General features: G+C 40.3%; 4 protein-coding genes across 9 annotated transcripts in view; all 4 read left to right on the top strand.

Annotated features, from left to right (window-relative positions):
* Positions 1-2732: 2732 nt before the first annotated feature.
* On the top strand, positions 2733-14679 carry usp15 (ubiquitin specific peptidase 15). The gene is made up of 16 exons (XM_020601525.1): positions 2733-2905; positions 3247-3394; positions 3808-3981; positions 4558-4716; positions 4808-5032; positions 5112-5195; positions 5523-5617; positions 6038-6226; positions 6396-6508; positions 6669-6950; positions 8916-8986; positions 10948-11063; positions 11161-11310; positions 11904-12007; positions 12667-12755; positions 14593-14679. Exons 1-16 carry the CDS (start codon positions 2733-2735, stop codon positions 14677-14679), a joined length of 2259 nt encoding a protein of 752 aa, XP_020457181.1.
* A 7149-nt stretch (positions 14680-21828) lies between these two features.
* trim24 (tripartite motif containing 24) lies at positions 21829-34860 on the top strand. 5 transcript variants are annotated; one of them, XM_020601409.1, is made up of 21 exons: positions 21829-21887; positions 22241-22592; positions 23034-23152; positions 23253-23400; positions 23507-23639; positions 23928-24044; positions 24270-24384; positions 24493-24639; positions 24766-24880; positions 27282-27418; positions 27664-27909; positions 28147-28161; positions 28377-28499; positions 29059-29206; positions 29319-29376; positions 30135-30261; positions 30465-30772; positions 32024-32135; positions 32374-32448; positions 33011-33172; positions 33275-34860. In XM_020601409.1, exons 2-21 carry the CDS (start codon positions 22322-22324, stop codon positions 33845-33847), a joined length of 3249 nt encoding a protein of 1082 aa, XP_020457065.1. In that variant the 5' UTR covers positions 21829-21887; positions 22241-22321; the 3' UTR covers positions 33848-34860. The 5 variants fall into 5 exon arrangements, with proteins under 5 accessions (XP_020457065.1, XP_020457064.1, XP_020457069.1 ...); XM_020601410.1 differs by lacking the exon at positions 21829-21887 and adding an exon at positions 21917-21942; XM_020601408.1 differs by lacking the exon at positions 21829-21887 and having other exon boundaries at positions 21894-22592.
* Positions 34861-35377: 517 nt separating this feature from the next.
* LOC109960850 (fibulin-1-like) lies at positions 35378-50013 on the top strand. The gene is made up of 17 exons (XM_020601245.1): positions 35378-35656; positions 35880-35994; positions 36699-36834; positions 36987-37128; positions 39750-39836; positions 39985-40074; positions 40625-40762; positions 40982-41119; positions 41200-41343; positions 41490-41612; positions 41851-41976; positions 43448-43567; positions 44066-44197; positions 44385-44508; positions 47500-47642; positions 48832-48972; positions 49107-50013. Exons 1-17 carry the CDS (start codon positions 35602-35604, stop codon positions 49244-49246), a joined length of 2094 nt encoding a protein of 697 aa, XP_020456901.1. The 5' UTR covers positions 35378-35601; the 3' UTR covers positions 49247-50013.
* Positions 50014-53403: 3390 nt separating this feature from the next.
* atxn10 (ataxin 10) overlaps positions 53404-63768 on the top strand; it is an 18026-nt gene continuing 7661 nt past the window's right edge. The window contains exons 1-9 of one of the 2 annotated variants that reach the window (XM_020601323.1): positions 53404-53568; positions 56780-56971; positions 57405-57490; positions 57586-57682; positions 57984-58148; positions 58307-58387; positions 58731-58887; positions 59060-59210; positions 59588-59772. In XM_020601323.1, the coding sequence (XP_020456979.1) occupies positions 53438-53568; positions 56780-56971; positions 57405-57490; positions 57586-57682; positions 57984-58148; positions 58307-58387; positions 58731-58887; positions 59060-59210; positions 59588-59772 (1245 nt within the window). In that variant the 5' untranslated portion in view covers positions 53404-53437. The remainder of the gene's footprint in view (positions 53569-56779; positions 56972-57404; positions 57491-57585; positions 57683-57983; positions 58149-58306; positions 58388-58730; positions 58888-59059; positions 59211-59587; positions 59773-63768) is intronic. The other variant, XM_020601325.1, reaches the window with a different exon arrangement.

The following is a 63768-nucleotide window of genomic DNA, read 5'->3' on the forward strand; positions in this document are numbered from 1 at the left end:
AGTTTAGCTCAATGAGACCTTCATGCTAAATAGGCTAGAATTTTTAACTGTCTTATAAAGGGGTAGTGGGTTAAACAAAATCTGCAGAAATTATTGCTTAAGTTAAGTGACTGCAGTTCGATCTGTGTGGACTTTATCTCAGCTCTGTTCCACTCAGTTTAGACATTCCCCAATTCAGTTCTGTTTACATTATCCCAGTATGAAATTTGTCAATCTGTATTTTGTACAGGCCTTTCTCTGGCTGTGGTTTGGGGCTTCAAGCTATCTCCTGATGATGCACTTTCAGCTATAAGAGCTGATAGCAAGGAGGGGGAAGTGGCTTACAAAGAATTGATCTTTTTGAAATTTGCTTTAGCGACAGCAGTGCTCTCTATAAATGGTGCTTCTGGGTGCCCTAGTGGCATTTAATTATGTTAGTTACATCTGGTTTTTTATGTGAATGATTAATAACTCTGTCTAGGGAATGGCTGCTGCTGACAAACTGATGTTATAGGTTTTGAAACTGTAACCATCTTATTTTATTACAGGAGAATAGTCAGCATAATTATGGTGGTTGTGATAATTATTTTACCCATTGCCTCCCACAAGGTCTTAATTTTGCCCTTGCTGTCTTAATGTTATACAGCAAACAGAACATTCAAATATTAATATATCAGCGATGTATTTGTGGTGCAACGACAAGCGTGAGACAGACTTGGCACATAATCTCTGTGTCTATTTGTTATCTTTAAACCAGCAGTCCTGCAAATAAAAGAAAAATTATCTGTGTTGATTAATTATAATGTTTTTATGGTCAAACTCAGGGATTTTCCTCTGGCTAGATCATTTTGTTTCTACTTTGCTCATTTCCAAAGATGGCCTCTGCAAGATTTGACTGCCCAGATCTCCATCTTTACTCAGGTTGTTAAAGGTAGTTTTTCATTTGTGGGCCAGTGAAAATGTTACTGTAACCTGATTAAGGTTTTCCTCTAAAGCACTGGAACCCAGAGGCATCGTCAGCCCTCTTCTAGAGAGCACTGCTTGACTATGGGTAGAGCTTTCTTTCTCTACTGTCCCATAGACTTTACTGTCCCCTCCTTCCACCTAATGTGTGTGATTTACTGCATGCTGGAGTGAGGCTGTGTGTGCGTGTTACATGTAGACACTGCATCGCATTCCTTAATTAATACTGTTGGAGAGGATAGCCACGAGGTCAGCCACCCAAAAAATCAATATTGATTAAGAAAGGTGTTGAAATGAGCTGAGTCAGGCCTTTCTACAATTAACCAGTTGTACAGTAAAAGGCAGTTTTACCATTTATATTTCACATTGTCATTTCCCTGCAATATATCATTCGATAGCAGTGGCATTTTTTTCTGTACAGTGCTAGTGGATTGTGGAATGCACAGACTGGATGACTTGGGGATATTGGATCTTCACTCCCAGCAACTCTTGTGTCCCTGATTCACTGTAGTGCCAGTGTTGTCGTTGCCACTGAATTATGCATGAGGCCTTTTTCCCCCCCATGAAGTGTTCCCGCATTACATAACACTTGTCTTCTTTATTTTGCGGTTTTGGTCTGGTTGTTTAGACTCACTGGCGATGCTCTGTAACAGCAGTAAGTGTCACTGTGTTCTGAGGCAGCGTCCCCTCATTTTGGCAGGCAGCCTCTCTCTCTCACTGTCTCTTTACCTCTCCTCTCTCCTGAGCTCATTGCAATGCCCGTGTTCTGCAGTCTAAGTGACCTTCAGAATACATTTCCTCTGCTCCTGCTCCCCTCATTGTCTGTCCCACACTCTGTGATGAAACCACCCTTTCTCTGGGTTTTATTTTAGCTGTTTAGATCCTCCCCTTTAAAAGCTCTCATGCAGACAGCCATAACATATTAAAGAGCGAGTGTCAAAGTGTGTGTTTCACTCAGGAGGGATGCTAACTTTGTCACAGCAAAAGAGGGGAAAATGAGAGCAAGTATTTGTGTGTTAGTGTGTCAAGATGTTGGAGAACACAGTTTAAGAAAGGAGGTTAAATGGTGTGTTGGCATGAATGAACGTGATAATGTGTGCGTATATTAGAGAGTGAAGCATATTAGAGAGAGTCAGACCAGTGAATACTGCAGCCTCAGCTGGATGCAGTGGATCAGCTGCTCCCTCCATTCCTACCTCATTTCTCTTCTGTCAGCCCCCCCTCCTCCCCATTCTCTCTGCCTCTATTCCCTCCCTCCCGCTGTCTGTGCACCTCTAGCTTTGGTAGCAGTAGTCTTGAGCATCCTTGCTGCTGCTGATGCTGCTATAAATATCTGCTGGTAGCTATAGAGCGGCAGAGAGCAGCAGGCAGGCCAGAGGGAGGAGCAGGGGACGGGACAGGACATCTGAGGAAGAGGTATTGAAGATGACAGGCTGTCGAGGCCGAAAAAGAAGAAGGGGGAGAAGAGGGAAGCTGCTTAGTTAGCTTTAATAAAGAGGAAGAGTGTGTGTTTTTGTTTGTTCTCTGTGGTTTGGTTATTAGCTTATGCTGCACTTGGAAGTCAAATGTAGGTCTAAACTTGATCGGGACTATAACTGCTGGCGGCACTGCACTGGGTTAAGCTGAGTGAATGTTGGGCCTCAGCAATGGAAGAGTGGAGTTTCCTTCTCAGCCTCTGAAACCGAAGATTTGCATGCACCGCTCCTGAACTGAAGCCCATCCACGTTGCTGGCACTTTAGTTTCATGCGGACATGTGGGCCGGCATGGGCCGGGGTGGGGCTGAGATGTCATGCTCCTGTGTTGCTGGTGGTGCCTGAGGCCTGAGACAGTGGAGCTGGACAGCAGGAGAGTGGACCACCATGTGTTGAACTGCGAGGCCGCTGCTTCCACCACCATAACAGCTGGTTCCCTTGACCAGTGGGAGCCAGAAACAACTAACAGTGGCTTGCAGCCCTCTCAAAGGTCTGCTTAATGCTGCAGTTGGGAATGCCTAGCTTTAAGCTCTCTTGGCTTATCTGAGAAGCCTGAGAGAGTTATTTTGGGGGGCTTCATAGGTTTGGATTATAGTCTGGTCTGCGAAAAGGAAATAATGGAAACTGAAGCTGTATGTTTGCCTTATGGTCATTTTAGTGTTTAGTTTGTTGTATTAACAGTTTTAAATTGACAATATACTGTTACATAGTAGCAATAATACATTTATATCCACAGTAGGATGTTTGTGATGATTTCTTTTCTTGAAGCAGTTTGAACAACATTTACCCATCTAACCTGCCTGTTTGTACATTTGTATGTTTATTGCACAGTGTGAAGAATTCGAGCTATAGTTTGTCATCCTACCACCCATACAGCAACAGTTATGACTATTCAGACCAGACCAGGCAGAGTGAGCGCTCGGGCCTCTGTGGGCTCTCCAACCTGGGCAACACATGCTTCATGAGCTCTGCTGTACAGGTAACAAGCACACACTTAGGAAGCCCTGCTGTTCTTGGAAATTATGAAAAGTTATTTTAATTCTCTGCCAGTCATCAAAGGTTTGTTCATAGTGTTGCAGAAATATTTGACTGTATTTTGTACTCATAGACCTGAATTATGATGTGTTTGTGCTTGGAGAGACGATATTTCCCAGGATTATGGGGTTGTACAAGGAAAAAAATTATTGCCTAGGAGGATTGAAGCTGTTCTGAAGGCTGGTGGTGGTACAGCACCATACTACGTTTTTTTGGTCACCAATCAATATAACTACATATTATGATATGCATTTAAAATAACAGCGATTGCATGAAAATTTGAAATGCAGACATTATGATGAGTGTAAACCCATCTTCTGCTGATAATTATCCTCTCCTTCTTTTGCACCCCATCAGTGTTTAAGCAATATCCCTCCACTGACGGAGTACTTCCTCAAAGACAAGTATACAGACGAACTGAATGAGGACAACCCGCTGGGCATGAAGGGGGAGATTGCCAGAGCTTACGCCGAACTTATCAAGCAGCTGTGGTTGGGCAAATACAGCTATGTCACCCCAAGGCCTTTCAAGGTGACCATCTGAATAAAACGTGTAGAAGGAAAAACACTAAATTCTCTAAGCATAGCAAAGCTCTAGACATAACAAAAGTATGTGTTTGAATTGTAAAGCATACTTTTATTCCTACTCTGAAAGATGCAAATGCACAAACAGGAAAGAGCAGACCAATTATGGCCTGACAAGTGTGTAAGCCTAAGGATTGCCAGAATGGACTAATCTTTGTGATTGTATAGGCTGGTGAAAAGTTATTGAGCAAAAAAAAAAAATCACAGTTTTTAATCATCAAATTTTGAAAGACTGCAAGGGCTAAATGTCTGGTGATCTACAGGTTTGCAGGAGGTTGTGAGTAACATGGTGCACGAGTACATGAAACACTGTATTTGCATGTTGGAAAGAACTTTTCAATCTCAGAAGACAAACTGCTGAATGACTACTGAAAGCACCTTAGTATGTCATTGTGAGAATATGTAGACTCATTTTATGGATTTCTAACGTTGAGCAAAAAGTATCCTAGATTTTCTTTTTTATGTGTTTTTGTGTCTCTACCTGTCATTTTTCCCCCCTCTGTGTGTGTTTTGCATCCTCCAGACCCAGGTGGGCCGCTTTGCACCCCAGTTCTCGGGCTACCAGCAGCAGGACTCCCATGAGCTGCTGGCCTTCCTCCTGGATGGACTTCATGAGGACTTGAACCGCATCAGGAAGAAACCCTACATCCAGCTGAAGGATGCTAATGGAAGGCCTGATAAGGTGAGACCAGCAGTGTATTTATTTTGGTTTTCCACCTTTTCTGTTTATCACAGTCTGTAAAAGCTGGTTTGTGTTTTGCTGTTCATCACAGGTGGTAGCAGAGGAGGCATGGGAGAACCACATCAAGAGAAATGACTCCATCATTGTGGACATCTTCCACGGCCTTTTCAAGTCTACCCTGGTGTGTCCTGTGTGCGCCAAGATTTCTGTGACTTTCGATCCTTTTTGCTACTTGACCCTACCACTTCCCATGAAGAAGGAGCGGACACTGGAGGTCTATTTGGTCAGACTGGACCCTCTGGTCAAACCCACACAGGTAACATTCAACCTCACTAGGTGTAGCATTATGATTTTATGTGAAAACAGTAGGTAATGGCCATGTGTTTCTGTTTCAGTACAAGCTAACAGTTCCGAAGGTGGGCTACATCTCGGACCTGTGTACCTCCCTTTCCATCCTTTCTGGGGTTCCTACTGAGAAGGTATACACATCACAGTCGGCTCTGCTCTGGGCAGCTAATGCTGCTCTCTTATTAATTATCACATTATAATGCTGACTAATCTTAGAAAGTACAGACCAAAATAAGCTGTTCCTGTCCACCCAGCTAGTGGGGAAAATGTTGTCCTTTTCCTTTAGATCAAGGGAAATGTAAGGAGCTGAATCTTAACCGTCTCAAGTCTGACATAAAAGTATACTAAATAGCTGTAGGAATAGTTTCACATATCAGTTTAATCATCCACATTTTTCAAGAGATTTCTGCCTTTTTTCTTTCTTGACTGACTGTTTTTGTCTATCTCTTATCTTCCAGATGATTGTAACCGATATCTACAACCATCGTTTCCACAGGATCTTCGCCGTCAACGAGAACCTGAGCAGCATCATGGAGAGAGATGATATCTATGTGTGAGTGTCAGGCTTGGCTGGCAAGCGTATATTATTTAAATTATCTAGAGTTTGATTATAACATCAGCCTTATCTAAATTGTGATTACAACCAGATTCCAGTCATGTCACATTTTTGGCTTTTGTTTATCATATAAAAAAACTGTTTTAAAATTCTAATTCATGTTTTGCAGCATTAAGCTTTCAGAAAGCTTTATTTATAACTGACTCCAAGGTTTCTCTTGTAAACCTATGTGGTTTCACTCTATTGCTGGCTGAATTTGTGACTTCAGAGTTTTAAAGCAGAGTACTTGGCTGTTCACCAATTTAAATCCCTTTATTTGCCAAGGATATAAATATGCAGTAATGAGGCTGGCACTTTTGACTCCTGTTGCTGTAGCTTATCCAGTGTAACTTCAGAACTGACCACACTTCTCTGCAGATTTGAGCTGGCTGTGAATAGGGTGGAGGATACTGACCATGTAGTGATCCCAGTACACCTGAGGGAGAAGTACAAACAGTCAGGCTACAACCATACCAGCACACCACTGTTTGGACAGCCCTTCCTCATTGCTGTCCCCAGAACCCTAAGTGAAGACAAACTCTACAACATGCTGCTCCTCCGACTCTGGTAGAGCCACACTTTCCAGTGTATAAATGTTACTATTACTGTGGGGAAACTGGCTCAAGTAACCCAAGAAGCATTCAGCATTTATATAGAAAGACAACATTTAACTTATTTGAGAAAATAAAACCAGACCAATGTTCAAAAGTTGTTAAAAAGTTTTTGTGTTTTGTAGCCGGTTTGTGCAATCTTCAATAGATGAGGAGGACTGTGAAGAGACGCAGCTATCCAAACAACGCACCATCAATGGTAATGCCACTAATGGACTTTTGGAGGAGGGGTCACCGAGTGAGTCACTAACACCCTCATACACAAACACATTAAAAGCAAGTTCTTTTCCTGTAAAGTTTTGACCTTTTGCAATGTCTTTTTTAATTTATGCCACATGTTTAAAGTCTTTTTTTTCTGTAGAAGCAGCAGAAGTGTCTTAAAATCTCTCATTGTTTAGGTGAGATGGAGACCGATGAGCAGGATGACGAGTCCAGTCAGGATCAGGAGCTGCCCTCTGAGAACGACAACAGCCAATCAGAGGACTCAGTGGGCGGGGACAATGAACTGGAGAACGGTGTTGTCAGTCCCCAGAACTCCATCAAAGGCCAGCAGTTGGCTGGGCACAACAGAAAGAGACTTTTTACATTCCAGTTCAGTAACATGGGCAAAAAGGATTTCTTGCTCATCAAGGAGGACACCAAGCAAATTCGCTTTGATGAGGGACACCTTCGACTCAGCGGTAGGAAATGGTTAAGATGCGAGTAAATGAAGAATCTGCTGTAGGAGGAAAGGAAATATTCCCCGAAGAAAAGTATTGTCAGACTCAGAATTTGGTACCCAAGAACTGGAGATTATTGCACAAAACCAAGACGAGGGATTAAGCTGGGATTTTCCAGATATCCCAGATGAATTTAGCCCTGGCTCAGCTGCATGAAAGCAGGTTAAATTAAGTTACTCTGGAGATGCATTCTTTGCAGCTAGCCTGCTTCAGACCAGGCTGACTGCAAAGGCTTTATTAATCCTGGTGCCTCTGGTCAGAAACAATGCATTTTTTACAGTTAAACTGTAAAATGTCATTGTTATTGATTGCGTTTATGATTGTCAGAGGTTTGATTAATTTAATCAAAATCAGCTTTATTGGCCAGGTGTGTCGGACACAAGAGGAATTTGACTTTGGTACATTGGCTCTCAATGTGCATGTACATATATCCCCATGCAAGGGGCAAGTAAAGAGCAAGTAGGCAAGTAAACGGTAATAAACCAATAGTAAACCAATTTATTGCAACTGCTGATTAGAGACAGGATATCTTCTAAGGTATCTTCAGTGAAGTCAGTATATACTTCTATATATGTTTTTCTTCCTTTACAGTGGCCTGCCATTTTTATAAAATGAAGTCATAGCTATATACATCTATACACACACTCACACACGTATCTCTTTCCACAACACTGTGGAAGTGCTGTCACTTAGGTTATTTTTGCAGACACTAAAATCCTTAAAGTTGACATGAGAGTAACATTATTTATACTGGCTATGTTGAATACATAAAGACTGTGCTTGCAATAATAAAACTAAGTTTAATCATCTAATGTTCAAATTTTATTTTTAGCAAAAATATTATAGTGGCCATTTAATGTTTAATCTTGGGTACCTCTACATTAGTTTGGCACCCATCATAACTCCAAATAGTCTGTAATTATTTCAGAATGATAAAACCAGAGAGCATCTTCCTAAAAATGGGAGGATAGGTTGTGAACCTGTACACCTCATGCTGCCAGTGTTGTGTCACAAGTGGACAGCACACAACCACATACAGTCCCAAAGTAGTGAAGTTATTTCCAAAAAGTAGCGTAGCACCAACAATAAAATCATGGATCGTTAACCTGCATCACATCACATGCGACAGACACACTGGCTTCAAGCAGTCAAAACAAACGGGTACTCTGCTGTGGAGGAATCTAGCGTTGATAAGCTGATCATTCACCGTCCCAAGGCGCTTCACTGGTCAGCTGCTTGTAGGTTAGACCCAGTCAGGTAAAACAGTGGCCCTGTATTTTTCTCCACATCTTCTGGTCACATTGTTCATCTTTCTGGAATAATTACAGACTATTTGGAGTTGTGATGGGTACAAAGCTAATCTAGAGGTACCTAAGATTAAACATTAAATGGCTGGAAATGAGCAGCCATGGGCTCTTTAATGACACAACTTAACATGCTGTATGCTGGCATGGCCAAATGAGCACAAATTCTATATCAGCATCAGTGAATTTGTGATCAGCCTCGTGGCCTGTTGAAGAAAGCCTTGAACAGACATTCATCCGAATTACTTTGACATGGCTTCACCTAGCTGTACCCCCTCAGCCTAGCTTTGCCTTTGTGAAATGCATTAAGCCAGGATGCGCTTAGTAGACTAGGTTAAGCCTCGCTTTGTAATGTTATGTTGGATCTCTTAATTCTACTTTTGTGCAGTGCAATCCAGATCATGTATTTCACATGGTGGACATATTGTTTTTGCATGGATAATGAACACTTTTATAATTTAATCACTGCATAAAAGGCTACATGAATATTTGTGTAACCCACAGAGTAAATGATCCTGTAGATACATGCATGAAATAAGAGCCAAAACTATGATGAGTGCAGAGTAAAATGAAAGATGACTCATTTAATTAGTGTATCTACATTTTGTCCACCTCTTCACAGACCGCTCTTATCTCTCCTTGGACTGGGAACCAGAGATCAAGAAGAAGTATTTTGACGAGACTGTTGTTGAGGTAGGATGCAGTGATAAAGCACATTGGACAGCTGAAATGAAAATGCTGCAGTTGTGTTCTGCTACACTGATTTGAATAAAATCAAATTTAAAAATAGTTATAAATAATCAGTGTGTATGTATACAGTCACCACTTTATTAGGTACACCTGTACAATTGTGTAGCAGTGAATTCGCTGTTACACTTCCACCTTAACATTTGTGTGTATGAAGCTCAAAATATTTATCATAAATGTATAAATTCAATTATTTGTTATTGAGGTCTTAGTTAAAGGTGGTGTTGTACTGGACTACATTACATTTAGAGATGGGTTTGTATTTTTGTCCTACTCAGCTACATACATGAGAGGGTTAGTGTGTATGCATACGCACACACACTAGGGTTGTCCCAAAATGGCAGTTTTTGGGCTCCAGATATTCGGTGGTAATAATCTGCCATGTGGTATTGATGGTTGGTGGTGCTGCAGCTTAAAGTACCTCTTTACCCAACTGGCAGCACTTTGGGTTAAAAAGCAAAACAAAAGGCTAATGAAAATTATTAATTTTTAATGTAACAGATGACAGATCCTCATAACTATTTGTGTGTACGCGCAATATGCTACATTTCCATCAGTGTTGTGAGATCGACTGATAGTTTTAGCTGTGAGGACTTCTCTCTCTGTTGGAGTTGTTGGAACTACAGAGAACCACTCACTTCACTCTAATTAATCAGTGGTGTTACAGAGTGATGCCTCTTTACCTCATAAATAGTCTTTGGCTGACAGCTGACAGCATGTTGTCTGTTTGTCCACCGGCTGCAGAGGTCACAAACCTGACAACAGCTACTTTCATTTTGTCGTGTCATCAATTTGGTTTAGTTCGCAACTGGTATGATCCTGCTGGTTGTCATTTTAACCAGAAACGGCAACAACCAGTAGAAGCTGCTACTGGAATGATTTGGAGCTATCAACAAATAAAATTGTAGGTGTCACTGGCACTGCTGTGCAACGGGGAGTATTCAGCTACTTTTAAAAAGTGCAGTCAATTTGCAATTAATCACAAGTAATCGCTAATTAATCACATTTTTTAAATCTGTTCTAAACTGTGGCAAAAGGTAATTGTGTGTTACTTAAATACTGTACTTAGATACAATTTGAACTTGAGTATTTTCATTTGTGTTAATACTTTGACTTCACTGCATTTTAGAGGTAAATATTGTACTTTTTTTTAATAACTTTAGTTACAGTGGTGGCTCTTGGAGGCAGTTCATACAATACGTGCAGTCTTTGGATGCAATGAGAATTTCAAGCAGACCCTCGTTCTCTACAATGTTAATCAGCCTGCAAGCTGTAGCCGCCCATTTAGCTATCGCTGTTGAAAGTTTTTTGCTTATAGAGTTGTCCAGGTGTCTCTGTTACCAACTAACCAGCATAGTCTGCCTTTGGTGAGGGAGAGGAGGGCTCTGCATCAGTTGTGTGCTTGGTTAGTAAGTGGTATTTGAGACTCAACGTACTCCAGTGGTAACTCAGTTCACATCAACAGCAAATGCACATAACTTGGGTCTTGTCAAGAGAACCCTCTGGCAGGGCTTTAAAGCCGAACTTGCAATTCAAAAGACCCTTTATCTGTTTCTGCTCAAGGAGGTTTGTTTCTGCTCGCCATCCACAATGTTACTGCTGCATCGCTTCCTGATTTCCCAAGCCACTGGGTGGACAGAGAGTCATAAACAGAATGTGCATGTGTTATCGCAAGTCAAAAAAAAATTGTGGCGTTAAAAGGAATTTGCATTAACTTGTTATCGTGTCAACTTTGACAGTTGAACTTAAGGAAATGCATCTTAATGACTCTTAAAATAAGGTGTTTTCTGTTTATGTTTTTAGCTTTGGACAGGGACATGCATTAAACTGTGTCCAGTGAGACACAGTAGTGATGTGAAAAGTGTTTTCTAACAGCTCTGTGTGCTTGTGTCTGTGACTGAGAGCAGGATTTTGACAAGCACGAGAGTATGGACTACAAGCCTCAGAAGAAGGCCTTCTTCAAGCTGAGGGACTGCATCGAGCTGTTTACCACAAAGGAAAAACTAGGTGCAGAGGACCCGTGGTGAGAAATACTCGCTGCATAGATGAAACAAATGGCAAGTAGTGCTACTACATGCATGGCTACTTGCTAACAGGAACTCGGGTGTCCGATCTCACAGGTACTGTCCAAACTGTAAGCAGCATCAACAGGCCACTAAGAAGCTAGACTTGTGGTCTCTGCCGCCGGTACTGGTGGTCCACCTTAAACGCTTCTCTTACAGCCGCTACATGAGAGATAAACTGGACTCCCTTGTTGATTTCCCACTGAGGTATGCTCACACACTTTGAGGAAAAAGCAATTTATCACTGAAGCATAACACACTACATTTTCAGCAGTGTCTGTTTCTGTTTTCCTATACAGGCCGTACATCTGCAAACAGCACAGTATATTTAAAGTACATGCATATACACACATATTCTTGTGCACCTAAGCATTTGATTATTAACACGTAAAGATACTTATTTCAGTGAAATAAGCTTGAGTTTACAGTTGCACAGTATCTACATTGTTCAGTAATGTGACAAGAGCTGGGTATAGCTGGGCATTCCTATAATTAAGTGCCATGTTTTGTACTTGATGCAAAGTATTTTAAATGTGTGAATTGTGATGCAGGTAACCGTGACTGGATACCATTGGCAGTTATTGTCCTATTTACAAAAATGACTTTTGTTATTGCCAAAATTACATGAGTAATTAAACATTAGCATTTGCATAATGAATTCTCTACAGTGCTGTATGAAAGCAGCACATTTCATTTTATGTTCCTTTGGATGCCAAAAAACGCTTTCAATTGCAGTCTATACTAAAAAAAATGCACGTCATGCACCCATGGCACATGACAGATTGTTTTTTTTCCTTTAGAGATCTGGACATGTCTGAATTTCTGATCAACCCCAACGCTGGACCCTGTCGCTATGACCTCATTGCTGTGTCTAACCACTATGGCGGGATGGGTGGAGGCCACTGTAAGACCCACACACATATCGCAGAACCATTTCTTCCACAGTTGATAACTGGTTTCTTGTTCACATTTTAACAGATGAATTACTTTTGTTTTTATCGTTTGTCAGTAGTCTTGTATAAGTTTGGCAACTAAAGAGCAGCAAGTGTTAATATCATGGTCACCTTCCCTCTTTTTATAGCTGTGTCTCTGCATTATCAGTATACATGCCGCTCAGATACCTTATCTAGCACATGTCTGGAAAGTAGCAATGGCTACAGGCTAACGAGCTTGATGTTTGCTGTGTGTAGTTGACTCGGTTTGTGTTGAGTTTACATTGCCATCCTGTTAAAAATATAGCCACCCTTGTGGTTATGTTACTGGACAGTGTTTTGAATATGCTTTTCATTTGTGTGTGATGTGTAGACCTACCCCTGAGTCTCCATACACAGCTTTAATCTAGTTGGGTTTCTATGGTCGGATTTAAAAGCTTTTAAAACATGTCCCTGAATGGAGTTTTAAAATTTAAATTGTGGATGTTATGAGTATGTGAAATGACTTTATAACACAACAAGAAGTACATTAAGGATAGAAAAGTTCACCTATAAAGAGGAACACCTGTATAATATTACAGTGATGTATTTAATTTTGTACAATGTTGTGTTTTAATCCCCTCCCACTTAGATACAGCTTATGCTAAGAACAAAGATGATGGAAAGTGGTACAACTTTGATGACAGCAGCGTGTCTCCTGCCAGTGAAGATCAAATAGTGGTGAGTGTCATCATTTGCAAAAGCCAGTCAACAGTCCTATTGTACATTTATCGCAGGCAGATGTGTTGGACAAATTCATCAAAGTAATGCACTTCTAACCTTGTGACTAACTGAGATTAATGATGACATTGCCAAACAATGTGATTTCTTTAACTGTGCTGTTAATCCCAAAAAGCACCAATGAGGTACTGAGCGCTGGGTTTCCTGAAGTTGTGGGTATTCGAGTTGTTTTTGGCGGCCTGTTTTAATTTTAGTTTTAGTCTAGTCTTTGTGTGAAGCTGTCATTTTAGTTTTTATTAGTTTTAGTCAATTCATACTCTTTTTAGTCTAGTCTAGGTTTAGTTGATGAAATCTGATGACATTTAGTCTAGTTTTAGTCAATGAAAATTGTATTTTAGTCTCTCGTTAGTAATGCAGTTCTATTTATCCTAGTCAATATAGTATAATGTAATTAAAGTTTTTCCAAATGTCGTTTCTTCTTTTTCTCCCAATGACGAACCCCGGCTGGCCGCCCATCGGTCCCTTTCTCTGTGTCAGACTTAACTTTGTTTGTTGTCGTCTTCTAAATAATGCCGCGAGTGGGGCTTAAGGAAGTGACGTCACCTGCGTCTGCGCAGTGCGGCTTGATGCAGCCCCTGAAGTGAGACACAGGAAACAGATACTGCAAAATATTAATAATAATAATAATAACGCGACTAAACGAGACGAAATAACATTTCATTTCGTTTTGGTCAACGAAAATGAAGAGACATTTTGGCATAGTTTTTATTTTGTGAACCACATTTAGTCTCGTTTTTTTCGTCAACAATATTGCATTACACATTTAGTTATAGTCGTCGTCACACGACCAGTATTTTCGTTGTCTCTCCTCGTTTTTGTCACGCAATAAAGGTTCGTTGACGATGATATTTAGTCATAATTTTCATTGATGAAAGCAACTATAGTGGGTATTTCATTGCTGCTGCTGGTCTTGGACAGTTCTTGATCTACCGTAATTGGCACATACTGTATAAACAACTCAGTGGCTCAGACAAGGTCAGTGATTGAAGGCACAGATCCCACTCAAAGAATGCGATGGCACATTAAGATGAGCAGAGCCCACAGAACCCCTCAGACATTACAGTGGTTTAGAAGTTTGTTTGCTGTGCAACTATAAAGAACTGACTGTCTTTCCCACAGGCTACTAATGTCTCTCCACTGCTGTGCCCACACATATTAATATTTCAAAATGTAAGCTTTTGGGGGAAAAGTATTCATAGTACGTGCTTCACAGGTAACCTGCAACCATTTCTTACTTCCATTAATGAACTAATTGGAAGAATATTTCAGTATTTTATTCCTGTTGGACAAATATTACTTTTAATCTAGGGGGTATTGCTAAAGATTCCACTAGTGATACAACTCATTAGTAATCTTGTCTGGTTCAGTATCGGCCTCATATTTTTGGTACTTGGACTGTTTGTCAGCATAATTCCTGCTTGGCACTAGCTTTGACTCAAAAAGTTAGATGGTTCTACTAATGTTTCTTCTCACTGAGCATGTAATCGCAGAGGAATAAGATTTGCTAGGCTATGGATACAATGAAAAAATATAGATTATCACCAGACTTTTTCTGGATCGATAGATTATTTGTCTAACCAGTTAGAATCTAGGAGGCGTTTCTGGGTTTGTCTGAGAGAAAAATGTCTACAGAGTCCTCGGGACAGGCTATAATTAATGCACTATGCAGCATCCTGTTCTTGTAAGACTCGTTTTTCAAAAGGTTACAAAACGGCATGCTCATGTTATTAAAAGTTGGCAAGTTAAAACTCTGAGTAATTGTATTTGTGTCTTTCAGTCTAAAGCCGGCTACGTGCTGTTCTACCAGCGCCAGGACACAACAAAAGGCACTGGCTATTTTGCGAGGAGGCAAATTGTGCTGTAACCACAACAACAAAACACTGATCAACAACTTTACAGGTTTTCCACAGGAAATCTGTCAGTGAATAAGTGAAATGAGGCCATGGAAAAACACATGGAAATTTAAAATGTTTTGAAGGTTTTAAGACTCAGCATCAGCGTGTGAAGACTAGAGACTGTTAATGGAGGAGGAGGAAGAAGAAGAAGAAGAAGAGGAGGAGGATGAGGAGGAGGAGGAGGATGGAGAAGAGGAGAAGAACAATGGCGATGAGAGACAGGAGAGAAGGAGCACCTCCTCCACTCAGGCTGCCTTGTCAGCTGCCAGCGCAGCCACTCAGAGCGATGAGGAGGACCTGAATGAGAACTGGCGCAGGAAGAATGATAACGAGCAGGAAGTCGAAGAGGAGGAAGAACTGGCACCCAATCAAGACGTCACCATGAAAACCAACTGAGCCAAATGATGACACAGATAATTGGAGAGAGAGACTGGGATCTTTCCATCCAAAGCCATATGGACACACAGCATGTCAACGGGCGCCACCAGGCCCACCCAGTGACTGGAACTCGGCTGTCCAGAGGCGGCGCCACTGAGGGGATGACAGCTATTAGGCCAGGGAGCTGCCACAGTACGCAACTTGAAAAAAATCAGGGCCCTCCTCTGTGGTTGGATCACTGTGTGTGTGTGCATGTGGGTCTCTGTGAGAGTATGTCGCCTCATCCTCTTGTTTAGGATCTGCTCACTGAGTTTGAGGTTCACATTACATCAGTGTAGCTTTCCGAATCTCCCTTGGCCTTTTGTGTTTTTGTTTTTTGTTTTTTTATATATGTATTTTTTTGAGAGCAATGCATTGTTGGCATATAATTTTAGTATTATGTAGATTTTTATAAATATTTAAAACACTGAATTATATTTGGTTTTCATGATGCGCTGACACATTTTGAACTTGCACAATCATCAACCATCCACCCTTTTTTTCCATATTTTTGCCAGACGTACAGCAATTGTTAAACAATGATCTCTCAGAGGATTTTCTCACTTAAAAAAGCTTAAGAAGCTGCCATTCATTAAATAATTAGTCAGTGGTGGGACACATCTACCATCTGGAGCGATCAGACAGCCAAGCCACCCTAGCTCTGTGCTGCTGCTGTGATCTAACATTTTAGACAGATTATTAGTGTACTGCATTGGCCTTTTAAGGTCCTGCTTTTGCCGTCTCTTTCTGGTGTCCTCTGTTGATAAGTTATATTTGTTAAAACCTAAAATAAAGCAGGATAGAGATGTTATCCAGCTTACTGAAGAATAACCAAATGTATTCTATTTGTGCATATTTTAGCACCAAAAATCAATCAGGAGAAGCTGATTCAGAAATTCCTAGTGTTAAAAACCAGAAGCACTCTGTCTTAATGAGCTCAAAATAGTGTGCGGGGATTCCAAGTTAGTTGGCAGACACGATTCTCTTCAGCCGTCCCGCTTCAGTTCTGCTGTGTAAGTGGTGTTTTAAGCTTTACCATGGTTCCGCACTGTCTTCGTCATTTTGGAGGTGCTGTGAGATTAGGACTGTCAGTGATTTCACTGACATCAGATGCATCGTCTTGTGTTTGGATGTTTGGATCACCTTTGCCTTAACCTTTTAATCTCTGACCAGTCACCTTTTTTTTCTTTGCACATCCCTATGATATTGTCTTTCTTGCATGGCCCCTTCCATATATACCATCACACTAGTGCAAATGTCCATGTGATTAGTTTCTTATCTCACAGCCATATCATTTCATTACTGTTTATTTGTTTTTACCCACACGAGGGCCAGAATGTATGCTGAATGGAATGAACGCTGACCAGATGTATGTGGTTAATATGTTTAGATTTTTTTTTTTTTAGGGCCAGAGTTGTTTTTATCATGTTTGTTTTTTTTTTTAATGGCTCCCTTTCTGGATTTGGTTTACGCTGATAGTAATGAGTTCTTCGCTTCATTGATATTAGCTATGTGAATTCATGAGTACTGCTGAATACATCCCTTTCTGTGGGGGGGTGGGGGGTGGGGGTAGAAAGGTGGTTAGTTGGGAGGGAAGCAAACTGTGGGGTGAGGCTGCCTAAAAGGCCTTTCAGCTTTTGGGATCATGATACAAAATATTTTGTTGCAGGAGATTCCTCTGTCGACGTAATTCACAGTAAAACTGTTCTCCATGGTGGAGTGTTAAGTTTTCTTTTTCTACCTGTTATTTCCAGTGTAAACGGCATTAGCATACCTGTTGTTGCCTCAGAATATTAGACGTGTACCATGCCTTTATGAGCATCTCTATGCTTTGACTTCAGTGGACTTCATCACCTCAGCAGCGCCTTGCTTTTTGGGCGACTCATCCCATTTTGACTAAGTGAGATGTGATTGCCACTATAGGCTTATACAGTACTGTACATAAGAGTTCACTCTGTGAGTGCACATTTGATAAAGTTTATTTATTTATATGTAAGCATTTAATAAACAGACTATATTTAAAACCTTGGCAAGACCTCAGATGTCGGGGGAAACGTGGCTCGAGTCCACACATACACACTAGTTTGCAAAGTCTTGCCTGTGCTCTTGTCAGGGAGGGAATATTTTTAAGAAAGGATGGTTCTGCTGTTTTGGGGCTGTTTTTTGTAAAAAAGAATCCAGACATCCTTGCATGATGACATAAGGGTTTCCAGGTTTGACTGCACTTGAGTTCACTTGGGTTTACATTTGAAATGTGCATGTGTATTTATACACAGTCTTCAATAAAGTTGTGTAAAGCGTCCTGTGTGTGCTGCCCTGGTTTTCCCACTCTTTCAGCTGTGTGGTGTGTGTGTGTGTGTGTGTGTTTCATTTTCTCTCTAGTCATTGCTACGTACCTTCCATAAATAACCAGAAGTACACTTGTTAGTGCTTTCTTTAATTACAGATAGAAATAAAGCCGCTTCCAGTGGTAGAAAGTAATTGCGTATTTACTCAAGTACTGTACTTAAGTACAATTTTGAGGTTTATGTATTTGAGTATTTTCATTGTGTGCTACTTCATACTTTGACTTCACTATCTTTTAGAGGCAAATATTGTACTTTTTACTCCACTACATTTATTTTATAAACTTTAATTACTACTTACTTTTTCCACACCTACATGACATGAGGCATTTACGAGGAGAACGGGGCAAAGAAAATCGCCTTTCACTCCGGTGTGGCTTTGTACACGTTAAACTTGAGCAGATGATTTGCTAGATTCTCCTGACGCAGAGAGAGAAACGGACAGTAAATGATAAAACAGACTTGAAAGGTGACAAAATCTCGATAATATGGAATTAAATGTTACTGTGACTTTAATCTCCCATTGTTCCAAATGCAAAAATGCTTCAATAAAATGTTTTAATATACATTTTTATATGTAGATTTAATTATGTATTAGAACAAGGTAATGTACATCATGTGGTGTTTTTGAGGTGAAATTGTACATGCGTAATTGAATGTTTTGAAATGTGAAAATTTTTGTGTACCTACAAATAAGAAATTGTTCTCTCATTATTATTCATATTATGCAGACAAAATTTTAGGATTTTATCAAGGAACTACACCAATCAGCCACAACATTATGACCACTGGCAGGTGAAGTGAATAACACAGACTGTCTGTTACAGTGGTACCTGTCAGTGTGTGGGGTATATTAGGCAGCAAGTGAACGCTCAGTCCTCAAAGTTGATGTGATGGAAGCAGGAAAATGGACAAATGTAAGGATCTGAGTGACTTTGACAAGGTTCAACCTGTGATGGTGAGATGACTGAGTCAGAGCATCCCCCACACTGCAGGTCTTGGTGGGTGTTCTTGGTCTGTAGTGGTCAGTACCTACCAACAGTGTCTAAGGAAGGACAAATGGTGAACTGGAGACAGGGTCATGGATGTCCATGGCTCACTGATGATGAGGTTGCCCTACTGTAGATTAAACCTTTAACAAGGGAGTGCGCACAAGGGATTTGTCACAGGGTATAATTATTCCTGCTTCTTTAAGAGATTCAAACACTGGAGTGATGCCATCAATAGCTTCTTTTTTCAGAAAATATAACTGTTTACATGGCCTGTAATCAGATTTGGGAGTAACTACAACCAGTTCACAATCTTTGGTGAGGCCAATATCATCAATGTGTGTAGCCCACAGTGTCTTGGGGACTTCCTGCAAGACTAGGATGGCTGCAGCCTGTGAGTCAGATAAAAAGTGCTGAGCTCGCATTGTATTTTCAGCCAACTGAACGGATCTTATGGAATGCATGACTAAAGAGAAGCTTATTTTAAAACACTGCAGTGTAAAAGAAAACAAAACCGATATATCTTGAGTTATCTGCCAATCATTTTTGTGCATGCATCTTTTCACAAAGGGGCCCATATCTTTCCATTCATCATTATTACCCTCGGCCAAAGAAATGTGTGGTACGGCCCTGTCAATGTCATACAGCTCTAACTGTGAAGCTGTGAGACTGCCAGTGAGAAAGTAGAGGTAATCACTCCAGTACATAGCAGATGTGCACAGTTTTTAATTTTGAACTCTAAGCCATGTCTGTTCATAGTGCTTGTCATGATGAATGTGAGAAGTGCAATGCAAATCTCCAGGTTGCATAAAATCAGTGTGTTCATCCACAACCAGTTGTTTATCCTCAGCAACAAGTGAGGAAGTCAGTGGACCATTTAGCAATTTCCACTCATAAGCATACAGTAACTCACAAGGGCTATTTAGCACAAATGAGTGTGTGTATGAGTCACTGTCTTGGTGGACAGTAATACCATCAGAGGTTGAACAAAGTGAGATTCCAAGTTTACACATAAGATCTCTGCCTAAGAGACTGACAGGACAATATGAAGAGAACAGAAAACAATGTTTGAATGACCTTCCCTCAGGGAGGGGGCACGAGAGAGGAGCTGTTGTATGTTCTTTGATAGTTTTCCCTGAAGCTCCCACAGAGTACACAAAATTACCAGATATTTCTGGAGAGCATGTAAACTGAGAGGTTTTAATAAGGGAGGGAGTAGCTCCTGAATCAACAAGGAATGTAACTGGCTGTCCCTGAATAAGGAGTGTGAACTGAGGAAATTGTTTATATGCTTCAGATTCATATTTGACATATGTACCCTGAGGCTCAAATTTGCTCTCTAATACCTTAATGTTGTGTTGTATAAGCAAGTGCAGGTTAGTATCAGCAAGCTGGTCTTCATTGTGGTGTGCAGTGTGTGTGTTTTCACTCATCTGTAGCTGCTGTGTCTCATCTGTAGGTGCAGTGGCGGTCTCATCCGCTGTCCCTCCTCCCCCTTCGCCGCCACCAACCTAGCTTCAGTCAGATGTTGTTGGGCACTGGTGACCATTCTCCAAACCACGTCCCCTTCTCTGGAAGTCTCTCGTGTTGTTCCTGGACGGCTTGGTACATGGTCATGGCTGTGAAGTGTAGCTCCTTTTTGGCCTTATCTTCTTAGGCCCGTTTCTTCTGCTGCAGCTGATCTTGGGCATGACTGGCATGACGTCGTAGTTCACTCAGACGAGCATCTGTGTAGCCGACACAGGATGTCTTAGCTGCTGCTGCAATGTCAGGTCTCCGTCCCTTCAGGAAGCAGTATGTGTTTCCCACACACCAGGAGCATTGCCCAAATCAGCTGGTTGTTCCAGGCCACTATGAATGTTAAACAGCTCTGTAAGGCAGTGTAAATACTCCTCTGTCGATTCTCCCTCCTGTTGTCTGCAAGATGTGATTTTACTCATGTCCACTTTAGTGGGAAACCGGTCACAAAACACAACTCCCAAGGCTGTAATTGCATCTCTGTATGGGGCATTATCAACGTGATTCCATTCAGTGTTGCAGACATGCAGGTAATTTGATGGAAAACGACGAGTCACCTGCTGGAGATAGACAGGTTTCATTTTTGTTGCAAAGAGGCATTTCAGTTCTGTCAAATATGCCACCTTAGTGCGAGAGGTTAAGCTTTATTCCTATGTCCAGGGGTTACCATATCGTGGCCTTCATAGACCACCTAGAGTCTTGACATTTCAAATTCAATTTCAGCTCATGGCTATGTGTTGTAGAAATTCTTCTCTCATGTTTGAAAATTGCTAAGTCTCAGAAGAACTTTTAAAAAAGAAACACATTGTGATGAACCATCCCTATTTAATTACATGCCAACATGAAGAAGACAGTGTTTGTCCATGTGTTCTGACCAGTTTCTCTCAAAATCCTTGCTTTTATACGGAAATAGAACAAAGAATCCAAACTCAGAAAGACATGAAAGAGAAGACACATACATAGATGTCATTCAATTATGCATACATGTGACAGTTACAGCTCTTTGTCAGCAATAAAATTCAGGATTGGCAACCCCTAGCCATAAAGACCAGACCCTCAAAGCAAAGCAGACCTTTCATGTGAGTATCAGATACATTAAGTCTTACTTATTTGAATACAGTAATCTTGAAACAAGCATTGATTCAGTGATATCTAACCCAATATGCTTCAATTCTCCCATTTAAAAAATTGAAGATAATTGCAAATAATATGAAATATGTTGTTCTGGACATAAATTTTGATTTGATTTGATTTGATTTGATTTATTCTTTCAAGCATGTAAAGACAGTTGATATGTCAACACACATAATTTTACACATATCCAACAAATGCTAATCCAATATCAATGTGCTTATACCTAGTACATGCTTGAATGGAGTAGGAAGAAGTCAGACTTATCCAGTCCTACCCCATGACATCATCTTACATCATTGGTTTGCAAGCAGTATCTCTACATAGATACATAAGTTAAACCTTTATTACCTGCTAGTAATTCATATTCCTATTTAAGTAACTCGCACACTTGATTTTCTTGTTTTTGATTGATGATGCATTCAAATTGGAATCGATAATTTACGATTACTTTGCTCATGAATGTGATAATGTTCACAAGAGATCAGCCAAGGAATGAAATAGTACGTAATAAATGTTTACAGTATAATGTAGTCTTCTACCTTTCTATTAACTTGCATAGTCTCAGAATCCTCTGAGCTCTAGTCTTTTTAGTGTGACACCACAAGATGTTCACTGCATAACATAACATTTTAATGGGCGGATAAGTTAAACACAGGCTACAAAAGAGAGCTATACGATTTTTAGTCGCAATTTGTAATAAGTAGTTTGTCCTTAACTTGTCGCTGTAGCTTTAAAATCCCGCACTGCCGTCTGGGTAATATTTATGTGTTTTGGGTAAGGAATACACTAATGGTCGCGTTTCCTGTGGACCTCTAAGCTTCAAAATACTGTGATTGTAGCATAGTTTTCATTAATGCGTGACTGTGCGGTGTTATGTTTTGCATGTTTTAATGAGAAGCCCCACGAACTGGGGAATTTATTATTTATTGTCTTTAGCATGTGTGCAATTAAAATCGGCTACGTTGCTAATTTAGCTTCCAAAACGGAATAATGAGCTAATGTTACTCTTCTAATACAGCTGTTATCGTGCAGTGCAATAAGCTCTCTCGTTGGATGACACTGCAATTTCTTTAATGTTGTAATGCATGTTATTAGTATTTATATTCATTATCTGGCTTGTACGTCAGGAAATGTTTAGGTTGTCCTTTGTTTCCAATCGCAACGCTATATTGATCGGTTGGCTGTAAAAAGAAGGGGAATCGGGAAAAATGGATGAAAATGCCGAAAATGTGGAAAACGACGACATTGTCATTATTGTGGAGAACGAGGCGGAAAGTTTGCCAGCAGAGGAGGAGCGGCTGAAACAAGGCACTTTCGGGCTCATGGACACATGTCCCATCTGCAAGTTGAGTTTCCACAACAGAGAGCCCAAACTCTTGCCTTGTCTCCACTCTCTCTGCAAGAGGTGTCTGCCTGCCCCGTACAGGAGTGCCGAGCCCAGGGGTGACCCGCAAAGTCGGGTGGACAACAGTAAACCATGTGAGAACACTGATTTCATGTATGATGTGACTGACACACAGTGTGATAACAGAGTACGTTATACCATCTGCTAGAACTGAAGTGGCTTTTATCTGTCTTGTTGGACCCCTGAGTGATGTGGACAACATAAAATAGACTTCTTCATAAAATATGTTTATATTGACATAATGTAAGAATAGCTTGGTGATGCCTTTTGTTTCTGTCAGACTATATTCACACAAGAAAATATTGTAATGTTAATGAAATATCCAGATAGGAAACCAGACTTTCACAAAACAATATTGAACTGTAATGCAACCTTTAACATCAGCTAAAAAAGAAATGAAAAGCTAATGTGAACATTTTAGTGGCACCACTAAGTCAGTACTAAAGCTGCATATTGTCAATCTCTGTGTATTTATTAGTTGACTCTTAAGTAGTGGATGTGGTCTTTTGCCCCAGTGGGTGCAATTCGATGTCCAGTATGCAGACAGGAATGCTGGGAGCTGGATGTACTGGATAACTTCTTTGTCAAGGAGTCTGCTGAGGTGCCAAGCAGCACTGTGGAAAAAACCAGCCAGGTTGGTCATCACTTGCATCACCGTTTTCCCAAGACTACAGTGATGATTTTTCTTTTACTCAGTCTTCTTTAATTTAGTTCTTTATGCTCCTCTTTAATAGGTGTGCATGAGCTGTGATGACAACACAGAAGCAACAGGTTACTGCGTAGAGTGTGTGGAGTTTCTGTGTGTGACGTGTATTGAAGCGCACCAAAGGGTCAAGTTCACCAGGGATCACACCATACGCCAGAAGGAGGAGATGTCTCCAGGTAGTTCAAAGACTGCAGAAATATTTATTTCAATATTTAACAAACAGTCCTAAGGAGACATATGCTGACTTTGCATTTCTCTCTCTGCTCCTTGTCTGTATCTCAGAAGCAGTAGTTATTTCCACCCAGAGGCCTGTGTTTTGTAACATCCATAAACAGGAGCCACTGAAGCTGTTTTGTGAGACGTGTGATCGACTCACCTGTCGAGACTGTCAGCTGCTTAAACACAAGGATCACAAGTATGCAGGATTACCAGTCCTTTACAACTGGCAATTGTGATGCAGCTTGTTACTGATTTGAGGCAAATTATTTTTGTGATGTTTGATGAGAAGAGCTGTAATGTTTTATGAGTTCTTGTGTATTAACATCAGTTTTATTCTAGTACCAGAAATGCATAAAAGTATTTGTCATTTTTTAAAAGCACCATTTACAAAGAGTAGCCAATAATTAATTCAGATAGTCGACTAAAGTGACGTGACAGAACATATCCATTTGTTGTGATAAGCTTTTGGATGTTTTCTGTGTAGCTACCAATTTTTGGAGGATGCGTACAGGAACCATAGGCAGTATCTGGAGAACATGACGCAGCAGTTGCAAGAGAAAAGAAAGGCCATCGAGGAGGTATCCAGCTGTATCAACACTGGGTAAAGTCATCCTCCACTGCTGGAAGCTGATCAGAGTTTCTCTGTTATTTGCATTTCAGATATAATTGTATCTGTTTGCAATGTAATATGGACAGTTACTGTACAGATTTTCTGGACTTTGTTTACCAACGTATTGTTAAATTCAGAATCATCTGCATATTGAAAGTGATTAATGAGAGTCATCATGTAAAATTCATTTTAGTTTTTTGACATTGATTCTCACAGACTCCAGCAAGTTGAAGAGAACAGGAAGGCTGTAACTAATGAAATAAAGAAGTCCATCTGTAACTTGATTATGGAGATCAACAGGAAAGGAAAGATTCTGGTTAACCATCTTGAGGTACAATATGTTAAATTTGCTGCACACAGATTTGAATGGCATTTCCAAAGCAGTAAGTGACATTTAGAAATTTGCTTTCTGACATTTCATTAACATATTTACTTTCAGGCTCTGACTAAGGACCATGAATTGAATTTGAAAAAGCAGCAGGAGGACATCAGCTCTCTGAGCAGGCACCTAGACCATGTTATCAGCTTTACCAAATGGGCCACAGCCAGCCATAGTGGAACAGCTCTCCTATACTGCAAGAGACTGGTGAGTGACGAGCAATTGTTTGTTGCTATAGGAAACTCTTTTCTATAATACATATTTGAAAGAATTCTATAATACCTTTATAACTTCAGTGATATTCTGTACTTTCTCTGTCTTGTTGTCTGTCAGATCCTTTTTCAGATCCATTACCTGATGAGAGCAAACTGTAATCCTTCCATTGTCCCTCAGAGTTCTGTTCGCTTCCAGAGTCGCTCTGGATTCTGGGCAACAAATGTAGAACTTGGTAAGTTTGGCATCACCTAAAACATAGACTGCGAGTCCAGCAGCAATAAATAACAAATGTTCCCTTCTCTAGGAGCTTAGTGTGTCCACATCACCTACAGGAATAACTGCAAACCAAATGTGTCATTCATTATATTTTGTGGGTTGTGAATGTATCATTGCGAGTGATGTTCACTGTGAATAGAACTTAGATGCAATGTCCGTTATGCTCTTCAGTGATAAAACAGCTACATCAGCAGCTGAAGTTCAAGAGAAGGGAACAATGAAATCCACATAGTTGTGTTGGCTAGCACTGGAATGTTTGGTGACATCATCCTATGACACTTTTCTTTATCTTTGTCAGTGCAACAGTCAGTTTTTGCATGTCTGTCGTCCAGTGTATTAATCTAATCTGTCCTAAACACTAACAGTTTGTCTTAATATTATGTTATCACCTAACATAGTCTTCTCCCCATTATCTTCTTTTACAGCATGTTTGTACTTTTTTCTTTGGTGGAGAATTTTTGTGGTGCTGTAGGAATTTTATAAGGGGCTGAAAACACCTCTGCATCCTTCCTGCCTCTGCTTTTTAAAGCATAATATCACTGAGGTTTTAAGTTGTGCTTGGCTTGCAAATCATTTCATTTAGCTTAGTTTCTCTCAAACTAATATGTAAAGCCTTTGAAACCATGGACAACAACACTTGTCTGTACATATACTTACTTTACCTGCTGTTGTTGGAGATGTTGCACACCCAAATCTCAGACAAAGCTGTCACCAGTTGAGTTGCACTGCGGTTAATGTCCTGTTTCTGCTGCATTGACTTTGATCCAGTTTTTAACTGCCCATCGTGACTCTGATGGTAATGCAGTGCTAAGTCAGAGGAGTACTCCTTTAAGCTGAGCTGGTGTGACGGCGGAAATCGGTAGTGACCCAAGTCCTCATTTATCAAACTGTGTATAGGATTCATACTAAAAGTTTACATATACACAAATCACAAGAATGGTGTACACAAAAAAGTAAAAAAACAAGTATAACACTGCACATGCACGTCCTACACTTTTTTTCCTTTATAAATCACAATCATCTTGAGAATGTGTACAGTTTGGTCAGCTACATATTCCGCCCAGAATACTCCCCCAGTTAACCATAATACAAAACATTCATGACTATTGAAGTACACAGCATTCCTTTGGAGACCAGAGGCAGCACTACAGACAAAACCGTTTGAGTGACTGTCACTGCAGAAGCTGTTAATACAACAAACAAGAAAATTCCTAAATTAAGCAAAGTGCTCAGACATGCAGGTGAATGTCTTAAACACTTTGCTGCAGAACAGAATATGGAGAGACAGGGACATGGAAGCTCTCCGCTTGGTATTTGTTAAGCGTGTATGACTATAGACAAGTACATAGTTATCACACTGTCAAGTTAAACCCAGCATTTAACTTAAAAAATTATACATTATTCTTATCTTCACAGCCGATGACGAGTGCATATAGGCTAGAGGTGTATGTGAGATGACCGCAAAAGAAAGAGTGCGTGCACCCCTGCAGTTTTCCTAGTGCGCTGTGGGTGGCTGACGGCACATGCATGTCTTCAATGAAGATATTTATACAAATCAAAAATATTTAAAAAATGAATTAAAATTGTATTTAGCAACAAATTCACAATAATCAAAGACCTTGTTATAAAACTGCCAGTGCTTTTCTTTTCTCCAGTTCTATAAAGAAATGTGAAGCAGTGTGATGATTATTTCATGGTTGAACCAATTGTGGCTGAGATGAAGAGAAATCAGGATATTCTGAGTTATTATCAGGGAAAGGTGAGCCAGACTTTCCCGAACCCACTACCTGACACATCTTGGCATTATCCTTGGCAAAGCTGTGCTGTGACATGCTCCAGCTCAAAATCGACCGGTAGCTTGAGTATGAGTGTCACATGGCCCAACCCTCTCTTGAGATTTTGATGGTTTAGAAAAGTTGTCAGTGCCACTTGATTAATTAATGATAGCTTAATAATGAATCACAGATGTAAATGGTTGAGATTTGGATCAGCCTATATCTTTTAAAACAGAGCTGCTTATAGAATAATTAGTCCTACAAACACAATATAACGCAGCTGCGTGGTTTATCACATTGATCACATTGTGTACATGTGATTATTGATTTAATATGAAGAGAAATGAAACCCTAAAAGGATCAGTATAAAATCTGGCTTCAGTTCACTGCATCACCATCTGTGTTGCCAATTTTCCTCACTTCCAAAATGGACATGCACATGGGTCAGAGTTTCAGTGGAGGACCACACATTTTCCTGTCAAGTTTGCTTGTATTGGGGTGTACGCCTTCTTTTGTGCATATGCAGCCTTTATAAATATGGCCCCTGGGTGAGCCACCGTCGTGTTTGCTTCTTTTGTCCAGGTTCTTTGGTAGTAGAAAGAGGCCCCTCACGGCCACCCATCCCCAACCCCAACCCCAATCCCAATGCAGCTTCCACTGGAGGTCTGCCAGTGTCAGCCCAGCAGGGACAGAGCACACTGGCTCAGCTGCAGATGCAGGTGGGATTTTCAACACAGTCGATAGTTTTGATACTCGACAAGTTCATTTATTTTGCATTAAAATTAGAAGTTGTTTTGGTTCGGTGTGTTCATGTGCCTTTTGCTTACTGCTCTAATACTATTAAACATTCTCAGTGCTGTATGTTGATCTTTATATTAATCGATAGATTTTACAATATGAAAATATCAACAAAGTAAGCCTCTTCTAGCACTGATTAAACTGTCCAACTACCCTCCTGTCCAAGGTTGACAAGCTTTTCCAACAGCCCCACAGACAGGCCCCTCCCTACCACTGTTCCTGGTACCAAAATGTTAAGCTCCCAGGACCCCCTGGCCCTCCACCTCCAACCAGGCCCATCCATGGAGGTTCCTCCCCTTCCCAGGGTCCCCCCAGTTTGTCACAGCCAGGCCGTAGGTATGGGAGCTCCCATCCAAACCCCAGAAGCCCCACATCATCCATGCTTCACAGCACAGGATTCCCAGCTACTCAGGTAAGTGATTACAGGGCGAGAGGTTAGACTGTGTGTGTGTGTGTGTGTGTGTGTGTGTGGACTGTATTGTATGTTTTGTATGCAGAACACAAGATGCTGGCCACATGGGACATTTTTGCAGGTGATGGTTGCACTAGTATTTTCAGCCTGCCTCATTTTTAATCACAAACTCACATTGACATTTAGTTTGAACAATTTTGATATACCTTTTTCTTTTCCTTATCTTTTGCCTCAAAGAGTGGGCTGAATCAGGTTGGTTTATTTGCTAGATTATACTATATCCTTTCAGCTTTTTGATAAAACTCTTGTACAAGTGCTTTCATCAAAAAAATGGTTAAATGCAGATGCATCATTGTTCCTGCTGCTTTTTCACTTTTTTAATAAACAGAACAATGGGAGAAATGTACTTGAAGTTGCTGCCTAACTTCCTTTTTTCAAACTTAAACTCTTCTTGCAACTTTTTCTAGTCCCTGAGAGATCTGATCCAAAGCTCCAGCTTCGTTCCTAAACCCATGGATGTGTTGCAGGGTACTTCCCGCTTCCCACAACCTCTGTCTGCTGGAGCAGCTGCACAGACATCACTACACCAGGTTGGTATGAGAGGAGAATTTAAGGAGCCAGTTCAGATTTTAATTTTTTTTTGCTGTCAGATCTGATCTGGCTAAAGATCTTTTCAGTTTGATATGACCAGAAGCTTCTTCATAAATGCCCAGTAAATTTGATACTTTCTTGTTTTTCCACTAACCCCATCACTGTTGTTGCTCTCCTCCATGCTTGCTTTTACTTGTCTGTGAGGGGCTGACACCGAATGATAACAGCTGATGTGTGCAGAAGTGTGAGACTTAAAACCAAATGAATTCCAATCTGAACCTTCCCTATGGTGGTCACGTAGTCAGAGATCGGAATCAGTTCTATTATCAGATATACAGGTGGTCCAGACCTGATTTGAAAACATTGATGTAAAGATCAGATCTGGGTTACTTGGAGGGGAAAACTGATTTGTGCTTCTTCAGAAGCTAATGTAAACCTAGCCTGAGAAACTTTGAACTGTCATAAGTGTGACTGCAGAGAGATAAAGTGCTATTTAGGCTTGTTTTGTGTGACTGTGATAATGTATTTATCGCAACCCATTTTGTTTTTGCTCTGCAGCGGGGTTTACAAGAGTCGTCCTTCTTGAAGAGGAGTGAAGCCTCTGGATCGGTCCCCGCTATTACCATCTCTGTCCCCAAACCCAGCTACCCTCCAGGTCTAGCCTCTGCAGCTGCAGACAAAACAAGCAGCCTCAGTCACCAAACAGGTCAGTATCCACACTCTGATTGAGCTGCATCCCTGAAGATCTGTGCTGAATATTGAAAATAAATCTTGAATTGAGCTTTCATCATGATTCTTCCTCGTTCTCTTTTCCCAAGTTCAAGGAAGGCGGAATTCTCCGATGACCAAACCATCTTCTTCAGACAGAAGCACAGGGTAAGAAAAGATCAATTCTTTCCTCTTTACAGTTTCCCCCCCCATGTTTATTTTAGATTTATTTATTTATTTTCGTTTTCGCCTTGTGTTCCCAGTAGCTGCCTGTTTCACTGCTCAGATCAAATTACAGATTGTTAGGAGTCGGTGTAATCTGAGACCAGATTTATAAACTGGGCTGTCAAAAGTTAAACTGCTGTGAAAATGTTACCTTATGTATAAATCTTTACAAGCTTACATTTTTTATTGTGATTTTTTTTTTCTCATTATGAAACAATTTTTCCAACTTGTGAAACCATTAACGGTTTTTAGGTAGAATTTTATTTTGTCGCCCTGTTGCCAGGGCTGATATTGCTTTGAGTCTGTTCTTGTTGATTAGATGGACTCAAGGAAAATGCTACTTGCTGATTCATACTTCTGGTTCACAATATTGAAATTGCTCTAAATCATGTCATGTTCTGGCAGCAGTTGTCTTCATCAGGCTATGTAGACTGACAGTGTAGCAATAAAACTGTTTGGAATCAGTTTTCGCTCTTGCATTCACTTGTGCTAGTTTACAATGCCATTGGTTGTAGTTAATAATCTAACAGACTATGACCTTGTGACACTTATTTCCTTGTTTCTACTAAGACGAGTTTTTCCTCACAAGTGACATTTAAGTGATCCAGCACACAAACACTCTTTGATCTTCAAAACCTTAAGTCAAACCAGTGAGTCTAGTCTTCCCTTCTCCTCTCTCTCTGGCAATGTGTACGTTGAAGGACAACTTCCTGGAAGCAGAGTTCTCAGCCGCCAGCTGCCTCCTCAGCCAAACGACGAAGAAGGTCCTCCCCAGGGCCCATTATCATCATCAAGGATGAACCAGAGGATGAGGATGATGTTCATTTTGTAAGAGAATTACTTGGGTTCCATAAATCCAGAATGTTGAAATGTATCTATGGCACAGTTATAGTTAGTAGTTACTAAATTATGTGACTGTTCTGTCTCCTGAATCACCAGTCATGTGTTTAGTGCCACTGTTCCATTGCTTGGGTTTTGCATTTGAGTCATTTTATCTGCCTGCGTATATCCTGCATTTTTTTTGCCAACAGGTGCAGTCAAGTGTCGGATCCAGCCTGCCAGACAGTAGCACTGGGACTCAGGCCAAGCCCCGACAGCAGCAGAAGGTGTCTGTCACAGTCACAGTCCCAGTCCCTGCATCAGAGTCCAAAGCTGGGAAAGAGCAGCGTCCTCAGCCTGCAGCACAACCGGAGTGTGAAACGAGGGCGGAGCCGGAGGAAGATCCTAATGAGGACTGGTGCGCGGTCTGTCAGAATGGAGGAGAGCTGCTCTGTTGCGACAAATGTCCCAAAGTTTTTCATCTGTCCTGCCACATCCCTACACTCAACGAGTCCCCTGGGTGAGAGACAGACAGTCTCTTAGTGACACAGGGGATCTGCAGTGTTTACAGCAATGCCTGTACAGTTGTGCGATTACAAAATTATGTTGGTACCACCCATGAATAAATGGGAAGAAATGAATAAATAACTGCTCCCAAAGGAGGGTGTGTCAGTCCTAAGTGCAGCATGTCTGACTTATAGTCATGTTTGCTGCACATTTTATATTTGTATAAAATCTTAAACTGTATTGTCATAATTATCACGATTTTTACCATATTAACAGACTTTATATTTTCTGTAATGTGGAGACTAAATCATATCAAATGTTTTTGTATTGTTAATAATTGTAGAGGTTATTGTGGTTCTAGCAAGTTGACAACACACTTTTAAATGTGCCATCGAATGGGAGAGCATTCATATGGAAGCTCAATCGATGTACAAGTTAAATGATGCTTAACCATTATTTGGCCCCAAAGAGGTTGCCAGGCTTCGTAGCCTACATCCCTGAATCCTATCCTCACCTAAGCACAGAGCAGATATGTGGCGTGAAACAGTATCTGCATAGTAATTGATCAGGTGGAACAGTGGCTGGCCCAACTGGCTTGGTAGGCAGTCCCACCTGAGAGCCAGGCCTGCTCAGCTGTCCACCACTGATGCAGTTCTACCAAGAATATCAATCAGAAATAAAATACACCACTAACAGCCCCACTGAGTCAATAACTGTATTATCAGCAACACCAATACAAAGTCTGTGTGTGTAAGAACTTCCACACACACAATTCCTCCTGAACTTTTTTAATAAACCTCGCAGAAGTATTGGTATTCATTTCTTTACAAAAAATACTTTACATGCACTAGTTGTAACAATTTGTTATGTTTCGTTATTTTGACTGCAAGAACATCAGGAATGCATGGTACGAAAAATAAGGAACATATTTAACCAAAACATACATATTTTGTATTTGTTGCATTTATTTGTATTCAAACTTAAATATTACTCCATTAGATTATGCAATATGTCAGACATGTTGGACATTGTACAGTAGTTTTTGTTTTTCTCTCATTCATAGTTTAGTATAGTTTTTTCTGCTTCTTATTGCACTTAAGCAGAAGAGGATCATGTATACGTTTATACCAGTGATGAGACTGCTGATAAGCTGCCCTCAAGGTTAAGACCAAGCGTGGCTGTGAGTAGGGACAAACAGTACAGTTGTGATCTTGTTCTGCGTGTTCAACAGTTTTTTTGTGTCCTTATTACTCTCCCTCCTCAGTGGCGAGTGGTTTTGTTCATTCTGCCGAGACCCTGTCTCTCCTGAGATGGAGTACGATTGTGACAGCAAGAATGACCCTGTCTCCGAAAAGTTCCCACCTGCAGATAGAAGGGTATGCCCGCTCATCTATTAACAGTTTTTATGTGTCCCTGTCTGATATTCTTCACTTACCAAGTCTAGTCAGTCTTTTTATAAGTATAATTCTTTTGTTCAAGACAAAAACATTTTTGTTTGATTCCCACAACCATCCCCCATCAAACAAATCCCATGTCATTGAGAAAAACTTTACGACAGGCATTTTCTATACATAATATGATCAATAAAAAATGTTTTTCCTCATGTATTTACAGAGGTGTGAGAGGCTGCTACTGCGACTATTCTGTAATGACTTCAGTACCGACTTTCAACAGACTGCTTCTCCATCAGTAAGATACAGTATTTTGTCAGTAGCGTTTTATCTTAATAAAATAATGTAAGAAAATGATTAAAGAAATATAACCTAACAAATTGAAACACTGGAGCCTATAGTGTTAAAATCTCCTGTAGATGTATTATTTTGCTGACATTTGTACTTGATCTATTGTACTTGTTTTTGATAAAGTGGAACGTTTTTGCAACTCATTTTTATGGCGGTGAAGACATTTCAGATTATATTGTTTACAGTAGAGGTGACAAAGAATTGCTGACTGTTGATTGGAAGTCAGCTGCTTCACTTCACTTCTCACTGAAGGATCTAGGGTGAAAGCATCCAATAAGAAAAAACAGCTACATTCAAAAGAAAAGTGAGAAAAATAAACATGAACAGTTTAAAAAATATATTGTCTCAAATATTTCACCCACTTTGGAAAAATACACTACAGTTATTTTATATAACATCATACTGTGGTGTAGCCATGCTTTTATTACAAAATTATGTGTTTGAAAGTGGGTATTAATTTTTAAGAGCTGCTGCTGTACTGCTGAACGTGCACTGTTTTTCTAATATAGGAGACAAAAAGGTACAAAGAACTGATCAAGACTCCAATGGATCTATCAATAGTGAAGAAGAAACTGGAGTCCAGGTCAAAGGATGGAGAAGGTTATGTTAGTCCTGAGGGGTTCGTCTCAGATGTCAGGCTCATATTTTTCAACTGTGCGAAGTACTACAAGGTAGACATCCAATGTTTATATGTTACCACTTCTGCAAAAATGTATTGCACGTTTTTCTGCTTGTCAGCAAATATGACTAACTGCAATGTTTGATTTTACCAGGCAACCTCAGAGATTGGGAGTTCAGGCTTGTACCTGGAGGACTACTTTGAGGAACAACTGAAGCTGGTCTTCCCAGATAGGGTCTTCCCCGGAGGGAGAGAAGAACAGATGATCCCTCCCCTAGAGGACGAGATAGATGAAGAAGAGGACGAGATGATGGAGGAAGGTATGGCTCCCACTGAGGACAAACAACCACTAAGTCCTGCAGGAAAAGCAAACCCCCCTGTAGAGGAGGATTTGGCTCCTCTGGAAGAAGCAACAGCCCCAACGGAGGAAGAAAATTCAGAAAAAGAGGAGAGGGGGATTGATATGAGCAAAAGGGAGATGGACCAAGTCATAGCAGCCGGAGAGGTAGACAAACTTCCTACCGAAGAGGTAAAGCAAAGTGAGAAAGCTCCTGTGAATGGGATGAAAAGCTCCCCTGCTGCTGACAGTGAAACAAAAGACAGAGTAGCACCCATCTCCCAAAGAGAGGAGAACCCTCAACTTCCTACAGACAAGACTGCAAATCCAGCTGAAGCCCAGGGGGAGGGGTTGGCGCCTGCAGACACAGCCAGACAGGAAGAGGGATAGGTGGATCGCAACAGAGAGAAACTGTAGAAAAAATGGATGATGTTAGTCTTCCACAGAATTGGCCTCGCTGGGGGGACCTACATTTGCTGCAGTCTGACAGTTTGGTACTGTTATATTTACAATAGGAAAAATGGAACTGCTATAATAGACTTATTGAATTGGGGTTTTGATGTTGATGCACATAGAAGGGAGCAGAAGGGAGTTTTTGTGTGTTTTTGCTACACAGAGATTATAGTATTACTGTAACATAAAAGGTCCTGTTCGGCGATGAGAAGCACACAAAATATGTTCTTTGTTCATGTGCAAGTTATCAGCTACCTTGCATATCACATGTACATAGCTATGTCATGAAGGCTGCAGTCAAAAGGACAAAAGGAATTTGGATTAGTAATGCATGCAAGATGTCATAATATAAATAATAATGCCTCCAGTTCTCTGTTGATAGACAGCTCGCTTGTGTTTGACGCAAACTGTTTTACTGCAGTTTTATGTTATAGGAATGGTAGTTTAATGCCATGTAGCTATTGGATATGTACACTAAGTACTGTAGTTTCTGTACAGAGGACAGCGTCACATTCATCAGTGCTACAGTGTCTCCCTTGAAAAACCTGGCATTTTGAAAACGGAACTGTTTTGTTGAGAACAAAAATGACTCACCATTGTGGACTAATTTTCTGTGTTGCTGGTTTGAGGCGTCTTTGCCTCCATATGCCAGCAGTCTCTTATCATACAGAAGCCTAGTTGTTTTTAAAGAAGAGAACATTTCTTCCTGTATTGTGTTCATAGCAATGTTATCAGAGATAATTCATTGACATGATTATTACTTTAGCACCATCAGCCTCTGGCAAAAGTATATTTTCCAAATTGTCCTGGCTCTTCTGTCAAAAACGGACAAACACTAATATTCCACACTGATTTTTATTTTCCCCCATTAGTCACTTTATTACTAAATGGGGGATAAACAGGACCTGTGAATGAAGTCTGCAACCCATGTATTTGGAATAAACGGCTACTTGTGCTACGTTTTTGTTTACTTTTGTTTTGTTAATATCAGTATTGTTGCTATATATCATTATTTCTGAATCGTCACACTGATGATTCGCACGTTGACATTTGGCACGTGTTTTAAAATGTTTAAAGCAAAGCAGGAAATAACATCTGACAAAAACTTAGAAAAATCAACTGGACTTTTCTAAGTTTTTTCATCTTACTACGACCTGGATGACAGAATCTGCACGAACATTATTTGATAGTTATGTAGCTTTTCCGTCTGAAATCGCCAAATAACTTTACACCTATAAAGATGTTCTGAAAAATATTGCTATTTTTTACCCAAAAACATTTTTAGGGGTTGCTGGAAAAAAATAAAGACCAAAAGAAGTATATTGTTTTTGACTGTATGGAAGATTTTCAGACTGGTTAAGCATTTTTAAACCCTACGTAGACAGCACCTAGGATACTTTAGTGTTGGCGCATCGGTGCAGTAAATAAATCCTATTATCTGTCGTCCTTTCATCACCCAATGGCCTGATGAACGACAGCTCCCTCCACCCCGCCCCCAAACCGCAAACCTCATATGCAAAGAGATATGTGTCGCCTGTTGCGATGCTTTGGCTGTGAAGTTCTTCCTGACGGAGAAAGTTTCATAGCAGACACGCTCCCTTCGCCCCCACAGTTCAGCCTCTCTTAATGGTAATCTCAATAAATTACCCAATAGTAAAGTTTGGACCATTTAACTGGGCACACCGAGTCCGATGGCGCAGTGGACAATACTGTTATTTTCTCTATACGGAGTTCTGAAAGGACAAGGTAAGAATTTGAGCTCATTTAAAAAGTGTTAGTGGTTTAAATTGCCAATGATTTATTTTTGATGCTATAATATATCAAAGTGCTGTTAAAGTTAAACTGTAGCCCATTTAATTTAAACTTTATAACCGACAGCGTGAGGTAATAATTGTGTCAGTCACTGGTACTAAAAGCCAGACTTACTGTTTCTGCTTCTCCTGTGTATATCTAACCCCCAATGATCCAGACACTGCAGAGATTCATCCTATTGAACAGTGGTGTTGTCAGGACGGCAGGAATCGAGCCCTAAAAGGACAAGACTGTACAATCCTCCCCCCTATCTCCGACTCCCTCACGTGCAGGTAAGCAACACCTGGTTTCTTGCACTTGAGGGGCTTAACATGGGGCCCAGAGATTAAAGGATGGTCAGTACAAGGGGTCCAGGTAAGAGTAAGGATTATTGTAAAGTGGTATGAAGTAGTTTTGTAACTTGTATCTAACAAAGTCATTACTGAAAATGCCAAGTATATCCCACTGGATGCAGAAAAGTCATTGAATTTTGCAATGATATGCATATATCCTGTAGGTTTTAATGGCATATTTAAAAGCTGGAAATACCCTCAGGGCTGCTAGCCCCCATATCATCTCCACGGTCACTAAACCATCCATCTTGCTACAGGGGAGAGTTACCACATAACTACATAGTAAGTACAGGCATTAAGTGGTGCCCTGGAGCATTTTCAACCCTTAAAGGGTCCTGTTTGACTGGAAGAACATCGAGGTGGTGATTGATGAAACAGAGGAACATCTGGTCAACACATGGATGTCAGAGAAGGGGACATTAACTAAGGAAAAACAGCTAAATGAAGTATTTTAACATAAAAGGTAATAGAAGGGACAGCTGAAAATAGAAAACAGTTTTCATGCTGTCTTTTCTTGATGTCACAATAAGCTGACCAACTGCATTTAATGTCATTTTCTTTTCCAATTCTTATCATAGAATTTGAAGTGTCATTTCTGGTCTGAATGAAGTTTTTTTTGCTACAACTTTGGCATTTATTTTCAGGATTGCACAGGAGCAGTGTTGTACAGCAGTAATAGAAAACAACCTTTGTCTCAACGGTATCAAAATGGCCCTGGGGCAAGGGGCCTGTGAGAAGCCCTTCTTCCCTGGAAATCCCTGGGAAACCCAAATCTCAAAGGTGATCAAAGTCCTCAGCCTTTACACACCTCCTCACTGTTCTACACGCAGGCAGCTCACTTAGCTCTTTATAAATCATCACAACACAAAGACTTCTGAGATACAGTACTACTTCTTTTCACTTTTTTCTTTTCTTACCATCTTCTTGTTTAGATGTGTTGTGACTGCTGTGAACTCGGCCGGACTGCAGCAAACTGGGACTGGAACTGCAAGCTTCAGGGTCTGTTGCTGGGGAGACAGTGCACATACACAGCTAAAATCTGCTGTGGAAAAAACACAGTAGAGGAAGTTGAAGGTAAAAGATCCAAAATAATTGGTTTAGTCTTTTGTATGTTGATTAGCTCCAGTCTGCTTTATCATGTTTGTGACACACAAGTCAATGGGGGCGTTTGTAAAACAATCAATATACTAGGCCATTTGCACACATTAGGTGCCAAATGACTTTTAGCACAATATGATTTTATTAGCCCTTGGAGCAAAACCTTGACACCCACGCAGATTTCATGTGTCTCATAAGAGTTTAGGCTAAAAGGGCTAAAGAAATAAGTGAATCACATCAAAATAGGCAGAATCTTTGGGAATAGAGAGCATAAAGGGTTGGTTAAAGGGCCTTGGCTTGGAAGCTGTGGAACACATTGCTGCCAGACAGACAAAAAAACAGATAGACAGGCTAGATCCCAGAAGTATTTCAAGGATTTTATTGTCAATTCACCATATGTGCAGGACATATAGAAAGTCGAAATACCGTTTCTCTCTCACCTAGTATTGGGTGCCATAACATTTAGGGACTAAAATAGAGTAAAGTAGAATAAAAAAATAGAATAGAATAAGAACTGGATTAGCGTAATTAGGAGAAATCTAAACGGTACAGCCAATAAGCCGTGACTCAAAACCATGTACAGTCAGTGACAGTAGTGCAAAACAAATAATAGGAGATTGTCAGATGGTTCAGCATCACCAGGCGTTGGTGATGAGATGCAAATAGCATATGAGGTATACATGGATGGTACTGCAAATGACCAACAGCAGCAGATATCCCGGCAAAAAAAAACATTCAGCAGCAGATTTACATATAATATAACAGAAGGTAAAACAGCAGAGGTAGTTTTTTTATGTTTCCACAACAATCAGCAGCAGATTTACCTGTTATATAACAAATTGGGGGGAATGTATTGCATTTGTGCAAACAGCAGGGGTAGTGTTTCTATGTCTTTTTATGTTCTGTGGTGGGTTATGGTCCAGGGGCAGAGGGGGGAGGTAATGAACAGTGTTCAGCATCCTCACAGCCTGGTGAATGAAGCTGTTTGTAAGTCTGGTGGAGTGGGCCTGAAGACTTCGATACCTTCTCCCTGAAGGCAGGAGTCTGAAGTGGGAGTGTGCGGGGTGGGAGGTGTCATCAGCAATGCTGATGGCTCTGCGGGTGAGGAGGGTGTTGAAGATCTTTGTAAGGGAAGGCAGAGGTTCACCAATGATCTTGCTGGCTGTTTTCACTATGCATTGCTAAAAGGCTAAGCTGTGAACAACTTGCCAGATGGTGACAGAGGGCCAACTGGCAGCACGATGTGGCTTGTAGCTTTTGTCACCTAGTTGGCTTCAGGTGAAAACAAAACTTGTGAGGAGCACATAGCTGCAAACCACCTCATTTGAGTTATGTGGGGAAAAAAAGCAAATCAGGGTCTTGATATTGCAGAGCAAAGTCTAGAGTGATAAGAGCATACCAAAGAAAAGGCCACAGAAATTTGTGAAATCACAGTGTGTGACAAGGTGAACCCTATTGTTGTTAGTTATTTTGGTGCTGATCTGCATCTGAATTTGGATACAGGAATTAAAAAAAAAATCTTCATCATTGTGAGTGCTGGAAAGGCTGTTGACTGTACATGAGCCATCTTGTGGTCAAAGTGCATGACTGTTCTGCTCAGCACTTTGAGCACATATGGAGACAAATCCATGGGTTAGTGTGAAATGCCTATTCATTGTCAATGGAAAACAAGTGCTGTCACATAGTACACCCTGCTGTGCGACACAGGGACTGAAGGAGAACATTGAGGTGACAGCCTGGAGCTGGGGAAAGCGCCACTCTATGCAGTGACAGCCGGGTGAGAGCAAGTCAGGAATAACTTGATCACAGATGGTGATGGAAGAGATTTTGAGCCAGGCTCAAAGCTGTTATCATTTTCATCTATAGGACTGGTAATTTGCCACTTTATTAAGTTTTGACATTTTTCAGGAGACAAATGAATAAGTTAAATTGAGAATATACGTACTGTATATTGTCAGACTCTTTGAGTAATTCCGATTTAGCTGTGTTTGCAGTGTTGGAACCTAGCAAGCGGTACTCAACCGTGCTTCCCTTAATCGTCACCCGGCATAACCTCATGGTTGATGGGGACCATCCTACTTTGGTTTTCCACTGTATTTTTTCCTGTGTTGGTTTCTGTTTAGAGGGGGGAGGGGCTGCGCTCCTCTCACACACTCACAGCTGAGCAGAGAGAGATAGTACATGAAAGATCACTCCATAGGGCAACAATCAGCCGTAACAGAGATAGTTTATCAAACAGCTGTTAAACAAGCAAAATACAAACTTGCAGAAATGTGATGTGTTCGTTTTGCCCGCGGTCCATTTACTGAATCCACATTTTACCCCTAAACCAATGAGTGAATATCTGTCATGTCTATTGTTTTTACTGAATAACTTTCAACTAATAATGATATTAGCATCATTCCAAATGCCAGCAGCAGTTTTTCATAGGTGAGCAGTCATATTATGAGGGTCAATCTGTCATGGGAATATTGCTTTTAGGTGTAATAGCGTTATGGGGAAACTGATATTACCCTTTGGCAGAGGTTTGCACTTGCTGAGCGCTGTCTAGTTTTTCTGCATTGTTAAAAATAATAATATTTTTTGGTTATATCAAGACTTTTACATCACCACATCACCAGTGACAAAAATACCTCCAGCCAGTGTGACAACCCAGCCTCCAGAGGAACTGGGTGCCTGCAGAGGTATGGCACCTTCATCTCTAAATGTGATATTCTTTGTTATAGTAAGAGCTGTAAGAGGCTTAACAGCCTCTTGGTGGCTGCCTTCCTGACCATGGACACACACTATAAGATGTGATGTCTTCTTCATTTGTCTCTCTGTTGTTTTCAGGCTCCAATTGCTCCCAGCTGTGTGTAGGTAATGGCACATGTTCCTGCCATGACGGTTATCAGCTGCAAAAAGATGGGGTGACTTGTGAGGGTAAGTCATCACAGCCACAATTATTAACTGTAGTGAACTACTTCTTAGATAAGTGATTTTTAGCCATACCAGGGACATGCTTGTAGGGATGGTAATGCCAGTGTGATGGCTGAAATTTAGGACTGATGAAATTTGGTAGACATCCACCATGCTCATAAAAAAAAAACCTAGAGTTACTTAAACATCCACTGAGATTGTAAAGTTCAAACTAATACATTAAACTAACAGAAATTCCATATTGCCATCATATTTTCTACTTTTTTAAAAATCCTTTGAGGTTTGACTGACACTTTCTTAATTACATCATCTTGGTGCACATTCTTCTTCTGCGATCTCTGTTTATCTAACCAACTCCTGCTATTTCCATGGTGATAGTGGGTGGAAATGAGCATTAATTTGCATTTTCTGTGAGCATCTCAACATGCTGACTGCTATACCTGCTGTCTTGTTCATTTACCATAAAAACAAAATGTGACTGCGCATTCTACTGAAAAACACTTTAATAGATAGACTGGTTTTCTTATTTTTGACTGGATGTCTTTCTCCTCAGATGTTAATGAGTGTCTGACTGGCAGTCACAGCTGCATCTTGGGCCAAATGTGCATTAACACAGAGGGCTCATTTCGCTGTCAGAGGGAAATCAGCTGTGGCACCGGGTATGAACTCAGAGAGGACAACAGTTGCCAAGGTAACAAAGTAGGAGAATGTAGAAATTACATAAAAATATCCACATCACGATGTAAGTGTAGAGTCCCATGAGAGTGCCAAAAAAATCCATTCTAGTCCTGCTATTTTAGTTCTTGGATACCAAGTAGTAAAAATCTTCAAGGCAGCTCCTATAGTTAAATTATGTAAATTTATACATAGTGTCTTTATGCTTTGATTATGTTTTCACTTCCTGTTCCAGACATTGATGAGTGCGCTTTGGAGATCCATAATTGTGGACCAGACTTTTCGTGCACGAACACAGCAGGCTCGTTCCGCTGCCACCCGAAGGAGAAGTGCCCACATGGCTTCATTCAGGATGCTTTCGGCAGCTGTATTGGTGAGTTCAGTGTCACACACAAATAAAAACACTCCACAGGCCAAAGGTAACTTGGCTTACTTGATGTTTTTTCACATTAGACATCAATGAGTGTCTGGCCCACATGAGTCCTTGCCCACCTGGCCAGATATGTATGAACACAGAGGGCTCCTATACCTGTCGCAAGGTCACAGTCACCTGCGGACGAGGCTATCACCTTAGTGAAGATGGCACTCGTTGCGAAGGTAGATATGGTCACAAGTATTTTGTGTTTGTAAAGTCTTCGGAATTGTGTTGTTTTCACCTTATTTCATACTGATTTCCTTGAGAGGTGTGATTCCTCTTCATCTATGTCTCTTCCACTTTTTTGTTTACCTCTGTCTTTTTAAAGATGTTGATGAGTGTCATACAGGCAACGTGTGCGGTGAGCATGGCTGTGTGAACCTGGTGGGCTCACACCGCTGTGACTGCAAACGTGGCTTTGCCTTCAACAGCATCACCAAACTGTGTGAAGGTACAGTATTCATCACTATTTTTATTTCACTTATAAGAGTGAGTCATATATATCAGACATGAAAAAATATTTTGAACTGAGTTGGTTAGACTGAGTAGAGGAGAAAGAACAAAACAAGTGAACTATAGAATTTTATACTGTCATGATTGTCTCATTTATAATCTGAACTCTACTGTTGATTTTTAGATCAACAGTATTGTAAATCTCAAATTCATAATCTGTCCCTTGCATTCTTTAGATATCAATGAGTGCAGGTATTATCCCGGACGACTCTGTGCCCACAAGTGTGAGAACACAGAGGGGTCTTACCAGTGCAGCTGCACCACAGGTTTCAAACTGTCCCCTGATGGCAGAAACTGCGAAGGTCAACTCACATTTTATTTATTTTACTGAAGCACTGATTTCATCCACTTTGGGCATTTTCCTAAGAATGTTATTCCAATGTGTATGATATGCACCAATGAAATAATGCAGTTTTCACCCTTTTAAACATAACATGAAAAATAACATTAAAGAGCCCATTGCATGCTTTTCCTTGTTTTCTGACTCATCTACAATGTTACAACGGTGAATTATCATCTTAGACATGACCTAAAGCTAAAAAAAATCAGGTGTATGTATGTTCGAGTACCTCTATGCAGAAGCAGTTTGGTTTCTACAAGTCTTGCACACAAAATAAAGTATTACGTGATAGTTTAAGGAAATAGTTGAATGGTCATAATCTCCAGGCAGTTGCGTGTTCATGTGGAGTTACCTGACATTCACTGGTGTCATTTTAAAAGCAGAATTTTTTTGACTGCACATGGTTTTGTAAATATATTTTCCCTCCTGCTGGCTGCATTGTTACCAGAGGATGTGGAGAAAACTACAGGGCTTGAGGTTACTGAATGTCTGGGAATGTTCCTGAACAGGGACTCCTTGTTTTACCTGACTGGGTCTAACCTACAAGCAGCCGGCCAGTGAAGCACCCTGGGGTGGTGAATGATCAGCTCGACAAAGTTAGATTCACTCGGAGCACAGTAGCTGTTTATTTTGACTGCTTGAGGCCAGTGTGTCTGCTGCATGTGATGTGATGCAGGTTAACAAGAGGATTCTAATGATCCATGATGTTATTGTCGGTGATACGCTACCTGTTGGAATTAATTTCACTACCTTGGGACTGTATGTGGTCATGTGGGGGAAGACGCAGTGACCACCGGTTGGATTTACCAACCTTGGAGCTACTTTAAAGGGGGTGATGTTTCAACTACTCAGTGGGACTTAATGGTAAGTTTAAAAAAAAAAGGCATTGCATGTCTGTGTTTCTGTAATGTTGGAGAGAATTGTTTTAAGGCTGGAGAAGTTGCTGTATCTGCATTATGCCAGTCAAAATATGGGGTTTCTCAGTTACCTGTTTTGTTTAGGGTGTTACCTATCAATGAAGGAGAAATTAAAATTAATTAATGGTGTTGCCATTTGTGTGCTGTCCACTTTAGACACAACACCTGCTGCAGGAGGTGTGTGCGTTCATGAACTATCCTCCCATTTTCAGGAGGAGGCTCTCTGGTTTTTCTGGTTTAATCATTCTGAAATAAATACAGACTATTTGGAGTTATGATGGGTACAAAGATAATCTAGAGGTACTCAAGGTTAAACATTAAATGGCTGGAAATGAGCATACCATGGGCTCTTTAATTGAAATGGCTACAGGCTTCACAGATCTTTGTTACTTACTAAGGAAAGTTGGGCAAAGACTTGTTTTCTTGCAGTGAAAAGAAAACCTTTTCAGACACAAAAATTCTTAAGCACGCCAACGTTGTAATGAAGTTATTTTACCTTTGTCTCTATGCTGACAGATGTGAATGAATGTGAGGCCAACCCTTGTAACCAGGAGTGTGCCAATGTCTATGGCTCCTACCGGTGCTACTGTCGGCGTGGTTACCAGCTGAGTGACATTGATGGGATAACGTGTGAAGGTATATACTGTTGGCCTTTGTGGTGCTTAATGGTGGAATCGTGGGCGGAGCCAGAGGGCCCCTGGTGCCACCCCAGTCAGTATTAATGAATGAAAAATAAAAAAACAATATCAAATTGTTGCCTTAAATACAACTCACATTTTTCTGGTCCTATGGCGGGGTGGCGGGGCGGGGCGGGGGGCACTATGTAGCAGCGATGTCTCTTGCTGAGAGTTAATAAAAAACACAACAAACATTAGCTAAAGGAAGCACCATTTTTACACCAGATAAACAATTTGATTTGTAATAATGTATGGTTTATTATTTCATAGAACTAGGGGTTTCATTTACTTTTTACATGTGCAGTATTTCAAAGGTGCCACCTTTCTCTGAGTCTGTCTCCCAGCCTAAAATTTTATTTAAATTTTTATTTAATCTTCAATTTAAAAAAAAGATGCAGCAGATAGTTAGTCACAGTATATTTCTGATTCTCAAGTCTTTCTCTTCTGCTCCTCTCAGATATTGATGAGTGTGCTCTGCCCACTGGAGGTCATGTGTGCTCCTACCGCTGCTACAATTCTCCAGGAAGTTTCTACTGTGCCTGCCCACCCACTGGCTACACAGTTGCCCCCAATGGACACACATGTCAAGGTTACAAGTCAAACCTCATACTCCATGGATTTCATACATTGTCAGTGTTCAGAATTGGATGATTTTAATAATAATAATAATCATAACAATTATTTATGATTATTATTATTATGCTTGTTCAGTGCAAGCTAAATTGTAAGTATTATTTTTATTAAATGTCTAACTTTTGTTTTCTGTGTGTCTTCAGACATTGATGAATGTGCATCAGGAAGCCATACCTGTTCTGCCTCTAAAACCTGCTTCAATGTCCAGGGAGGATTTCGCTGTCTGTCTGTTGAATGTCCTCCAAACTTCCAGCAAGCAGCACATGGGTGAGAGCTGATGTCTGCTTAGTTATGAGAAACTGTTGAAAAAGAAGGGTTGATTGTCCCCAGATGAGCATGAGGCATCTAAATCATCTTAATTATGTAGTTGCATGATTTAGTTAAATCTTAAGACAGTCTTGTCATCTTATGCTGTTCTTCTTATTTGACTTATATTAGCCGTCCCTGGTAGGTTCGTGGTTAAGGCGCAGCGCTCTCACCGCTGCGGTCAGTGTTACGTCAGGAAGGGCATCCAGCGTAGAACACGTGCCAAACAAATGTCAACATGTGAGTCGTCAGTGTGACGATTCACTGTGGTGACCCCTAAAAAGAAAAGCAGGAAAAGCTGAAAGTGACTTTCTCTTATTTGCCGTGATGGTGATTTGACTGGTTTTGGTCTGCTTGACATTTATCTGCAGCTTTCAGTCTCTCGCTCTCCAGCTTTCATCTGTCCATTCCTTATTTTAGCACCTCTTTCTGTCCTACTCTCTGTGTGTGCAGCCTTTGTAGCCTTCCATCCAATGAGCCCTTCCTTTGATTTTTAACTTTCAGCCGTTGCGAGCTCGTAACTTGCGAGTTCACTCAGAATCCTGTATCATGTTTCTCACTTCCGCTGAGAATCACCTTCTACAGCATCAGCTTCCCCACCAACGCTCCTGTCCCCACTGATGTTTTCTGGATGGGACCCTCCAATTTTGTGCCAGGAGATGAACTGCTGCTCAACATAGTGTCCGGAGAGGAGGAAGGATACTTCACTGTGCAGCAGCAGGCTCACAGGAGAGTAATCTCCCTGTGGTGTGCCTTGTCTGAGGCCCAGGACTTCTTTCTGTACAAGGCCAAGATTGCTGTTTGTCATGCACAAGCAGCCCATCCATCCCTGAAAAGCATTTCCATAGCAGAATTATGTACATTTTAAAGGAATGGTTCAGTGTTTGAAGTACTATATCCCTATTTTCTACTCACGATTCGTTTATTATAAAGGTAGTTTTCATTTTCATCCACTCTTTTCTTCATACTGGTGTCACAGCTGCAGCTTTCCACCTACCCTTTAATGCTGTTAATATAGAGTGAATCTATAAAGCTTTTTTTAGTGCAAGAAAACACTCACATTCATTTAAGGCTAAAATAATATGCTACATCAGTCTATTATAGTGAAAATGATTATTTTAAAAAACTGTTTATTTGTATAACTAAATGAATAGCCATCTCTTCTTCTCTTCATCCACCTGCTACATTTTGGCAAAGGAATGGTCTGGTGCATAACACCCTTTAAAATTAACACTTGTATTTTTATATTTCAGTTTTTGTATGAATTAAACAAACAAGCTATACCATACTAGTTAGTGAGCTTCTAGTAGATTTAGTCATCTTTGATGAGGCCAGGCTAGCTGTTTCCCCTTTCCAGTTAAGCTAAGTTAAGCTAACTGGCTAGTGGCTGTATCAGTCTTCTCATCTAAAGCTTGACAAGAAAGTCAAGAAAGTTTAATTCTTGCAATGCCAGACTACTCTTTCTGGTATAAGAAGATTAACTTTAGTGTCAAAAAAGGCAAAAGGTCAGTATTACTGCATGGAGGATGCATTTCCACTAAAATGAGAAAATAATACACACATTTTATTTTAATTAAACAGTTTCAAATACTCTCTGTGACTTTTTAAGTACTTTAGGATATGATGTAGCAGTAAACAGGCATATTAGGATATGTCATCTGCCACTAGATGGTGCTCAGTAGCAGCACTACAACACTGTCAGTATTAGTATTGTTCATATGCAAGTATTGATGACAGCTCACTCTTCCTCTTCACTTTATGTATACTTTCTATGTGTTTGGAATTTAAAAATGACAGATAAAATGATTTTTCACTCTCTGATAACTAAACACACACACACACACACTAGTGTGGTTTCTACCACTACTCCGTTTCCTCCACTGTGGTCAGTTTTAATGTTGAAACCAATTTTTCCTACATCGTTTTCCAAGCAGGCTCACCATAGGATCAAACAGGCCTCGCCTTGGTGGACAATAAGAAAAATAAGCATGACACTTATTTATGGACACTTGGGGCCCAGCCAGCATCGTGGCTGAATTAATGGTGCACTGGCATTACAGCTCATATGATGGATGGCGCTTTTAGTGTTGGTATTGGGTGGTTATCAGTTAAGTTGGTGTAAAAAATACCTAAAGGCCAGTAGCTGTGTTGGTCATCTGGATAAATGCAGTGAGACAAATTTTCTACTGTTCCATTTTCTTGGTGGCTTTTTGGGATTTGGTGCATATGGAGATGATAAAAATACAAAGATATGAAATACATGTGAGTCCTAGATCTTTGGATTTTATGACTACCTAGTTTCCACAATGCTAAGTTAATTATTTTTATACTTGTTGAAGACTATTGAGTAGTTCAGAAATTCATTTATAATTCTGTCTTCTATCATGTGAATATGACACTGAATCACATCAAATCACATTAATTGGGACTTCTGGTTTTGTACGTTTTGTACCAGCCTGTTTTTCCTTGGTGGCATTTCGCCAGTGTGGAATACCACACAATCATCTCTGTGGCTTTGACCTCCAGCTTTTAGTGAACAACTTGGACTCACCTGCTTTCTGCTAATTGCATGGCTCTGCTCTTTCTGCAGTTTTTGAGGTTATGTTTGAAAGCACTACTTTCTTCATACCGGGGAACCCTCACAAACATGGTTTTAAGGTTTGGATTCAGGGTTTGGACTCTTTTTAAGGCACCCACTTGGTTAACCATAGAGGTCTATAGGGTTATTCAGGTGTTGCCAGGTTCTTCTTGCTGAACTCAACTGTGGAACTTTGGACAAAACTTTTTCTAATGAATAGTGTTGTGTACTGCATAGGCTGAAAGTGTGAGAAAGTCACACTTTTCATTTGGACTGTGTGTATCTGTTTGCCTGTATTCCTCTTCCCTTGGCACATTGTAAATCTGCCTTTTTCTCCTCATTTCTTTCCATCGTTCCTCTTTTGCATCTCTCAGATCCAGAAGAGATACTTCATTCAGTGTGCGCTGTATTAAGGCCTGCCAAGCTAACGACATTGGCTGTGCTCTCAACCCTGTCCACCTCATCACCCACAGTTTCCTCTCTCTGCCAGCCTTCAGAGACTTCAGTGGACCAGAAGGTAAGACAGAGAATGAAAGGACAGCCCTAAGTTCTGAGAAGGAGATTTTAGATGTGTTTGTGTGGGCGCAGCCTTAACGGCCTTGTTTTCAAGTTACATTGTAAAATTGCATATGATAGTGTGCAAGCGTGTCTATGATGTGGGTATGAATATGCCGTAGTAGTCTGTACTATATGATTAAGTCCTGTCAGTGGAAAGCAAGCATGTACACATCAAAGTTTGACTGTTTCCCATCATCCTTATTGAGGGAGGAGGCTGAAGGCTTAATGACATTACTTAGTTTGAATAAAACTCAGCTAAAGGTCATTTTGAACAAAGGTTTGTTGTAATACTTTTTCAAATTTCACCAGTTTTTTTTTTTTAGATTCTACTGGTTGGACAGATTATGGTTCTTTAATGACCTGTCATTAACACCCTCAGAATTCTATTACAAATCCACATATATAGTATGTAAAATCCATCATAAATTTTGAACACAATTGTCTACATAACAATGACTGCATTTTCAAATAGTCCAGGTTTTATTGAAAGAGAAACTAGATAATGTATCCCTAAACTAATTAGAGAGTCTGAGAGATTCAGTTGGCCTGGGATTGAAAGGGTTAACTCAGCAGCTTATATCCATCCATTATTTATATCACTTATCCTGAAGAGGGTCAGTGGGGGGGGGATGGAGCTTTTCCCAGCTGTCATTGGGTGAGAGGCGAGGTACACCCTGGACAGTTCGCTAGACTATCACAGGGCTGACACTTAGAGAGAGACAACCACACACACCCCTACGGGCGATTTAGAGTTGCCCATCAAACTAAGGTGCATGTCCTGGGAATGTGGGACAAAGCCAGAATAACCGGCGAGAACACACACAGGAGAACATGCTAACTCTGTACAGAAAGGCATCAGATTGGCTGGGGCTTAAACCCAGAACCTTCTTGCTGTGATGGAATAGCTCTAACCACTGTGTCACCATGCCGCCCTAACTCAGCAGCTTGTAACATCAAATTCTAGACCCAGTTGTAGCCTCACTGTAATCAAACCTTTCACCCACTAACCTGCCACAATGCAGAAGTTTCAATTACATATTTACATCCACAGAACAATTGTTTAATCATTACATACCGTAAATATCTAGAAGAATTTGTGTTTTGTTTCTGTCAAACCAATAAGAACTTTGAACCATTTCTTCCAACAGAAATAGTTTTCCTGCGGACAATTACAGCAGCAAACCATGCTCATCTCCCTGGTGCTACTGATATTTCATTTGAAATGCTGGCTGCAGATGACCAGGCCTCTTTTGATGTGGTGAAGCGTTCCCATCAGGGCACGATTATGGGTGAGAGGAAGGTGTCACACTTGGAACCAAGGAGTCAATCCTTTATCATATCACTTATTACATAGCATATACTCTCATATACATTTACATATATTTCTCCCAAAACTAATCCCTGTATTGATGTCCTCCCACAGGTGTAGTCCGGCAGGTAAAACCTGTCACTGGCCCCAGGGATCTTGTGCTGAAGGTGGCTCTGAACTATATCAGGTCAGGGGTCATTTCCTATCGCAATTTTGTCATCATCCATGTCTTCATCTCTGAGTACTGGCTCTGAGCTGACCTAAGAAGTGAATATGCATAGTCCATTAGCAATACAACACATGACTTGGCAATTCTGAATATCTGGAGATGCCACATTTATTGTGTGAATGTTACTTGCAAGATTTCAAGTTTTTTTTTTGCAAGTGTTTCTGATACACTCAATTTAGTTGCTGTAGCAACCAACCAGCCAAGGTTTACAACGGGTCGCTGTCTTTTCAACACAATAAACACTGTTAAACAAGATAACATTATCAAGAAACTGGACCAAGAGGCTATAGCCATGATAGCAGCAATGTGATGCTGTTCTTGGACACAGCAGTATATTAGTTAAATGCTAATGACAATGTTAACATGCTAATGCTTTTTATTTACCACATTCACTGTCTTAGTTTTGTGTGTTCGGATGCTACTATTCACTAATTAGCACAGAATTACAGCTGGGGCATGTGGTAATGTTATTAATATACAGCCATAAACCAAAGTACTTAACAAATTTAAAATGTGATCTGATGGTGTCACTAGATGAAAAGACCATTAATATCATCAGTATTCATCCTATGGACAACATGCATGTACAGTATGTATGCTTTTTCAATGAAATCCATCTATTAGTTGTCATTACTTCAAATGTCAGTCACTAATAAACAAAAATGTCAAAATGCTGGGGGTGCTAAAGGAAAAGTCTAGAGATCACCAGAGTTAGTAATGTTGATCCTCTGGGGAACATGCAATACATCTAATAGCTGTTGAGATATTTCAGTCTGGACCAGAGCAATGGACTAACCATGTTGAGATATTTCAGTCTGGACCAAAGCAATGGACTAACCGGCCAACACTGCCACCCATAGAGCCACACCTCTAGCATGACTAAAAGCTATTTTTCTTATTTGTTACCTTTAACCCTGATGTGTTCAATGATACATAAGCTACCTTTTACATGAATCAGTGTCATCTCCTTAACCACTGCCTTCTTTGTGTTAGTTGAATCAGATCTCGTTGTGTTGAGTGCTGCTATGAGAGAGTGCAGATTTGTTTGGTGTTTGCTCTATTTAATCTGTTTTGACATACCAGCTGTAACATGTTTCTTTTGGGGGGAAAAGCTTCATTTGTGTACTTTCTCCATTGATAATGTGTAAGACTTTACAACCATGTAAATAATAAAGGCTTGGTGAGTTAATTGTGTGTGTTTATTACTGAAGGTAGTTAGGTTGTATACCACAGCAAACTAAACCAACTGTTTTCTAGTTAGCATAACTGAGGTTTTCAGAGTAACTACAGTTTGGTAGGATTTCCTGTTTTTCCTGTAACTCAACCCTTTGGATTCCACATCATACCACTTCCAGTTTGTGTGGATATTTCCAGTTATTCTGTTAAAAAATTAAAAATAGGAATTCTATACTGGGAATGTTTGGTTCCTCAAATACCTCATCTCAAAGCTGACAAATTGCTTGAGGTATCTCTTACCATCCATAATCAGCTCTCTTCCACATCGATCTGCCTTTCACCACTGCTGTGCTGTGCCTGGCCAGTGAAAACACAGGGACTACCATAGGGAGGAAAATCCTTTAATCTAAAACTTGCCACTCTACATGGAAACCCCAAAGGCTTGTCATGTGGCTGTGTTGTTGCAGCTGCAACAATTGTCCCACTGTTTGTCTGGGCTGAATGAACTGATCTTCATAGTTTTTAAACATGGTTTTAGGTGAATGGATTTCAGATGTGTGTGCAGCTGCAGTTTACAGTTTGTACAGAATTTCTGTTTTGGCTGTAATATTGTGGGCTATGTTTTAAATATTGGTACATATATTTGAACACAGACCTAATTTAATAAAATGTGATGGAAGATGCCCACTTACCCCATAACACTCTCAAACACCTCATTATATAGTAGATCCATATCTGCTAGAGCATAAAGTGAATGTTTACACTACACACTTTGTTTCAGAAGTGTTTCAGAAGACTATCAATATCAGGCCAAGACCACTTTTACTGTACAACAGAGAAAACTGCATACAAGTTCCTTATAACATCAAACCATTAGATTAATCATGATCATTCAGCTAATGAGCAGTCATGATAATGTTTAAACCAGTCATGACTGAGTTGGATAACGGTGTCTGGACATATACCAGGCTGTTCATCAATCCACACGCTTTTGATTGCTAAACATTTTATTTTATTGTGGCCTGTGTGAGACATCTAGATTAAATGTTTAATATGTTATGTTTAATGCATCTTATTTTCAATTATGTGCATTTCATGTGCCTAGCAGCAGCAAGGTTCCGGGTTCGAGCCCCAGCCGACCCCGTGCCTTTCTGTGCAGAGTCTGCATGTTCTCCCTGTGCCTGCGTGGGTTCTCTCCGGGTACTCCAACTTCTTCCCATAGTCCAAAGACATGCAGCTTAGGTTGACTGATGACTAAATTGCCTGCATAGGTGTGTGTGGTTGTTTGGATGAATATGTTTCATGTTTCATCTGTCAGCAAGGCGAAAAAGACAATACAGTAGTTAAACCGGTGGGCTTCCCTGTGTCTCCTATAGTTGCCAAACTGTACTTTGAAGAAATTGAGGACAAAGCCCTGTCTTCCTTCACTGGTACCGCTCCCAGCCACTGGTTCCACTATGTGGATGACACACGGGTTAAAATCAGGACCCAGGAGGTAGAGGCTTTCACCAAGCATATCAACTCTGTGGATATCAACATCAAGTTCACTTGTGAGGATGCCAAGGATGACTGTCTGGCCTTTTTGGATTGTGCAGTCCACTTGGGAGGGGATAGAAGCCTGAAGGTAGAAGTATATGGGAAACCTACACACACGGACCAATATCTGTTTTTTGACTCACACCATCCACTTCAACACAAACTGGGAGTCATCAGAACTTTAAATCACAGGGCAGAAGAAGTGCCCACAACTGCAAAAGGGGCCAAGAAGGAGAAATTACACATCCAGAACTCCCTTAGGGCTTGTGGATACCCCAAGCAGGCCTTCACGAAAGCAAGGAAGAGGCCCAACACCAACAGAGAGAAACCAGAAACGAGGGGATAACACTGTCATCCCTTATGTGGCTGGTTTATCAAAGAAGGTCAAAAAGATCTTTCGCAATCACAATATCCCAGTTAACTTTAAGCCAGGAAACACCCTGCGGCAAACACTGGTCCACCCAAAGGACAAAGTACCCAGACACAAACAGAGTGATGTGGTGTATGCAATTAAGTGTAGTCAGGAGTGTAACGACTTGTACATTGGTGAAACTAAGCAGCCGCTTCACAAACACATGGCCCAACACAGGAGGGCCAACTCCAGTGGACCAGAGTCAGCAGTCCACCTCCACCTGAAGGACAAAGGACATTCTTTTGAGGACAGTGAAGTCCAGATCCTCTCCAGAGAACATCGCTGGTTTGAGAGAGGAGTTAAGGAAGCTATTTTCGTAAAAATAGAACACCCTTCACTAAATAGGGGTGGTGGACTAAGACACAACTTGTTATCCATCTACAACCCTGTTTTGAAATCTCTACCCAAACATTCCCACCCTAATTCACGCCAGGACAATAGGCGTCAGTCCACATGTGAGGGTTCAAAGACAGGTAACGATGCTCCGGGATTTAATGACTCAGTCGTCAAGGGACATTGTTGGCCACCAAAGGACTGAAACATCACCCAGGGGGATAAATATTTCCTGCTCAACACCAGTTAAACAGAACTGATGAAGCCTCTTGGATGAGAGGTGAAACGTCTTCGACCTAAAACCCTATGTTTTTTCATTGTACTATAACCTGGACGACTGAGAATCTGCACGGACATAGTTAAACTGGTGTGTTGGTTATACCAATTTATGAATTAATAGCTTTAACTTAGGAAGTATGCTATTATAACCAGAAGAAACAAGCGTGAGAAGGAGTTTTTTATTTGCCAGTCTATTTTATCTCAGACAAATTAGGATTACCAGCTGGGGAAAGTGGACGAGTATTACTTTGAGTCAGTTAGTTTGTGATCATTTAACTAAAAAGTTTCCTACTTTGAGTCCTGGCTTTTGTTTATTTATTGTTGGCACAGACCCATGACATGTTAATGTTCTGTGACAGCATCTTCAGCTGGGTGAAAACAGCAGCACATGCTCTGACTCCGCCTTCATCCCGAACCGAACTAATAGCGTGTCAGCAATGTGCTCTTTGAGTCTCGCCCATAGGTCTGACGCAGGCAAACATGGCAGCTTCCACTAACATCACTCTGGACATCTCAGCGTGTATCGCTGGCGTTTTGAAAGAAAAACATTGCCCCGAACACTTGCAAGTTTTAAGAAACTTTACGGCTGCTTTACGGGACAAGGAGTACAGGTGCGGACAAAGTCATTTTCTGCCTTTTTAAAACAAAACCCGAGGGTATTAGCTGGATGACTAAGTTAGCTTGTCCAGCTCTCAACTACGCACTGTCAAATGCAACGTGTAGCGGACTGGTCCATTGTCTGTGATTATTATTATTCAGACCAATTTGGTTCCATCAACATATTAATAAGCCTTAGGTTTGGAAGTTTATTTAGCCAGCTAACCGTAATATAATGCAAATGTGTGTACTTTCCTCACTTAGTAACGTTATGTTTAATTGTTGTCCTTCGTTAAGGACGACGCTGAACCTGGCTTCTAGCTTTTCCCCCTTAATAGCCATGAATATTGTACAGAGTGATATGAAATCTAGCTAATTGCTTCTTCTGCTCATTTGCTGTCATTCTACCTGCTCAGCATTAAAAAGTGTCAAGAAAGCAATACTCATATCTATCATATATGATAGGTTTGAATCTTTGCGGCCATTTTGTATGTAGTATTTGCAGTATTTTGTGACTTCCGTTACATACAAGGGCACTTACTCTACTTCACTGTCCATCCTATAGTTATTTCATTTCATATTATTAAGACTCCAAATAAGTCATTAGCACGATCTTTATAAATTCACACTGGCTATATTCCATGGTCAACGAGATATACACTTGTCAGATTAAAGCTGGACGCCAAAAATATGAATCAGCAAGTTATTCAATTCAAAGTGTTTATTTGTCATAGACACAGTTAGGAAACGTGTTTCCCTGTACAATGAAATTCTTACTTTGCCGTCCACATGAATGCTAGAAAAATACAAGTGAAATATAAAGTAGATAAATAAGTAACACTAAATCAAAGGCACTTTAAGCAGCAATATAATAAAAATATATAAGAATATAACAGAATGTATGCTGCATGGGAGCAGCATGTGCAGCAGTCAACAGTCAATGTGCAATTATGCATGTGCAAACTGAGAATGTAAACAGTACAGGTCGACAGTACATGATGTATTTCCTGGTAATAAACTCCTCAGCTGTTTAGGAGTCTGATGGCAGAGGGAAAGAAAGAGTTTTTCAGTCTACTGGTCCTACACTTCACACTTCTGAACCTCCTGCCAGAGGGTAGGGAGGTGAACAGTCTGTGCTGGGGGTGGGTGGGATCTTTGAGGATGGAGGCAGTTTTCCTACACATCCTGCGGTGGTAAATGCTCTGCAGAGAGGGCAGTGGAGTCCTGGTGATCTTCTCTCCAGTCTTTACCACTCTCTGCAGGTGCTTGCGGTCCATAGCAGTAGTGCTGCCATACCAGACGGTGATGCAGCTGGTCAAGATGCTCTCTTGATGCAATGATGCAGCTCTATTAAATAGAGAACCTACAGATCATAACAGCCAACTTATCTTAATCCCTCAGTTAGTTTGGATTTTCTAAAAGGATTTATAGACAGACATTGCTGTGTTGCCAAACATTATTGTACAACAGTTCACAGCTTTTGGATGTTACTGAACTGAGATATTTTATCCATGTTCTCTGTGAAATGTAACGGCCAAGTTTGGAATCTGTCAGTTTTCTCGTCCAGAGTAATCAAAGCATCTCAAAGAAACCTGAGTTACAGGGAACAACACAGAGTAAAAATCACACATTTTTCTGTGAGGCAAATTTTCTATGGTTCTACCTGCTCAGTATTAACACAAATCTCAAGAAAACAATGCTCATATATGACGGGGAACATCACTGAATACAAAGAAAATTTACAGTATTATTTTCTTGTCACCCCCTCAATATGGTACATGGTCATAAAATGGTTAGTTGCTTATTGTGTTTCTTAGTATTTAGGAGTAGTCTTTGATGTTCCCTGCCATATATTTTTGTTGAGTATTGTTGTATTGAGTATTGTTTTCTTGTGGCTTTTTAATACTGATCAAGTAGAGCCATGGAAATTTAGCAGAAATAGCAACTGGCGACTAACCATTTTGTCATATGTACCATTTTCAGGGCAGTGTAACAGGAAAATGCTGCAGTGAATTGTTTTATTATTCAGGTTATAATACTCTGTGATGTTCACTGTCATATATAAGTATTGTAATCTTAAGACTTTTAAATACTGAGCAGATATAATGTCAGAAAACAGCAGAAATAGCAATAAGAGGCTTACCGTTTTATGCCAATTTACATTATTTAGAAGGCTGTAACTAAAATGATACAGTTCTTAATATTCATGATTATGATTCTCTGCGATGTGTCCTGTTGTATATGAGTGGTTTTTTTTTTTCTTGAGACCTTTTAAAACTGAGCAGGTGAGATGATAGCAAATGAGCTGAAATTAGACATCATGTCACACTATACCATATTCAGGGGTATTAAAAAATTATGCATCAAAAATAAGGATTAAAAATGAGAGTTTTAACCTCTAGAGTCCCTGCGTCCTCATATGAGGACCGCACAGCTTGGGTTTCCAAAGCTCAGGACTCTAGAGGTTAAAGTCAAAGTTGCTATTATTGGAATTTATTCTTGGGAATTTATTCACTTTTGCGTATATTGTATGTTGTTTTAAATCCATGGGTTATCTTAAAATTCACTGAACAATCCCTTAAAATTCCCAGAAAATTCAAATAAGACACTGTGAATAAGAAGCCAGGTTCAGCTGTATGTTTACACTCATTTGAAGACGGCATTTCAGAATAAACACAAGGGATCTACAATTTAAGTGAAAGCTCTTTCTGTGTACTCGACCTTTTTAACTTTGTTTCTGGCAATTCTATTTTCTACATATTTGCACCACAACTGACTCCTAAGTAAGTTCAATGCCACTGGAATAAGATTAAGCTACCAACAGCATGAACAGCATTTCCTCATTTTTTGTTGTGCAAATGACAAATGCTAGTTAAAATTTTCCCCAAACTGCCACAGTTTTAGGCACCAAAGAAACAAGACTCTCCTGCTGTACTGATGGTGCCCAGAAGTATTTTTCACAGCAGATATCTTGAATGTCATAATGCTAAAAGCATACTTAATAAAGTCTATAGTATCTTTTTCCAAGCAGTTATTGGAATTCAAAGCAGCAACAACAAGCTACACCTGTGTTTGACAAGTCAAAATGCCTGTTGTAAAACATGTCTGTTCTACTTTAGTTTAACTCCACAACCCCCCACTGGTTGCCCCCACTCTTTGGAAACCACTGCACAAAATTAAAATTGAAGTTGTCCTTTTCTGTGTTGGTCAACCTTCTGTTCTCAGGGATGCTGTGGAAGAGAAGGCATTCTTTAGTCTCATGAAGGTTTTGTCCAGACTCTGTGGTGAGCTTCAGGCTGCCAGCAGAGACAGTGAGGACCTGCAGTCCTTTGCTTTGCAGCTTCAGCTGACTGCTGAGTGTTTTAGGGCTCAGCGAAACGCCTGCGTCCAGAGCGCACGCAACCAGAGTTTGCTCAGGTAGTTCCTCGTTCAATGCAGTGGTAATGAGATAGTGGAAAAGAAAAACTATTAGGGTGCTCTTCACTTACAGCTATTCTTAGTTAAGTAATTGTCAGAGTTTGACCAATTAATTAGTTGACATAATTAAAACTGTCAATTTGTTTCTTAGTTATTTTTCTGTGATAAATGCAGACATATAGAAGGATCTAGAATTGGTAGATGAGAGAATATGTGAAAATTACAGGAATCAACAAGACTACCAGATTGTACAGTATGTTGCAAAATTGTCAGCTTGATTACGGTGCTACTGCATTAGATTGCATTACTGTATATATTATGTGTGCATGTTATTGTGTCCACTTCCCTTTAATTTCTGTGACAAAGGAAGTTAGAAATGAAGAATCTAAATATACAGTTGGCACAAAATAATCTCACAATCTTTTTCATCTAGGGAGCTTGGTTTTATTGATGTATCGCTTAAACTTTTGAGCTTCCTTCTGAACACAGATTTGGAGAACAGAGATGACCTATTTGAGCGTAAGTCCTGTTTGGGTCATTGACACCTAATAAAATCTATTGATCTTAAAAAGCAACCTTTCTAATATGAACCTTTTTTATTGTAAATTGTCCAGCTCTTCGCTGTGGGATCCAATTCCTTGGTAACTTAGCTGTGGGAAACCAAAGGTGTAAAGATGACATTTGGCGGCTGAGCTTCCCAAATCTTCTCCTGTAAGTTTTGTGTTTCACAGTAGTAGACAGAGTGTTTGTACCTCAGTACTAGAAGTTTTTAAATAGCTACTTCAAATGTGCTGAATTTAATGTCTTTATAATTCAAACTACATTTATTTAACTTTATAATTCAAACTACATTTGTTTAACTTTAGTCTTAATGTAAACTGTTTGCAGGGGGCTTGAATTAGTATGAAGGACAGGTTTAGCCTTTATGGTCTATATCAGTACTCCTCTTTTATTTGTGAAAACTTTATCACAGACCTATGTAGCCAGGCATTTGTCCTCAACATGTGAACAGGCAGCTGCTCTGTGTTGATGATGAAAAAGCGGTAAACTACACCTCTATGGTACTGCACACATGTCTGGATGAAGAGAAGGTAGAAGAACTGTCTGAGCTGCACAACATGCAGCTGGCGCTCAGGGTGATGGAGCTCTGTAGGACCCAACCTGACCTGGACTGGACGTAAGCGTGTGTCTGCATTGGCTTGCATATTGCAGTTGTTAGTAAGAATGTTTGTACATGTAAAGAGTTTCCAGATGTATGTATCATTTCAAGGTATTGTCTACTATTTTGTGTGACGTGTCGGTAAAGTTTTTATTTATTATTTATTTAATTTACAGGGTTCTTATTGCCACCCAGCATTTCCTCAAGTCTTCAGCTCTGGTGCAGAACATGTATTCTGGGATGTCTCACCATGAAAGGTACTTCACTTTTACTGTAATCGCAGACAGCTCCACAAGAATAACTGATACAGAAAATGTTGCTCTAGACCTAGATCATTGTTCAGAAACTGATAAACTGCTAATGTTGGTACTGTTAAACCTCATATAAAATGCTTTTCTGACTATGGATCAGTGATTTTATTGGTTTGGATTTTGATACTACAGACCAGTCTTGACCTTAGAACCATCTCTGCATCTTAGTTAAATCTTATGTTAATCTGTAATCTTATGTTCATTAATTATTATTATTAAACTTAAATCTGATGCCTTATTCTTCAAGCACTATAGATATGTATTATAGATGCCTGTGTGTGTTTTCCAGAGTCACTCTATTGGAACTGCTTTTAGCCCAGCTCAGAGAGGAGGATGTTGAGGAGTGTGATATCCCACCCAGCGTGGCTCATTTCCTGGCTTCCTCCTTCCAGAAAGGTTGTGGAGCTGTGCTGACACTGGCCACCGGTTCTGCTTCCAGTGATGAGGTATAGAAAGAGAAACCATAACTGAGGACTTTGATTTAAACTTTGTGAAACTTTTGGAAAGATTTGTTCAGTTTATTTTAAAATGTCATGTTAAAATTGTTTTAAATTGGGGAACAGACTGAGGCTGACATTACCAAAGAACAGGTTTTCCCTTTAACATTATCTGTCCCAGCACATCCTTTCTCCATGTGCCGAATACCTGCAGGTTTTGCAGGAGGCACTGACAGTGATTAGCCTGCTGGACGTGCTGTGTGAGATGACCTCAGACCACAAGCAGTTTATGGTCCTACAGGACCATCCTGACCTTCTAGTGACCACTGTTGGTAAACGAAAACACACTCACACAACCTCTATGAGCGGCGTCTGATTTGGCTGCCATATGGTACATGCCATCTGTTCAACCAAGTTCAAGTGGTTCTGTGAAAGACCCAGATCCAGTCAAATCACTTGCAGAAAACAAATGAAGGATCCACACAACCACACCCTCTGCTGAGCAGCAATAAAGATGCATCAGCATTCAAATACAAAATGTTTCAAATCACTAAAATCAGTGCTTAACGTATCTAAACTAAATGTATTCATTCAATTTCATCATAGTTTGAGTAATAGTTTGAAATTAAGCTAGGAGTAAATTATTTCTCTTTCTACATCTCCCTGCTTTGTGTGCTTTCCCCTTTTCACCCTTTACATTTGTCTACAGAGCTCTTGAAGCAGGTGCATGCCATTGGAAAGGCCAGTAGGAATATTTTTAGTGTTGCTCAGAACTTCTCCTCCTCCAGTGGAGATGAAGGCCCTTCCTCCCATTCTCCTGTCATCAGCTTCAAGGCCCACCTCATCAGACTGATAGGAAACCTCTGCTACAACAATACCAACAACCAGACCAAGGTTTGGAATGGATGGATGAAAGGACAGATTTATTAAGTCATGAAGTGCCAATCTTAAAATACACTAAAACCAGACTGAATGGCCTTTTTTGAATTTAAGTGCTTATGTTTATCCACATTGTGCATAGGCCATATAGACTAAATTAGTCCACATAGGTTTATGGCAGGTTTCCTGTGCAGGTCAGCAAAGAACATGTGTTGTTCTGTGGTCCACAAACACGCATGAAATCCAGGGCTACTGAAATGCATGATTTTTTTTAAAGCTATAAACCTACTGCCATTTCACATGTTGTAATACTGTTGTTGGGAGTTTCCAGGTGGCCAGTAGTATAATATATGTGATACACATTTAACAGTAGCAGGACTTATGCTGTTTTTATACAGTGGTTTTTAAATGAAATACAACCCCATATCAGAAAATGTTGGGATGGTCTGTAAAATCCAAATTAAAACTGGAAATATTGAGCTATAAATTATCTGTGTCCTGTACTACATTGAAAACAATACAGCAGCACGTTGATGTGATACCTCATCAGTTTTATTTTTTGTTCAGAATAATCACACACTTCGGTCCTGATGCCTGAAACGCATTCCAAAAAAGTTGGGACAGTAAAGCATTTACCACAGTGTAATGTTGCCATTCCTTCTCACAACACTTATAAAACTGAGGACACCAAGTGATTAAGTGTGTCAGGTGTAATTTTGACCCTATCCTCCTGAAAACAAGTTCCAAACAAAGTGTTCAACAGTCCTGGGTCTTTGTTGACTCAATTTGTGTTTCAAAATGCACCACACATTCTCTTTTGGGGACAGGTCAGGACTACAGGCAGGCCAGTCCAGCACTCGCACCCTTTTCCTCCACAGCCAGGCCTTGGTAATGCGCACAGTATGAAGTTTTGCACTGTCTTGTTGAAAAGATGTCATCTTGAAGGCAACATATGTTGCCCCAGAATCTCTGTATTTTTCAGCATTAATGGTCCCATCACAGAAGCGTAAGTTACCTTTGTCATGGGCACTGACACAACCCCAGACCATGACAGACCCTGTCTTTTGGACTTGTTGCTGGTAACAGTTTGGATGGTCCTTTTCATCTTTAGTCTGGAGCACACAGTGTCCATTCCTTCCAAAAAAAGACCTTAAGTACTGATTTGTCTGACCACAGTACATGTTTCCACTATGTGATGGTCAATCCCAAATGCCCCCGAGCCCACAACAGTCAACTGTGCTTCTGGACACTGTTGACATAGGGCTTCTTTTTGGCACAGTACAGTTTTAAGCGGCATTTATCGATGGAACTACATATTGTAGTGCTTGACACAGGTGTGCCAGAGTAATCCTGAGCCCATGTGGTTATATCGCTTATAGAAGAGTGACGATTCTTGATGCAGTGCCATCTGAGGGATCAGAGAGCACGGTCATCCAGCTTATGCTTGCACCCTTGCCCTTTAGGCTCTGAATCCCTCCAGATTCCTTGAATCTTTTATGATAACGTATCTAAATCCCTTCCTATCTTTATTTGAAGAACATTGTTTTTAAACATTTCAATAATTTCTCACACATACAGTGCCTTGCGAAAGTATTCGGCCCCCTTGAACTTTGCGACCTTTTGCCACATTTCAGGCTTCAAACATAAAGATATAAAACTGTAATTTTTTGTGAAGAATCAACAACAAGTGGGACACAATCATGAAGTGGAATGAAATTTATTGGATATTTCAAACTTTTTTAACAAATAAAAAACTGAATAATTGGGCGTGCAAAATTATTCAGCCCCTTTACTTTCAGTGCAGCAAACTCTCTCCAGAAGTTCAGTGAGGATCTCTGAATGATCCAATGTTGACCTAAATGACTAATGATGATAAATAGAATCCACCTGTGTGTAATCAAGTCTCCGTATAAATGCACCTGCACTGTGATAGTCTCAGAGGTCCGTTTAAAGCGCAGAGAGCATCATGAAGAACAAGGAACACACCAGGCAGGTCCGAGATACTGTTGTGGAGAAGTTTAAAGCCGGATTTGGATACAAAAAGATTTCCCAAGCTTTAAACATCCCAAGGAGCACTGTGCAAGCGATAATATTGAAATGGAAGGAGTATCAGACCACTGCAAATCTACCAAGACCTGGCCGTCCCTCTAAACTTTCAGCTCATACAAGGAGAAGACTGATCAGAGATGCAGCCAAGAGGCCCATGATCACTCTGGATGAACTGCAGAGATCTACAGCTGAGGTGGGAGACTCTGTCCATAGGACAACAATCAGTCGTATACTGCACAAATCTGGCCTTTATGGAAGAGTGGCAAGAAGAAAGCCATTTCTTAAAGATATCCATAAAAAGTGTCGTTTAAAGTTTGCCACAAGCCACCTGGGAGACACACCAAACATGTGGAAGAAGGTGCTCTGGTCAGATGAAACCAAAATCGAACTTTTTGGCAACAATGCAAAACGTTATGTTTGGCGTAAAAGCAACACAGCTCATCACCCTGAACACACCATCCCCACTGTCAACCATGGTGGTGGCAGCATCATGGTTTGGGCCTGCTTTTCTTCAGCAGGGACAGGGAAGATGGTTAAACTTGATGGGAAGATGGATGGAGCCAAATACAGGACTATTCTGGAAGGAAACCTGATGGAGTCTGCACAAGACCTGAGACTGGGACGGAGATTTGTCTTCCAACAAGACAATGATTCAAAACATAAAGCAAAATCTACAATGGAATGGTTCACAAATAAACATATCCAGGTGTTAGAATGGTCAAGTCAAAGTCCAGACCTGAATCCAATTGAGAATCTGTGGAAAGAACTGAAAACTGCTGTTCACAAACGCTCTCCATCCAACCTCACTGAGCTTGAGCTGTTTTGCAAGGAGGAATGGGCAAAAATTTCAGTCTCTTGATGTGCAAAACTGTTAGAGACATACCCCAAGCGACTTACAGCTGTAATCGCAGCAAAAGGTGGCGCTACCAAGTATTAACTTAAGGGGGCTGAATAATTTTGCACGCCCAATTTTTCAGTTTTTTATTTGTTAAAAAAGTTTGAAATATCCAATAAATTTCGTTCCACTTCATGATTGTGTCCCACTTGTTGTTGATTCTTCACAAAAAATTACAGTTTTATATCTTTATGTTTGAAGCCTGAAATGTGGCAAAAGGTCGCAAAGTTCAAGGGGGCCGAATACTTTCGCAAGGCACTGTATGTTGCCAAACTGGTGATCCACAGCCCGTCTTTTCTCCTAAAGGGCTAGAACTTTCCTGGATGCCACTTTTGTATCAAATTATGATTGCAATCACCTGTTGACATCACCCGTTTCAAATGGAGTCATCATTTCATTGTTTTACCTCATTACTTGCCCTGAAATGCAGCAATCCCAACTTTTTTTGCAGTGGCATCAGAATTGAAATGAGTGTTTATTTTGAACAATTGATGAGGTATAATATGCTGCTGTATTGTTTTCAATGTTATACAGGGAACAAATGATTTAAAAATCACTATTTTCAGTTTCAATTTTGATTTTACACACTAGTCCAACTTTTTCTGATTTGGGGTTGTATCTTTGGCTTTTACACTGTCAATCAGAGAAAAGAACTTACTTCATCTGGGAAACTGTGTTGGTCATTTCTCAGTATGGAATTTAGAGAAGAGAAATGCATAGGAACCTGTGATATATGTGTATGTGTATATGTATGTATGTATATATGTACATATATAGTCAAGGAAAAAATTATTTGAACCTCATCTGATTTTGTAAGTTTGCCCACTAACAAAGAAATGATCAGTCTACAATTTCAATGGTAGGTTTATGTGAACAGTGAGAGACACAACAATAACAAAAAAATCCAGAAAAATTCATTACAAAAAAAGTTATAAAGCAATTTGCATTTTCATGAATGAAAAAAGTATTTGATCCCTTTGCAAAACGTGCTTGGTGGCAAAACCTTTGTTGGCAATCACAGAGGTCAGACGTTTCTTGTAGTTGGCCACAAGGTTTGCACACATCTC

This window comes from Monopterus albus, unplaced genomic scaffold, assembly GCF_001952655.1.
Source record: "Monopterus albus unplaced genomic scaffold, M_albus_1.0 scaffold51.1, whole genome shotgun sequence".
NCBI lineage: Eukaryota > Metazoa > Chordata > Actinopteri > Synbranchiformes > Synbranchidae > Monopterus > Monopterus albus.

Excerpts from the sequence above, each read along its gene's own strand:
- usp15 (XM_020601525.1), top strand. The coding sequence starts at position 2,733 with ATGCTCCTGTGTTGCTGGTGGTGCCTGAGGCCTGAGACAGTGGAGCTG. Across the intron at positions 2,906-3,246 it reads GGCTTGCAGCCCTCTCAAAG|TGTGAAGAATTCGAGCTATA; the intron begins GTCTGCTTAATG and ends TTTATTGCACAG. Across the intron at positions 12,756-14,592 it reads CCAGTGAAGATCAAATAGTG|TCTAAAGCCGGCTACGTGCT; the intron begins GTGAGTGTCATC and ends TGTGTCTTTCAG.
- trim24 (XM_020601409.1), top strand. The coding sequence starts at position 22,322 with ATGGATGAAAATGCCGAAAATGTGGAAAACGACGACATTGTCATTATT. Across the intron at positions 24,045-24,269 it reads TCCAGCTGTATCAACACTGG|ACTCCAGCAAGTTGAAGAGA; the intron begins GTAAAGTCATCC and ends TGATTCTCACAG. Across the intron at positions 29,377-30,134 it reads TCTTCAGACAGAAGCACAGG|GACAACTTCCTGGAAGCAGA; the intron begins GTAAGAAAAGAT and ends TGTACGTTGAAG.
- LOC109960850 (XM_020601245.1), top strand. The coding sequence starts at position 35,602 with ATGGCGCAGTGGACAATACTGTTATTTTCTCTATACGGAGTTCTGAAA. Across the intron at positions 35,657-35,879 it reads CGGAGTTCTGAAAGGACAAG|ACACTGCAGAGATTCATCCT; the intron begins GTAAGAATTTGA and ends CCAATGATCCAG. Across the intron at positions 41,977-43,447 it reads TGATGGCAGAAACTGCGAAG|ATGTGAATGAATGTGAGGCC; the intron begins GTCAACTCACAT and ends CTATGCTGACAG.